At 37.8% G+C, this 72,089-nt stretch overlaps 1 protein-coding gene across 3 annotated transcripts; it reads right to left on the bottom strand.

Annotated features, from left to right (window-relative positions):
- Positions 1-21,516: 21,516 nt before the first annotated feature.
- DCN (decorin) lies at positions 21,517-62,882 on the bottom strand. 3 transcript variants are annotated; one of them, XM_045779900.2, is made up of 9 exons: positions 62,718-62,867; positions 60,189-60,236; positions 58,521-58,767; positions 45,128-45,240; positions 37,613-37,826; positions 36,705-36,818; positions 30,553-30,646; positions 27,289-27,427; positions 21,517-21,795 (listed from the first exon to the last, which is right to left on the bottom strand). In XM_045779900.2, exons 3-9 carry the CDS (start codon positions 58,732-58,734, stop codon positions 21,601-21,603), a joined length of 1,083 nt encoding a protein of 360 aa, XP_045635856.1. In that variant the 5' UTR covers positions 58,735-58,767; positions 60,189-60,236; positions 62,718-62,867; the 3' UTR covers positions 21,517-21,600. The 3 variants fall into 3 exon arrangements, with proteins under 3 accessions (XP_045635856.1, XP_045635853.1, XP_045635855.1); XM_045779897.2 differs by lacking the exon at positions 60,189-60,236 and having other exon boundaries at positions 62,718-62,882; XM_045779899.2 differs by lacking the exons at positions 60,189-60,236; positions 62,718-62,867 and adding an exon at positions 59,544-59,681.
- Between the last annotated feature and the right edge of the window lie 9,207 nt (positions 62,883-72,089).

Genomic DNA, 72,089 nt, shown 5'->3' with positions numbered 1-72,089 from the left:
ATTTATTCTGGGTCTGGTTAATGTCCTTTCTGGGAACAGACTTTGGAGTAACTTAAAAAGTACACTGAGAAATTCGCTGTGGGTATGCGGGCTGTCTTCCCCGAAGTGATGCTGTACGCTAGACGGAGCAACCAGAGGGGGGCCGAGGGAGGGAGTGCTCGCGAGTCTGCATTTGTTGCTGTGACCGTCATGAGCATGACTCAGAGTGGAATCCCTAAATGAATCATGATCTCATTTGCCACCTTGGAGAAAAAGAAGATGAGCATCTAAATAGAAAAACAGTTGTGCAGTTGTGCTTGATCATGGATCCCAACCATTGAGCACTTCCCCAAATTTCTTCCCCCCCAAATTACTAATACCATTTTGTCCACGAATTTTATCAAGATTCTTATTAATGCTGTCTCCTCTCATCACCTCCCTTTGCTGCCTAACTTTCCAATTGTATTTCTTTTTACTGCTTCTCCAATCACTTTGTGGTAAATGCAAACACTTGCCATTGTTCTATGAATTATATCTAATGCATGTATTTATGCAGGTGGAGACTAAAAAGAACAAGGAAGTAAACAAAGAATGGGGGTGTACCATTACTTTTAGACTTATGACTTTGATTTTATTAGCCTACATATATGATTCTTGCTTAAATCCACTATGGCTTATAGAATATTGTTATCGTACATAGTTGGGTGAACATTTCTTAGAACAAGGAAAAAAAAAGAGGCAAAGTAAGCATTCCTTGAATATAGTTAGCATGTGGTTTAATTTGAGCCCTATGCCTCCCTTCCTCAATTCCAAATATTACTTTCTTCCTACAAATATTTCAAAAGTGGAAAGGAAAAAGTAGCACTGGGAAACGAGTAGGAATTTGAACACAAATGAGATTCCCTGGTCTCCCCCCACACCACCCATACACTAATCATCCCAACAGAAGTGGTGACAGATGTCCAAGAGTCATCCTGTGATGAAGACTGGTCTAAACCACCAGGCCTACTCGGGTGTCTACACATGCTGTACTCTGTATCCCATGTCTTATTTGTTTCATGACTGGAAGTTCGTACCTTGTAGTATCCACCCCCCGCCCCGCACTCCCCTCTGACAATCACCACTTTGTGTTCTGTGTCTGATTCTCTTTCATGTTTTGTTTTGTTGGTTCATTTGTTTTGTTTTTTAGATTCCACATATAAGCGAAATCATATGGTATTTGTCTTTCTCTGACTTCTTTCACTTAGCGCAATACCTTCGAGCGTCGTTCGTGTGGTGGCAAATGGCAAGGTTGCACTCATTTCTATGGCTGAGGAATATGGCGTTGCGTGTATTGCCACCTGTTCTTTAGGAGCGCGTCCGCGGCTGGACGCGCGGGCTGCTTCCGTACCTTAACCGGTGTAACTAATGCTGCGGTACGCAGAGGGGTGCATTTTTCTTTTCAAATTAGCGTGTCTGTTTTCAGAAAAATATCCAGAAAGGAGAATTGCTGGATTCTTTGGTAGGGTTATTTTTAATTTTTTGAGGAATCTCCATACTGTTTCCATACCAGCTGCAGCATATCCGGTCCCCAGCAGCAGAGTGTCCCCAGGGAAAGGGAGCCCTTTCTCCACATCCTCACCTGCACGAGCTAGTTCCGGGCTTTCTGACACCTGCCATTCTGATGGTAAGAGGTGGTATCGCATTGCGGTTTTAATTTGCATTTCCCTGAGGATGAGGGATGTGGAGCATTTTTTCATGGGTCTGTCGGCCATCTCTATGCCTTTTTTGGAGAAATGTCTGTTTAGGTCTCCTGCTCATTTTATAATTGCATTGTTTGTTTGTTTGTTTGTTTAATATTAAGCCGAGGGTTTTCTTTATGGTAATGATAGCCAGAAAAAAAACGCCAGTTTACCATTCTTGACAAATATAATAATGCTCGTTAATTAACATTTTAGTGATTTACAATACAGAAAGTTCTTCTGTGTGTATTATTTGAACGGATCCCTATTAAAACCCAGTAAAATACAATTTATATTAAATTTAATTAAATTAATTAAATTAAATATAAAACACAATTTATATTAAAGATTAAAAAAAATCAGGCCTCTCGGAAACAAGATGCCTGCCTCCAAATTTCATGACTTCTCCCCTCTACCATCCCTGAAATAGTCAATAATATTGACTCTCATGTTTTCCGTATTCCTTGGGTCCGGTTCTCTCACAAACCCTCTCCACCACACCCAACTCAACTCAGTCTTTTCCACACCTGGCACACAAGAGCCCTTGGGCCTCGCCCTCCGCATGCTGTCTGCCAGGCTCCTGTTCTTTCATTCCATCAGAGCACCTACCACAAGCTGCCTTTTGTTTATTTTTCTAATTAGCGTGTGCGTGTGTGTGTGTGCGTGTGTGTGCGCGCGCCTCTCCACGGAGTGAGATCATACTTGCTTTTCATGTGGTTGTTTTCACTAGAGCATCTCCAGCATCTTCTGCATGTTCCGCTCGGTCGGAGTTCAAATACTTGTTGAAGGAATGAACGCACACATGAAAATCATGGATTAAACTACTCATAGTAAAACGATTATAATATATACCAAAGGATTCTGAATTCTCTTAGGAGTCTGTTGCATATCTTTTAAGAGTTAAACCATAATGTAGCTGGTCCAAGGATTTTGTGCGGTCTCCCAGATGGCTGGGAGATAGCAGGGTTTGCCTGCGCTTCCCAGGGTGTCGTGAAAGCATGTAGGTCTGGTTCTTCTGCGCTGCAGGAGTCCCTTAAAACTTCTACTTCTCAAACAATTTGTGTTTTAAAAATATTAATACTCTGAATCTTGCAAATTTAACAGTCTCTTGTTGCTAGTTAAACACATACTATTAACCCTAATGCTGCGTGTAAATCATAGAAAGAACGTAGGAGGGGCGCCTGGGTAGCGCAGTCGTTAAGCGTCTGCCTTCGGCTCAGGGCGTGATCCTGGCGTTGTCGGATCGAGTCCCACATAGGGCTCCTGGGCTGGGAGCCTGCTTCTTCCTCTCCCTCTCCCCTGCTGTGTTCCCTCTCTCGCTGGCTGTCTCTCTGTCACATAAATAAATAAAATCTTTAAAAAAAATAAAAAGAAAGAAAGAACGTAGGACTTCAGAATAGGGGAGGGTGTTAGTTCTTTCACTAATTTGCTGGGGGGTTTTGGTGTGTGTGTGTGTGTGTGTGTGTGTGTGTGTGTGTGTGTCCCCTGGGAGTCATTTAACTGTTTTGAGTTTTATAATCTTTGTGATTCTAATAGAATTAGTAAAGAATAACTAGGTAACCAACAACAACAACAAAAGTAATAGTAAGCAGAGAAAATTAGTTATCACTTTGAACCTGTGAGATGACACTAATTTAAAAAACATTTGTTAATTGGCAAAATGTACTGAAATGTTCCCAGCTATTGATCTAGTAATCCCTGTATCTAGATATCAAAACATTAGGTGATTTATAATCAGGACAATGCTTTTCAACACTATATAGTAATAGAAAGTTGGAAGAAATTCCAGGTTAGAGGAGTAAAAGCTTGCATAAATGACCATATAGTAAAATCATATACGGAAATGTTATGAAATATTATTGAAATATTGAAATATACCCATACTATGTAAAGAAGTGGAAATATTTCTATTTAAATCAATCAGCAAAAGTGCACTCCGGAAGTTCATCATTTCTGTTTGCAATGATGGAGCTGTATGCATGTGCGTCAGCGTACATGTAACAGTAAAGCAAATGAAACCGAAATCATCCAATGACCTCCTTGACCTAACATTCCTTTTAGCTGTAGTATCACAATTTTACACAACTTAACACTAAAATAATTGTTTCACTAAAAGGCAGTTTCTAATTCCTAATGAGGACTAATTCTTAAATACAGACACGGGATTCATTTTTATAGGTTCTTTTTGTAACGTGTAATCTAATTCTCCATTTTATTTTTGTAGTCTTTTCACAGCAAGAAATAAATTGGAGAATTTGTCTGTTAAACTTATGTGCACATTTTGGATAAAACCTTGAAAACTTTTAATTTAATTTTTACATTTTGACCGTTATGGAAATTTTATAAAATGAACTTATGCCTTCTGATTTAAATGTGAGAAAAGATAAAATAAAAAAATTCAAATGACATATTCTACAAATTTCATCATGTTTTCAAACAATGATAAATATTATGATATATTTCCTCAAGCACATCTCTCCTCATTTTTATGCTTATATTTATTTTGGAAAAAAAATACCCTGGATACTCAGAAACCATGACCTCCCCTCAAAAAAAAAAAAGTTGATTTTAAATAGATGTACATTCTGATTACCAAAGAAGGCTTCTCAGGCGTTACGCCTTATGTAAACAGAGGCAAACCTCAAATAAATTCTGGCTCAGTTTGCTGAAAGGTGTATTTTAGGTGGCTGTTTTAAACTTCATTGACTCTACTTTTCCATTTCACCAGTAACAATACTTTACAGGTCCTGAGGACTGTCCCCGAGGGTATCTGTCTAATGCACCAACATTTACAGAGTGGGAAATGCAGTACTGGTACTACAGACGTGATTTTCTTACATTTTGCTGGAAATAATGTGGTGCTTTACCACAACTGCATTTTTCTGGGTTCAGAACCCAACCCAGAGAATTTCTTTTGGTTTTCTTAATTCGGTCCAGCTGTTGAAGTAAAATTGGTTCGCCTGCCTTCCTTCTTTCCTTCCTCCTTCCCTTCCTCTCTTCCTCCATCCTTCCTTCCTCCTTTCTCTCTTTCTATCTCTCCAATCATTCTTTGGACACTTAGACAAAATGGAAGACTTCTCCACACTTGCTGAAGAGAGTGGATTTTCAGGATCAGAAATGCCCCTAGCAGGGCACCTGGGTGGCTCAGTCATTAAGCGTCTGCCTTTAGCTCAGGGCCTGATCCCAAGGTCCTGGGATCGAGCCCCACATCAGGCTCCCTGCTCCACTGGGAGCCTGCTTCTTCCTCTCCCACTCCCCCTGCTTGTGTCTCCTCTCTCGCTGGCTCTCTCTCTCTCTGTCAAATAAATAAATAAAATCTTAAAAAAAAAAAAAAAAAAAAAAAAGAAATGCCCGCATCACACACCCATTTCGTAGCGCATAGGTCTGTGGGTATTTACAAAGAGTGCTACTGTTATGTCATCTTGAACTTATTTTTCTCCCTTCTAGCATCCAGGTTACTCCCTCAGATCTCTCTGGCAGAATCCCTCTTACAAAACATCTCTATTAACTGGACTTTCCCCCTGAACACTCCAAATTAAGGAAAAGGAGATAAATAAAAGAAGCTAGTTTGCCCAGTTTTGAACAGTAATTAATTTCAGAACTTCTGAGTAGTTAGTGGTGAGGGTGAATATAGAGACTAACTAAATAGTCTCCTTTGTTCAGGCATTCATTCATGTATTTAATCATTCATTCATTCACTCTGGATACATGGAATGCCCCGCTGTGTATCTGAAATTATTCCGTGTTCTTGGCATCTAGAAATGAACAAGACAGACAAGATCTCTGCTCTTAGGGAGCTTATCTATTGGGGAAGGAAAGTATGTAAACAAGACCATCTCAGAAAATAGTTTAAGTACTATGAAAAATAAAACAAGATAAAAGGATAGAAAATGATGAGTCTATATGTTGTTTTATAAAGGCCAGTCAGGGAAACGGCATTTGAGTACAGATCAAAGTGTCTCAGGCTGGGGGATGTCCTGAGGTAGGACAAGGTTGGCATGTTAGCGGTGAGAGTTCAGTGCAGAGGGTTGGAAGGGGAGATGTTCACACACAGCTGTATAGATTGCATTGCTATAGAAGTGGCTTGTACAAAAGTAGAGGAGACAAGGTGGAGAGAGGAAGCTAGAAAATCACAGTATGTCACATCCATGTGAGACGTGATGGTGTTGAATTGGCTGGTAGCAGTGGAGTTGATGAAAACAGGACAGACTGAGGATATGCTTTTGATGTTATCCTCATAGTACTTACCAGTAAATTAGGAAAAAAGCTTCCCAGATTTTGGGTGAGCAAGTCAATGTGTCTATAGCATACTGGCAAGAAACAATCTTTGTTCATTTCAATAGCACGAAGGCAATGAAAACCATATTATGTTCCCTTGGATTACAGAAGGTTAAGAATAGTAATAAGGATGATCAGCAGAGCTGACAAGCAGGTACACTAATTACTATTTAATGAGTGGAACTTAAACTCTTTGTTTCAAATTCAATGGGTTTATTACCAGTACATAATTTGGTTCCCTAGTGATTTTTCAAAGGCTTGCTCTACTCACACTTGTATCTATTGCTTCTTAATTCAATTAACAAATATTTTTGACTGCCTACCATAACTCAGGTCTTAAGAAATATGTAAAAGAGTACGTAGACACAGTCACAAAACTTTCTACTAGAATTCTGACAATTTTCCTCTGAAGTTTAGTGCTATAGAGAAAGCCAAGGCAGGTGAATAGACTCTTATTTGTTGTGGCTTGTCCCACCTTACGCCCATGTGACTTGTTTTGTTTTGTGGTTGGTATTGTGCTCATTTCTGAATTCCAAGTACTTTGCCAAGTTTCATTATGATTGGTTTCTTTTCATTAATTTTTTTTTAATTTTTCATGGGCCCCCTTTTAAGCTACAGATTGAAATCTTCAACTCAGAGAATAGTTCTCCTATTTTGCCTTTCAATTTTCCTCCTGCATTTTTTGAATTAGTTTCTTTTTAAAGACAACAGTGACCCATGGGATAGTGTTTTCTTTCTGCTTTTATTGGCCACCACATTGGATCGTTCATCTCTGTCTTTTTCTTTTGCCTTCTTCCTGCCATGCTGATTTCCCTCTCAATGTTTCTGAAACTGTTATTTTTCTCATAATTTATTTTCATTTCTTCAAACTCAGCCTACCCCCCACCTGTCTATTTCCCTCTGTCTCGGTATCTCTTGTTTCAAGCCTACTACTTTTCTGATATTTATTTAGACTAGAAGATAGAGGTTTTCAAAATGTCGGTTTTCTATATAAATGGTTTTCAAAGCAGTGTTTTCTCCCCGCACCCTTCAACTTCAGTTCTCCCTTTTATTTTATATGACAGGATCTTTTCATAAGGCTCGAACTATTTTTACAATGTTTTCTCATCCTTGAATGATTTCTCTCCAAGCTGGCATTTTGCCAGTCAACAAACTTTTCAGACACTTCTTGTCCTGTTTTTTTTTTTTTTTCCCTCTTTTGGCTTTTAAATAATAATCCTTTCATGTATTAAGCAGGAAAAGTAAGTGGTGTGTAGCATTCTGGTCTTTTAAATGTTTTCTTGAACGTGAATTTGCAGACCTAAGGAGGAGATTCCTGGTCCCATCACCTGGTCAGCTTTCTTTCAGGTACAACAAAAAGAGGAAAATTTAAAAAATAACTTATAAGCTCAGGGGTGCACCGTTTTTGTGGCCCTACCAGGAAGCATAAAAACAAAATGCCTCTATAAAATGCTACAAAATGCCTCTATAAGATGTTACAAAATTGGATTGCCTCTCCATTTGTGAATTTACAGTGTTGGACATGACATACTATTTTCTACCCGATTTTTACATGTAACTTCTTTGAACTTCAATCCCAAAATTAATGCAAAAAAAAATGTAGTATTTAGGGCATAAGTTTAGAAACTTAAAATCTTTTGCTCTCCCAGAAATTGACTCTAAATAAATGCTGCTGCTTTCCTCACTCTGGCCAACAAAGAACCTGTATTTTTGTGGTAAGTTAATTACACCTTGTCACCAACAATGTATGAGAGTTCCAGTTGTTCCACGTTATTGTCATGGGTTGGTATTAGGGGTCTTTTTAATTTTAGCCATTGCCATGGGTACATAGTAGGATCTTGAGTTTTGTTTGGTCAGTTTTCTGTTTTTAAAATAAAATTGTATATATTAAAGGTATACAACATGAGATTTAATATACACATACATAGTGAAATGATTACTATACTCAAGTTAGTTAGCATATCTTCTCACATAGGTACCATTTTCTTTCCTTTGTGATAAGGACACTTGAACTCGACTCTCTTCGCAAATTTCCAGGATTCAGTACGATGTTATTAACTATAGTCATCAGGTGGTTTCCATTAGCATCTCCTTGATGACCATAGGTGTTGATCTTATCATGCATTTTTTTTTGTTAATTATATATTTCTCTTGTGAAATATCTGTCATTTTTTCCAATTCTTTAAGGTTGTTTGGTCTTACTGCATTTCTAAAGTTTATCTCTAGCTAGCTAGCTATTGTGTAAAATCACTTCGTTAAATATATATATTGTAAACATTTTCTCTCAGTCTGTAGCTTCTTTTTTCCTTAAAATGTCTTCCGAAGAGTAAATATTTTAATTTTGATGAAGCCCAAGATATCCACTTTTTCTATTATGGTTCACACTTTTTGTATCTAAGAAATCTTTGCTTACCTCAAGTTCATAAAGAATTTCTCCTATGTTCTAGAAATTTTATAGTTTTAGCTTTTAAGTTATATCTATATGATCCCTTTTGAGTTAACTTTTATGTAGACATAAGGCAATGGTCAGTGTGTGTCATTGACCAGAACAGCACCCAGTTGTTCTAGCACCATTTGTTAAAGTGATTTTCTTTCCCACTTGAATTGACTTTTTACTCTTGCTGAAAAGCATTTGATGGTATGTGTGTGGACTCATTTCTCAACTCTGTCTTCTGTTCAGTTGATCTTTACATCTGTCTTTTTGTCTTTTTTTTTTTTTAAGATTTTATTTATTTATTTGACAGAGAGAGACAGCCAGCGAGAGAGGGAACACAAGCAGGGGGAGTGGGAGAGAAAGAAACAGGCTCCCAGTGGAGGAGCCTGATGTGGGGCTCGATCCCATAACGCCGGGATCACACCCTGAGCCGAAGGCAGACGCTTAAGCGCTGTGCCACCCAGGCGCCCCTGTCTTTTTGTCTTTTAACCTTACTGTAGCTTCATGGAACATTTCAAAAATTGAAGCCCTCAGTTTTTTTTTCTTTAAAAGTTTTGTATCTATTAGGTTGTTTGCATTTCCATGTAAGCTTTAGAATCAGCTTATTGATATCTAGATAAAGCCTTTTTAAAATTAAAATTGAGATTGTGATGAATCTGTTCGTCAATTATCTTAACAATATTGAATCTTTAAGTGATGAACATAGCATGTATCTCCATTGTCAAGGTCTTTAATTTCTGTTAGAAATATTTTATAGTTTTTTATGCATATGTCTTATATATCTCCTGTTAAGTTTATTCACAAGTTTTCAAAACGTATGATTTTAAGGTAAACAGAATTTAAAAAAAATATTTTATAGTTTTTTTGGCTGCTAGTAAATAAAAACACATCTAATTCCTCTACAGTAACCTTCCATTCTGCGATCTTGCTAAATTCACTTATTAATGCGAGTAGGTACCTTTTTATTGGCGTCTTAGAATTTTCTATGGACATGTTCATGTTGTCTTGAAATGAAGATAGTTTCACATCCTCTTTCTAATCATCATGCTTTTCACTTATTTTTTCTTATCTAGTGCACTAACCAGGATTTTTTGTGTAATGTTTCAGAGAAGTGGAAAGATTAGTCATTCTTGCTTTTTCCTGATTTTGGGGTGAGAGCATTCTCTTTCAGTATTTACATACAGTATCTCAGTTAATTGTCCTAAGTAATTTATGTGGTAGGCACCTTTATTATCATTCCCCATTTTAAGCTCAAAGTGATAACCTGCTATGCTTAATGTCACACAGCTTGTAATCACAAAAACAAAGACTATCCCAGTCAATTTGACCACAGGCTTTTATGCTTTTTTTTAAGTTTTTATTTAAATTCCTGTTAGTTAACATACAGTGTAATATTAATCTCAGATGCACCATATAGTGATTCAACGCTTCCATACACCATCCGGTGCTCATCACAAGTGCCTCCTTCATCCCCATCACCTGTTTCACCACCCCCCCACCCCTTTCTCTGTGGTGACCATCAGTTTGTTCTCCATAGTTAAGAGTCTGGTTCTTGGTTAGCCTCCCTCTCTTTTTTCCCCTGTGCTGGTTTGTTTTGCTTCTTAAATTCCACAGGTAAGTGAGATCATAGGGTATTTGTCTTTCTCTGACTGACTTGCTTCACTTAGCGTAATGCTAACTCCACCCACATCATTGCAAATGGCAAGATTTCATTCTTCTTCACAGCTGAGTAATATTCCCTGTAGCTATCTACCACCTCTTCTGTGTCCATTCATCAGTGCGTGGACACTTCGGCTGCTTGAGGCTTTTGCTCTTTATGGTTGCTCTTCATTGCCTTGGCAGTGGGATCAGATTCTGAAGCAAGAGTTCAGGCTTCCACACCGGCTGCTCGTACCTCCAGCCACATCCTGCCGCAGCTCTGAGACCCGGATCTCACGAGCCTCACAGCCCGTTGGGCATCTCCACCTCTGAACTAGAATGGTTCTGTTCTGACCCTTTGGTGTAGTGAGGATGTGAACGTCCACATATGGTGGAAATCATCTCCGTCAGCTTAGACTCCTATAACAGAACAGCACAGACTGCATGGCTTCTCCAAAGCAGAAATTTATTTCTCACAGTTCTGGAGGCAGGAAGCACAAGATCAGCGTGCCTGTATAGTCAGGTTGTACTGAGGGCCCTCTCCTGGGGAGCTGATAGCGACTTCTTGTGTTCTCACATGGCAGAGAGCGGAGCAAAGCAAAATCTTCTGAGGCTGATTAGGCCACTAATCCCATTCACGGTGTCCGCCGTCCTGAACTCCCCTAATGCTAATTACCTTTCCCAGATCCCACCTCCTAAAACCATCACACTAGGGGGTAGGGTTTCCACATAGGAATTTTGGGGTGTCACAAACATTCAGTCCATGACAGGGATGGAATGGCTATTCGGGGGAATGAAGAAGTAAGGGAGTAAGAAGTAGAGGCAGTACCGGGAAGAGTATGGAGCAGGAAAGTGACCTTTTTCTTCCCCAACTCTGTTGGCAGCTCAGCTCCTCTGCCCCTCGCTCATAGAGCAGGCCTGTGTTCATCTCATCGGTCTATCAAAACCCTTTTAAATTACTTATTCCTTGTCTCTTTTTTCTTTCTTTTTTTCCCCCTCATCTCCTTTCTTATCATTATATAAACCAATTAAGCTGTTGGTTGTGAAACAATGAGATTATACCAGTGAACACACTTGTCAACCAAAAGCTGCTGGATCAATACAAAGTAGCATCGCTATTGTTATTATTATAGTAACAAAGGAAAACCCAGAGAGTGGCTATAAACTGTTGGAGGTTAACCAAACTCGTTGAGGTAATCAGTTTGCTGCATGTATATATTTTGTGAACGCCAACTCATTATGTTGTACACCTGAATGTATATAAGGTTCTATGTCAATTATATCTGATTAAAACTAGAAAAAAAATAAAATAAGCATTTTTCTCCTATGAAAACAAAACCCAAGAACCAAAAGTCAAAAAGACTCCGAATCAGTGTGCTATCTGCAAGAGTCAGAAAGAACCAAAGTAGAAAGTCCTAGCAACCCACGAAAAGACCTTTCACATTATTACCTGATTTCCAACTTTTGCCAACTAAGGCTTGAGGCATTCTGTCTCAGACAGTTTAAAAGTGGACACCGGTATCTGGAGAAAATGTAGGCTTTGTAAATGTGACAGCAACTTGCAAACCTGGGCTAAACCATACCACCTGTTCACGAGTCATTAGAGTTTTCTGTCCTGACATTGCCTCTCGGAAAATTTCTAGCTCTGTTGTCACTCGTCTTATGAAAAGAGATCGCAACTATATCTATCAGTGAGGGTTGCCAAAGCTGGGAAGAAATACCCTAGGAAAAAATCCATCTATCAGTCCAGACGGTATGAGAAGGATCTTAATCAAAATACAGCATCCAGAAACATCTGGTCTTATAAGCTTTATTTATCATTGCCTAGACCTCAGCCACAGCTTTGTGATTTGTAGGTGGCCTGGCATTTCTTGCAGTGTTCCAGATGTTTTGTTTTTTCTTCTTTTGAAATGAATGACAGCCACAGGAAATTTGTTTCACATTATAAGTTTTAATCATGAAGGGGTGCACAATAGTCTTGGCTTTCATTTCCTCTCAAAATCTTCTCAGATATCATCTTTGTATTCATTTTTAAAGTTTATTGAAAGAATGTCTCACTTTCACATCCCACAGTTATTTATTACAGGGAAAAAATGTGTACATTTTTTGTTTTTATTTTCTCTAGACTGATCATAGTTCCTGTCATATTAGGATATGTCCTAATAAATGTCTTCAATAAACGTGTGAATTAAAGGAATAAATGAATGATCGTAGTAATTAAAAATTTTTTCTCTTATGAGCATGATAACATTGCAAGAGGATACATCCACCCACCCCCACACACATGTACTAACTGGTTTTGTGAAAAGAGGGGAAAAGGTAAAATATTTCAAGAGAAATATTTTATATTTATCATAAATCAATCCCACATCAAATGACAATGTAGATTCCTGATAAACTAGCAATCAATATAAGTTATTATAGGATTGCCTATGCTAGCATTCTATAAAATAATCACCTTAGCTGTGGAATTTATACATATTTCCACGGTTTTCTAGTTAAATGTGTTGATACGGTGCCTGAGGCCCACTGAGACCTTCCGTAGACTCGGGAATATGCTTGCTTTATGGTATAGCACTGTTTATTCATAACTGTCAAACCACCAGCAAGTTCTCAGCCCACATTCAAGACAGGCACCAAGCTGCACTTTTGTTAATATGAGCTCTTGAGGGAAACAGAAACGAAATTGTTTTTTATACAATTTTAAACTCGTAAGAGAAAACACAGGAATCTTTTCAAAAACAATAAAATCCTTTCTCCTCCAGAGGTTTTTCTTTCTTGGTGTTGTTTAAGCAAGGACTGTTTTGGAAATGCTGACATGATCTTAGCAAAGGCATCCAGAGGGAAACATATAATATGTTTATTTATCTTAGAAACCACGGGAACATTGCAAGAGGCCAGAATTGGCCCTGTAAAATGTGTTGCTAACATGTACAGAGCGATTGCTTAGTCTGGATAAAGTCGAGTCATTTCTGCACTGATGAAGGACAATCTATATTCTGGCACCTCCCGAATTCATGTCTACAGCCCGTCCTCTCCCCTGAGCTCCAGACTCCTAAACCCAAAGCCGCCTTGATACCCCATGTAGAAACGGAATAGGGATCTCAAAACGAGCAGATCCCAACCAACTGATGCCCTCCCCTCCACCTCAACGTCCTCACAGTCTTTCCCATCTTAGGCAATGGTGACTTCATCCTCTCGGGGCTCAGGCCAAAAGACTTGGAATCATTTCTGTCTCTATTCTTTCTCTCTCCCCATTTGGTTTCTCAGCCCTCCTTGTCCTCTGTGTCTGTAAGACCCTTCGTTGGTGGGACCCTTCTCAGCGACTTCTGGGCTACTCTCCAGGTCACAGGCTGCTACTAACCAGCATCACCTCGCACGTGATTATTGCAACAGCACCCTAAATTCCTTCCCGTGTCCCTTCTCATCCCTCGGCGGTTGGTGCAGTCGGAGCACAGCCCCTCAGAGACAGTGGAGTCAAGTCATCGTTCTGCCGAGCACCGTTCAGGAGCTTCCTGTCTTGCTCAGACGAATGGTGGTCTAAGATTGCCTACAAGCCCTACAGGGTGTGGGCTCCTGTCCCTCTCTCACTTTGCTTCTCCTTCCTCCCTTTCCTCTGGTCACATTGGACCTCCCTGCTGTACCTAGAACCTGCTATGCAACCTTCCAATTTAAAGCTCTTTTTTTTCCTTTGGCTTGCTTCCCTCTGCCTTCCACATCCCTGCTCACCCGTCACTGTATCTGAAGGCCTCTCTCTGACCATCTTACATAAAACAGCACGGCCCGCCCGCACGTGCCTCCTTCGTCCTGCCCCGCACCACGCGACGGCCGCTACCCGGTGGTGAGACCCCCTTCCTCGCGCCCCCTCGGCCACTAGGACCGTGTCAGGCACACAGCGGGGCTCTGAGACACACGTTGACTAGACCGAGTCATCCTTGCCAGAAAACATAACAGGCCTGGGCAGGAGGGTTGGATTATTTTGATATTTTAGGGATACTTTAAAGTCGAGTTGTGTTCCTACGCTTGTTCATGGGGACGTGCAAGCAGTCACTTAGCCCTCGCCGTCCCTATCGAAATCAATGGCCTGGGGAGAAAGTCCCCAGATCGCCGAGGGCTGGCACCCTGCTGCGCGTCATGCAGTCAGGAGGGGTCTCACGCAGGCCTTCTCCGGTTATCTCACACTGAGGGGAGCGCAGGGACTGTCTCTTACTTCAAAATTATTTAAATTCATGAGAAGGGTGTTTTACACTCCATGATGTTTTTGTGTGTATTTGATTTCATTAAGTGTAGTGCTTTCCCTCTCTCGATTTTTCTTCGTTTTCCACTGTTCTGCTCTGTCGTGTGAAATTGGCAGTCTGTCGCAGACCTGTGACTCGAAGTAACCGTGACAGATGGTGCACTGGGAGATATAAGCACATCCGCTGAAGAAATTCTGTAGCAATCCATGTGGGCAAACAAAATGAGCAGCGAAGTGGAGAATGGAACGGCGGTGATGTGGGCTCAGCGGCCCGTAACCCACAGCTCTGCTGTGGGAGAACAGTCTGACGGGCGATGCAGTCTGGTCAAGAGCGGTGTGTGTCTTCCAGACAGTTTTCCAGAAGGCCTCGCTGGAACTCTGGATGAATGGGAAACTGGTGTACGTCACATTTCTAGTTTACTTGAGGGACTAGGCATTCCTTTGTTTGTATGGACGATAAAGCAATGGGGTCCTGCAGCATCTGTACCTGTGACAGAACTGCAGAAAGGAGGGAATTCCTAGAACGGTGCTACGGGGTGGGAGGAAGGGGAAAAAGAAAAGAGAGATACTGATGATGATTCAGTAAAATGAGTGAACCAGAAGGAAAGCAGAGATCCATTTTATGCCTGATTTATGCGATGAGAATGACACAGTAGTTTTCATTGCCAGATCAAGATCATTGAGGAAGAATGCATTAGAAAGAACATAAATATTGTGTGCCGGAAAACCTGGGTGGCTTGAATATAGTGAGATGACTTAACACTAGTATGAGTGCATGAAGGGTGCTTACCCAACCTCAGAGGGTCAGAGGCAAATTTACACTTTCCAACCTCTTATGGAATCCATATACAATCAAACACAATTGATAACAAAAATAAGAACAAAAAATAAGTATTTTATAAAGATAAAAAGAAAGTGAGTGTTAATGGTTGAAATGTATCCCTTCCCCCCCTCCCAGATATGTTCAAGGTCTAATCTCTAGTACTTGTGAGTGTGAATGACCTAATTTGGAAATAGGGTCTTTGAAGATGCAATCAAGTTAAGATGAGGTCACACCGAACTGGGGTGGGGCCTAATCCAATAGGACTGGTGTCCTTACAAGAAGAGAAGAGACACAGACACACAGAAGAAGAAGGCCTTGTGGAGATGGTGGCAGAGATTTGCGTTTTGCTGCCACAAAGGAACATCTAGAGTCACTCCAAAGCTGGGAGAAGCAAGGAAGGGGTCTCCCCTCGAGGCTTCCGAGGGAGCATGACCCTGCCAACACCTTGAATTTGAACTTCTAGATTCCTGAATTATGAGAGGGTAAATTTCTGACAATTCAAGCCACTCCGTTTGAGGTCGTGTGGTACGGCAGCCCTAGGAAACTAACTCAGCGGGGGTTTCTCACCAGAGCCAGCTGGGGGGGAGACAAGCGTCAGCCATGGCCCCATATGAGACAAGAGAACTCTCTTGTTTTGTTCCTCAAAGTATGGACCAAGAAGCACAGCCCTCCTGGGAGTTTGTTGGAAATGCATAATTTCAGCCCGCATCTTAGACCTGAGAACGAATTGCTCTTAAGATGATTGCCCCCCAAACCATGTGACCCGGCAGCCAACGTATATGAGCCCTTTCCACGTGCGGGCCTCTGGTCTAAGAGTTACACACTACGTTAACCCGCTTCGTTCACACACGGTAAGGTAGGGACTGATAGTATTCCCATTTCAGAGGTAAGGAAATGAGCCACCGAAAGGTTAAGTAACGTTGCTAAGTTATGCAAATAGCAACTGTTGAAGTCAAGGAAATGAGCCGCATCTATCTTTATTTCAAAGGAGACATGTAGAAGAAAGAAGTTGCGTTGCTACTTGAGAGGGGGCTGCCGAAGGCCTGGCCTCGCTCCCGAGTCCCGACAAGGCCAGCAGCAGCTACCTACTGCTGCAAAGTGTGCTGGAAGATCCGTTTTGCAGATCAAAGTCCAAACGGTCTTCTCTGTTCCTTACCTTGACCCATTCCTCACCCGGCTGTAAGTTAAGCAGCAGGGTAACGCCAGCTTTTCTCCTTCAACAGGAAGGCTACCACATGCGGGAGGAAGGACTAGAGAAGAGAGGGTAGCGTTCAAGGTGGAGCTCTGAAGAAAATCTGTAGTGACGCCGTGGACCTTGTACACCAAGGGAAACTATCTTTTCCCTGTAGTAATGCGAGTGGGATCCCTTGGGAGATGCAAGAGAGAAGAAAAATAAAGCCGTTTCCTCCCTCCTTTTGACCATTCTGGGAGATCGATGTTTTGCGGGCCAGCAAGACTGGAAAAAGGGCAAAGAGTGGCTTCCTCCGATATCCTCTGTACCCTGTGTGTATCCTAGGTACACGGAGACTCCTGCATCTGTTTCAGAAGAAGGTAAGGAAGTCGAGGAAGCCCTTCTTTTATGTCAGCCTATCAGAGAAGATGTGCCCAGGCGTACCCCGGGGTCTTTGAAGTTACTCTCTTGCCTTTAGCCTCTTCCTCCAAACGCTCCTGTTGAACTCTTACACATTCCTCAAAACCCACCCCCAAAATTACTTCCTCAGTGAAGTCTTTCATGTTCCTCTGGGCTCATTCTGCTACCCTTGGCAGAGCTGATCACCCCTCCTATGAGCCACTCCTGTAACTTGCATATAGAAGCATACTTTGGAGATATTGTGGGCTCAGTTCCAGACCACTGCAATCCAGCAAATATCCTGATAAAGTGAGTCAAATGAATTTTTTAGTTCCCTAGTGCATATAAACGTTATATGTACACTATACCATTGTCTATTAAGTGTTCAGTAGCATTGTGTCTAAAAAATGTATGTATCTTAATTAAAAATGCTTCATTGCTAAAAAAGGGTAACTATCGTCTGAGCTTCCAGTGAGTCATAATCACTGATAACAGATCACCATGACAAATACAATAATAATGAAAAAAGCTTGAAATAGTGCAAGAATTACCAAAATGTGACAGAGACACAAAGCGGGGGAATGTTGTTGGAACAATGGTGTCTATACACTGGCTCAATGCAGGGTTGCCTCAAACCTTCCATTTTTTAAAAACACAACATCTGCAAAGTGCAAGAAAGCAAAGCACAGTAAAATAAGGTATGCCTGTATTTCCAATGATAAAATTTATCTCTCTGTATTTCTATTATTCGGTTAATGATTGTGTCTCTGTTAAACTATGATCACCTTAAAGTCAAGAACGGCATCTTATTCATGCTTATATCCTTAGTTAGACGCAGGCCTAGTAAATATTTTTGCATGAATAGAAATAACACTCCACACCATAAAAATCATAGTTAAACACATTGGGAGGGGTGCCTGGTGGCTCAGTCGGTTAAGGGTCTCCCTTCAGCTCAGGTCATGATCCCGGGGTCTCAGGATCGAGTCCCGAGTTGGGCTCCCTGGTCAGTGGGGAGCCTGCTTGTTCCTCTCCCTCTGCCCCTCCCCCCAGCTCATGCGCTCTCTCTCTCTCTCTCTCTCTCTCTCTCTGTGTCAAATTAAAAAAATCTTAAAAAAAAATAAACTCATTAGGAGTATTTAGAACATCACATCCAATATGCTGTCACTCAGTGAAGTATGGCTATTAACTGTACATCCATTAAAATTAAATAAATTTAAAATTTGGCTCTTCAGTTCCATCACAGTTCCAGTGCTCCTGCCTGGATATGCTGATGGGTACCATATTAGGCAGTGCGGATATGGGACATTTTAAAGTTGAGCAGTGTTGTAGTTTCATCTTTTTTTTATGAACAAATTTATTTTTTTTGAAGGGTAACAAATCACAATGGTGGGATGACCCATTATTTTACAGCCCTGCACCATATGGCAAAGAAGATGAAAGACCCTACGGATGGTCAGGGAGTCCTCATTGTTGGGCACAAATACGTTCTTTCCTAAGGTATTAGAAGGCAACATATCGAACGGATGGAAAGTTCGCCTTCCTTATTTACAAGCTGGGGTCCATGGGAAAACTACTTGACTTCTCTGAGGTTTCATTTTCTCATCTGTAAAAAAGACTGAATAACCATACATAGTCCACAGAGCTATTGCAAGTATTGAATGAGACCCTGTAAGACATGGTATTGAATAAATGACAGTAATTATGTTTATGGCGCCTGCATCTCAGAACGCGGACGTATTACCACAATGCAGAGGAACTGCGAAGAAGCACGAACAGATTCTCTTCTCAGTGTTTCAGACTACCACCCTTGGCCTTGACGTGCTTTGTATAGTTGTAAACTAGGGCGAAAGCAAAGGCTGACCCTAACTCGATCAGCACACATCAGAGTCATAATTCTGACTCTGCATGTGCTATGTCTGGATTTCATCATCTGTGAAATAGGAACGGTACATTCTCATGGGATTTTTGTGATAAAGAGCCTAGCACAGAAGCTTTGTATGCACTGAATAAACTCCAGAAATAAATATCTGTGGCTGTTGGTATCTTTCTACCAAGATTTGTCTCATATTTCCAATATATTCAGTGCTAGTTTATTGAATGAATGAATGAATGAATGAAGTATGCTGAATCAATAAATAGCCTCTCCAACTCATTTATTGCCTGATGCCAGGCTGTGAATAAATACCACGAATATGGTCACTTCATGGAAGTCTAGCACGGATTATATAACTCACACAGAGCACTGGGTATTTCAGGCGGTCACTGTGATAAAGGAGAATATGACTTTGACTACAAGAGCTTAGAGCTCTCTGCTCTGATTCTCATGATTATCCAAATATTATTTTTATTTTCTGCCAAATTTGTGTATAGTACATAATTGACTGCCCATTAATATTGGCAGTGTAAGTTTTCTGTTTACTCTTTGATTTTTAACACTAACCATTTCTTTAAAGAAGTAAACTCTGCTTCAGTCAAACCATTATAAAAGTAACTAATGTTTTCTAATGGAAAACCGGATTCAGTTAATCATTTGACCCAAGTCTCATCAGATATTGTTTTATTTGTTAGCACCTCTGATCAATGCAGAAAAGTCCAAAATAATTGGGTTTCAGAAAAGGTGCTGGGATGATGCAGGATATGACGTCATGTTTATCTGTGGCTGGTGAGATTTGTTTAATAATCCTACAGATAGAATTGTAGTGCCTGGGCGTATTAGTTATTCTCCAAGTGCCCTGACCAGATCCATTTTTCTTCTGTCTCTGTCCTGCCCCAAGAAGAACCTTCCTCTCTCTAGCTTTCTTAATGTATGTCTTCCCTTTATCTTTCATCGGTGGGAGGATCTGACGTAGAAGGAGAGAAGGGGACATACCTTGCTTCAGTACCTAACCTCTGGCAGATGTGGCCTCCTTCCAGGAACATAGCCCCCAGGCATAGAAATCCTCCAAAGCTGTCCTCTCACATGGCTCCAGAAACTCAATTCTTCCCCTGCCCACGTAGCCATTTGGGTGACAATGGCTTTCCACCATTGCCATCTCTCGGTGCCTTGTCATCCCTTGTTTGCTGCATACACTCTGTAATAGTCCCTTCATTAAATTATCTTCGTTTGAATTCTGAGAGGTAAATTCTCTTTTCTGCCAGATCCTGACTTACACAAAGATTAAAAGAGAAAGTTTGGTTGCCATGTATTTACGAGGTACTTGACTACAGGAAAGTTACTTCATTTCTCCTAACTTCAGTCTACTTGTCTACAGAATGGGAATAACAATAGCCTTTACTCATTTACTCTATAGGGCTATGAAGTCACTATGTAATAATTAGAGAGAATTTCATGACTTCTGGAAGTTTTATGTTGATATGCTTTTGTGATCTGAGTGGTAAATAATGAGGGAGATTCCTATTTCAACCATAAGGAAGGCCAGCTTGAAAATGCAATGAAGGAAGGGAAAGTTGAAAGAACTGCAGAGAAACTTGGCTGGAACGCTGATGAAACTGCACCCAAAGGTTCATCTAATAGCAGAACTGTTTGGGTTTTCCTTTATGGTTTAAACCAGTTTGGATTTGGGGGCGCCTGGGTGGCTCAGTCGGTTGAGAGGTTGACTCTTGATTTTCAGCTCAGGTCATGATCTCAGGCTCTTGAGATGGAGCCCCAAGTTGGGCTCCCCACTCTGCGAGGAGTCTGCTTGCCCCTCCCTCTCTAACCCTCCCCTCCCATGTGCGCACTTGTGTGGGCACATGCTCTCTCTCTCTCTCAAATAAATAAATAAAATCTTAAAAAGAAAAAAAACAGTTTGGATTTGGTTATCAGTATTTCCAAACATAAAACATCCAACGTTGTAGACAAAAAAACTATCCTCACATGTTTGTTTATTAGATGTCAATAACATAAATGTAGTTTTTGGTAAATCTCTCCTTTTTGTAAATCAGCCCATTCCCCAGGCTTGCTGAATGGTCTGCTTTGCTAGGTCTTTATAAATTCTGAAGAAAAACATTCTAAATTTGAAAGTTTAACTAAATACAAGGAATATTTCTAATACATCTAGTAATTATAGAAATATTCAGGTGAGCAGGCTGATTATACACATGATGCTTTAAAACTGATTTAGTTTCTTAGTAACTGAATATACCAGCTTTCTAGACCAATCATAAAAAAAGTCAGCTTTGCGCTTTATCAGCTTAGCACTGATTATAGATAATGTAAGTTATAATACACAAATGCCAAAAAACAAGAGTAAAACAAATATCTGAGAACTTGAAAAGATGTGCTATTATTGTCTAGAACACAATGTCTGCTCTCTTCAGAAAGTGGGGTTTGGAGAAGATTTACAATTACACTTTTATACAATGGTAATTTTGAATGTATTTGTAAATTTATTTTTTTTTCAAAATGATGACATTAGCAAAAATTTTACATAGCCTTATTGAATTTACATATTCAAATGAGGCTTTACCAACAATAATGGGGATTAACACAGAGCTAGACAGAATCTGAAGACTGACTTTAATGTCAAAGGATCTAACACCCTATGTGCTACAGAAGATGGATACTTTTTTTGTTTGATTCCTTCTAAAAATTAAACAAGAAAAGCTTTACTAAATTTTTGACATATATATATATATATATATATATATATTTACTCCAAATTTTATGTTTAGGGAAATAAGAATATCTGCAATAGCTCAGTTAACATCAACAGAAAGCTTCAAAAAAGAATTCTGAAAATGGCAGGCAAAATATTTTTTTATTGTAGGCAATTATTTAAACTGCATATTTGGCTTATGTATTATAAATCATGTGGGAAAAAGATCCACATTGCAGTTAAGTTTCCAGTATCTAGCTTTCCTTTTTTTTTTTTTCTTTTTTTTGAGCAATGATATTAATGGGATTTTGCCAGGTTATAAAAACGAGGGCTTTCTTGGGAATTATTTATAATTTCCAAGCTGGATGGCAGAGCGCACATAGACACACCGGAAGGTGGATGGCTGGATCTCCCAGTACTGGACTGGGTTGCTGAAAAGGCTCACACCTGAATAAGAAGCCTTTTTGGTGTTGTATCCAGGTGGGCAGAAGTCATTAGACCCAACTGCAGAGATATTGTTGTTATGAAGGTAGACAACCTGCAAAATGAAATAATGGAGAATGATTATTTTCCTCTAAATAGACTGAACCATTCATGTAAATACTTTATTCCTGTCCCTTTATTCTTTATTCTTTATCCTTGACACTTCCTTTCTCTTACACTCTCTAGCCAACCATCAACAAATGCCGCTAGCTCAATCTTCAAAATGTACACGCAACACAGTCCTTCTCCCCATATCGACTCCTGTGACATTGTCCAAAACTGCTCCTTCTGGATGATAGAAGTCATCCTTCCTGGTTCCTCTTTTGCCCTAAAATCAGTTTTTCTTTCTTTTCTTTTCTTTTCTTTTCTTTTCTTTTCTTTTCTTTTCTTTTCTTTTCTTTTCTTTTCTTTTCTTTCTTTCTTTCTTTCTTTCTTTCTTTCTTTCTTTCTTTCTCTTTCCTTCCTTCCTTCCTTCCTTCTTTTCTTTCTTCTTCTTTCTTTCCTTTTTCTTAGTTCATAGAGCAATTATTTTAAAAAGTAAGCCAAGTTATATATTCTTTGCCTCAAAACTCCAGTGTCTTCCTATCTCATGCAGAATAAAGTCCAAAGTTCTCGCATTTCACAAACCCAACAGGATCTGACATCTTTCTGCTCTGACCTCATTTCCCCTCATTATTCAATCTAACCACTCTGGCCTACTTGCTTTTCCTCTATTACAAAAATCACAGTTCCTCCTTAGGTTGGCACACATTGTTTCTTCCACTTGAACTGATTTTCTCCAAGATGTCTGCAGGGCTTACTCCCTCATGTAATTCATGTAACTTTTCCTTACCAAAGATGTCTTCCCTGACTATCCAATGCTGCCATTCTCTGTCCCAATTCACACTTCTTTAAATCTTCAAAATAATTATCACCATATAGCCTATTATATATTTGTTTGTCTTGTCTGTTTTCCTCCTCTAGAATGAAAGTTCTATGACGAAAGAAACTTGTTCTGTTTTGTTCATGACTATCACCAGTGTCTACTAGAACAGAGTAGGTGTTCAATAATATATGTTGAATGAATATATGAATAACTTAATGTTATGTGCCTATGTGAAATATTATGTTTTCAGGGCAAAGATAAAATGACGTACCTTTTAATGAAATTATACAAAAAAAGGAAATAATATATAGTGAAGAAAAAGAGTACAGGCAGTATTAGAATCAAAATAATTACAAACCCTAAGAAACATTCAGTACCACAGAATCTGGAATGAATAGACCTAGAAAGTTTTACTGAAAATGTACTGTGTGTTACACAGTCTACCTTATGGATATAATTCTATTGTTCAATAGGATTCTTTTCTGAAATGTATTTTATGATTATGTTTAAGATAATGGTAACTTGTTCATAGATTTTTCTCCAGGAAATTAAATATTAGACTTATGAAAAGGACTTTAGAAATGGGTTTTTACTTCCATTATGTACATGTGAATTCTGAAGGGCAAGAAGTGACTTATACAACCAGAGCTAAAATATAGTAAGAAGGCGACAATTTCTAAAGTGTGTTATAAAACCTATGAGGTGCTCCCTTATAATAATTAACTTAAAATATTGTTCCACCTACCAGAACATTTACACTTATATGCAGGTGAAAAGGGCCTTGTTTAAGAAAGGGTTTAGAGAGAGACCATATAAAAACAGAAATAAGGGATATTAAAGACAAACAATACTTGCAAGTATTTTTTTTTATAATTCTCAAGCAGAAAATTTCTTTTCATTTACCATTCTCTATTTCCTAGCGGTTATTAGTAAGAAAGGGGAAACACATTTGGTTAGAGTTGATGGCTAATATTGAAGGTGAGAGAAAAAAAAATCAAGGCATAAAGCAAGTATTTGTGTAAAAAAGAAAACTAGATTCCCAACTCATTTTATGAAATCAGTATCTTCTAATATTGAAGCCAGACAAAAATCATCACACAGACACACACACACACACACACACACGCACAACCTAAAATCAAAAATTTCATATAAACATAGACAACTCTAACAAAATATTGGGAAACTGTATCTCGTAACATATAAAAAGATTATACACTATGACCAAGACCGAGTGTGATTTATCTCAGGGATGTAAAACTGGTTTAACCAAAAATTAATTAATTTAATGTACTATATTAAGAGAATAAAAGGAAAAATCACATGATAATCTCAATAGACACACAAAAAACATTTGAATACACATCATGATAAAAATCTTCAATAAACTTAAGAACAGAAGAGAACTTTCTCAACTCGATAAAGAGCATCTACAAAAGACTGGTAGTTAACATCATGCTGAATGGTAAAAGACTGAATGTCCACTCCGCTCTTAAAATAGTAAATGAGGCAAAGATGTCTAATTTCATCACTTCTATTCAATATCGCACTGGAGATTCTAGCCAGTGCAGTGAAGCAAGAAAAATAAATGAAAATAATTCAAACAAGAAAAGAATAATAAAAACTGACTTTATTTATAAATGACATGATCCCAAATATGGGATACCCAAAGAAGTGCACAAAAACTTCTGCAACTAAAAACAACTTCAGCACAGTACCAGGATAGAAGATTAATATACAAAAATCAATTGTATTTGCATTTACTAGCAAAAAACAATTCAAAAATGAAATTAAGGTCAACCGTTCATTCACAGCAGTTATCAAAAATAATAAAGAAAATAAGGTTACACTTAATAAAAGAATTGTAAGATGTGTATACTAAAAATGAAAAAAGCATTGCTGTGAGAAATTAAATAATATGAAATGGAGAAATATTCCACACTTATGAATTGGAACACTCAATAGTATTAAGATAACAATTCTTCCCTAATTTATCTATAAATCCACCACATCCTTATTAAAGTCCTAGCAGGCTCTATTTACAAAAATGAACAAGCTGATTCTAAAATTTATATGAAAATGCAAAGAAACAAGAATAGCCAAAACAATTTTGAAAAATAAGAACAAAATAGGGATGCCTGGGTGGCTCAGTTGGTTAAGCGTCTGCCTTTGGCTCAGGTCATGATCTCAGGGTCCTGGGATTGAGCCCCGTGTCAGGCTCCCTGCTCAGTGGGGAGTCTGCTTCTCCCTCTGCCCCTCCCTCCCCACCCATGTTCACTCACTCACTCACTCACTCACTCACTCACTCACTCTTTCTCTCAAATAAATAAATAAATAAATAAATAAATAAATAAATAAATAAAATAAAATAAAATAAGAGCAAAGTTAAAAGACCTTCACTCCCGATTTCAAAACACAATCAAAAGCTACAGTAATCAAAAGGGGTGTAGTGCTAGCAAATAAAATGTGGTATATCCATATAATGGAATGTTATTCACCAATAAAAATGGACTACTGATACATGCTATGATTCATGCTATGATACCTAAAACCATTACAGTAAGTGATTCCATTTATATGAAATGTCCAAGAAAGGCAAATCCATGGAGGTAGAAATTAGATGAATGATCTCCTGTGGTAGATGAGATTGAAAATTGACTAGAAAAAGGAAGAGGAATATTTGCGGGGTAATAGAAGTGTTAGAACTGGATTGTGGTGGGGGCACCTGAGTGGCTCAGTCAGTTAAGCATCTGCCTTTGGCTCAGGTCATGATCTCAGGGCTGGGACTGAGGCCCATGTCAGGCTCCCTGCTCAGTGGAGTCGGCTTCTCCCTCTCCCTCTGCCTGACCCCTCCATGCTCTCTCTCTCTCTCAAATAAATAAATAAAATCTAAAAAAAAAAAAAAAGAACTGGATTGTGGTAATGGTTGAAGAGAACAATATAATTTTGCTAAAAATAACTGAATAATATACTTACAAGAAAGACAGTAAAGTAGGTGAAATCCCTAAGAGCCTATAAGAAGGGAGGTGAATTGGGTGCAGGGATAGCCAATTAGAGGTGAAAAACCAAGACTGAGGCCCTGTGTGAATGCCCATGAAATTTGTTGATATTCAACAAAGATTTCAAAATAGCATGTTTTATAATTTTTCTTTGTGACCCACAATTAGAAATCAATACATATATTTAGTATATATAAATCTGTGCATTTAAACAAAGTTTTTATGAAATACTTACCATTACAGTGATATTTTATTTTTCCATTCATCCTAAACTATTGTAGCCTAGCCTATCCCATAAATGTTCTTAATTAACTCATTAAACTTATTTTATGGACTCAGTAATGCATCCAGACTGATGTTTGAAAAATAGCAATCAAGAAGGTAAAATTGATTATTCTAGAATATAAAAATGAGAATAAAATAACTGCCTGCCCCAAAATGCCCACCACCAACAGAAACCTTATGCAAATCATGATATATCAATTTCATTTGGAGTTTTTGTCACAACTCAATAAAAAAAAAAGAAGAGAGATCAGTAACAAATTGACATTAACTGGCAGCAGAGTAAGGGATAAACCTATCCTGAACCCCAGCAAAGAAGTGGAAATGCTTCATTACCAAAACAGCAGCTTTATAAAAAGGATTTCTCTATAATAGAGCATCAATGTCAGGGTAGAATTTCCTTTTTTTTTTTTTTTTAAAAAAAGATTTATTTATTTATTTGAGAGAGAGAGAATAGGAGCACAGCAGTGAGGGGTGGAGGGAGAGTGAGAGAGGATCTTAAGCAGACTCCCCACTGAGCACAGAGCCCAATGTGGGGTTCCACCTGACAACCCTGACGTCATGACCTGAGCCGAAACCAAGAGTCTGACACTCAACCCACTGTGCCACCCAGGCACCTCCAATGTATAATTCCTAAATCATCATGATTGAAATAAGTACCTTTGTAAATGTCTGAAAGAAACAACTTAAATATGACATTTAAAGAAACCAAAAAATTAGATAAAATAACCAAATACATAAAATCTAAAAATTACCACATTATTTTTTAAATATAAAATTTGAATAACTTATTTGTTCTATTTCCTCAAAGTAACAATGGAAGTCTTATGCTATTCTATATGAAAATGTTACTATTTAAACTAATGAGTATGCCTTACATTTATAGATTAACAGACTAGAAAGCTCTGGTACCACCGTGGACCACTGGACCGTATCTTCTTAACCTTATGATTGTACTATACCTTGATAAGCTATATAAAGTTAACTCAGTCACACTATTAGCTAAACATTCCCTTTTGACCTATGTGACATCTGTTGAAGCTTAAAGTTAACAACTGCTATTTTATTTCATATCCATGCTTCACAAATTATATCATCTTTTTCAACCAGTAGGCTTCTGTTACACTGATCTATGACTTGAAACTAGCTTGCCTGCTTCATTAAAAATATTATATTCTGGAAGTCATCACTGTAATAAGTTTAAGGTAATAGTCCTATTTAAAAAAATAATAATTTTAACCTATGTTTTTCATGTAACCAGAATGACCGTTTATGTGGAAACATTAAAAACATCTTTCTGCAAAAAAAGATTTGTAAGCAGAGCTTCCCTTCCTGCCTCCTAACATCCCAGTAGGGACGTTCGCTCCCTAGATACTCCTCACATTTCGTGGTGTGGCCTTACCTGGATATACTTATGCTCCGCCAGTCCACCAGGCACTTTGATAAGCTTATTGTTGTCCAAGTGAAGCTCCCTCAGATGAGGAGTGTTGGCTAGAGTGCCATTGTCAACAGCAGAGATGCTGTTAAAACTCAGTCCCAACCTGCAAAAGAAAGCAGAAATGAACGCGTGCACCCCCACGGCTGCCCTCCTCGCAGGCATTGTGTGATTTATCCAGTCAACGGAAAAGGACTTCTCTTTGTTTTTGCACTTACTGTTCCCTTTGCCTCGAATGCTTTGTCCAACCTTTCTGAGCTTGGATAAAGCCCATTTGTTTTTAAGTTCCCAGCTTAGAGTCACTCTCCCTGAAACTCCTCTGACTGTACCAGACTGGATAGGCAACCCCTCGTAAACGGTCCTGTTGTCACCCTCTTCAAAAACTCAAGGGACTGTGGATTTGTGTGTGTCTCCTAGAGAAAAGTGACTGTTTTGTGGCATACCCAGTATTAACACAGAACTTGTTATGATCAATGAGTAGCTGTTGAAGTGATTTCTTTGTATAATGAATATAATGAATTTATTCCAGAGAAAACTAAAAGGAATACTATTATCATCTTGGTCACTTTGGAAATCAAATAATTGTATACTTATTATATAAATTTATTCGTTGGAAATAAAAGGTAGAAGGATCTAATGAATCAATAAACGTACCTGCCAGGAAGCTTAATAGAATTAGCATTTTTCTTTCGTTTGAGTTTATCAGCGACCATCTGTTACTATCAGAATTTGCCTGGTGCCAACATGCCCGGCTTCTGGCCTCGATCTCTGACCTAAAGTGTCTCTTTCTTAGCCCCTTTGATGTTTCTTATACAATGCCACTCAAAGTTTTGGGTTGCATTTTTTAAAGTAAATGCATAAAAGGTCAAAGTTCTGCATCTGTGAGGTCCCTTCCTAGTAAATGGGATTCAAAAGGCAGAAGTTGACTTGGAGAAAAGGTTAATGTATTTGGCATTCGGGGGATGTATGACTCTCCATCAGAAGCAGGGTGCTGCCAGTCCTCGAGGGCAGAGAGGGGGTACCAGGGATGGGACAACAAGGTAATGAAAGAGAGCCAGAATTCTAGCTCCAAGAGAAAGAGGAGGAGTCTGCTGAGCTCCTTCAAATGTGGTGGGAAAGGCTTGGGAACTTTCTGTAGGATGGTTTTTGCTTGCCTTCAGCTAGTTCTGATCTTTGAGCCCTTTTGGTTTATATAACCAAAGTCTTTCCATTTTTATCATGGCTTGGTATTTGAAATAATTGAGATCATGGTATATTGATTTTAGGCTATTAATAAAATGGTTGGTTTATCTTATTAACCTGGCATCTTGGCTGAGAACATTTTGCTCCCCCCACCCCTGCCCCCAGTCTTAGACATTTATCGCTTGTTTCTGGTCTTTTCTTTTCTATTGTAGAAACATGTCTCCTATTCCTTACAACACTTCAAGTCCCATATCCAATTTTGGGCTAATTCGGTTTTAGAATACGATATTCCTAACAACTGATTCAAAGAAACTTCACTTTTCAGATGATTTATTTATGTTTTCAATCAATAAATGTTTTTGAGGACCTACTATGTTTGAGATGTTATCCTAGGCTTATGAAGGCAGAGGACACACAGCTCAAAAGCCATGATTCTTTCCTCAAAGAATAAAAGCCACCTACTAAGGGAGATGGTCATAGACGTCTACATGTATAACAGAAGGGAAGTTTGCCTGAAAACCATCTCATATTTTTGGAGAGAGACATATACTATTTTCTTCCCACTTGTTCCTAGTAACTAATTGGAATATTTGCCCTGTAACAATGTTCCGAGATCAGGGGCTGCTTTTTTCTTCTTTTCACAGTTTTGACGTTCAACACTAAAATACCGCTCGTGTTCCAACATCAGTGAAGAGTAAACAACATGAGGATGTGATGGTTTCATAGACAGATGTTTCTGGACTTGATTCTAACAGGAAATTTGATAAATTCAAGAGTCAGAAGAGTTTGCTTGGCCACTGAGTCAGTCTGTTCCAATGTAATGTATGGAATTAAAAAAAAAATCTCCATATCACTTTCAGTACAAAATGAATTTTTCTTCTAAAAAGGCACAGATATTATTAATGATTTACCATATTTGGAATTAGATTATTGCTCACCTCTACTATTACTACTACTACTTACTAGCTGTCCTAAAGACAGTCGGACACAATAGGTAATGTAACTTATCTTCCTATAGATTTCTGCGGGTAGAGGGACTAAATCACAAAGGAAGGTCAGTGATGCATAATGCTATTTTGAAATATAGCTGCTGTATTAGAGACTATAATTCAAATATCTTTAGATAAATGATTTCTTATCATCTGAGACACAGAGTAAGATAGCTAGAGTCACGTGCACAGGCTCACCTCCAGCCCTCACCATCCATCGGCTCACGGGAAATCTCCACAGAAATGAGAAAAGCTGTATTATACATCATCTGGTCTTAGCTAATTCTCAAGGATAAATGATAACTTTATATTTATTTATCTACCATAAAATTTAGAAAGATAAAAGAGGAGTGAGTCACTTTGGCATAACACCGTGCTCCTTTGTAAGAACATTCAGTAATACAGTTCAAGAGCCGAGTGTTTCTTGAAGATAAAGCAAGTAGTTTGCACGCATTCCCCTCTTTTTATTACTTAACTGGATTGTAAGTGGAGAAAGATTAGAGTTAGGCTAGAAAGCAGAAAAGGAATGAATGACTATCTATCAGGAAAAACAAAAAGTTAAGAAGGATCAGAAAAACAAACAAACTTCTTTTGTTAGACTGCACTAAATGTCCACAGACATTTTAAACTCTTCAAAGAACAGAAGCGAGAGAATCTCATCATAATTATTCCAATACTATAGGGTGGGCTGCCCAATATTTCCATGTCCTGGTAACTTTCATTTTAAGGCATTTTCAAATTCTGGACACTGTGTTATAATTTACTCAACCTTCTGTTTCATGCAACTAAGAACATATTGAATGAACATACTGATTTAATGAGGTGCCTTGTACAGAAGATATGTCTTAATCTAAAAACAATATGGTAGATACTCTTCATGGTTATGGTAAGTATACTGTTCCATTGTTTTTTAAATAAATAATTGGGCCTGCTGAGGTTTGAAGTTGTTAGGACCAACAACAAAAACAGCAAGCACCCAGTGTGTTTCTAATTCGGAGCAATTGGGTACTAATATATCTGGCCATTTTACTGATGTAAGGTCATGAAAGAATATTATTACTTAGCCAAATTATTCAGTCCTTTTAGGCTAGATGAATCAATTTTGGTGATTTTGTTGCCTTCAAGATGTAATTCAGTAAGGGAAGGAGGAAGACCTGGAATAGAGAAATACAGAATGTTAAATTAGCAGAGAAATGTAATTACAGGATGTAGACAGACTTAACGAGCACCTAGGCCACCAATTTGCTGAAAGACATAGTTTCAAAGGATGTGCTTTTCATCTTTTCCATCAGTTTTGCTTTTTATCTTTTTCTTCATCCCTTTCATAATAATAGATGCTTTTGAAAGTAGGACAAGCACTTCTTACTTTTCTTGTAGATCGATTTTAACAGAAACATGGACTGTGTTTATCACGTAGTAGATTTTTGTCCTAGTAATTTTTAGGATGCAATCATAGAACTGAAGTCAAACCCTGAAACTCGTTAGTTTCCTACACCTTTGTTACCAAGTTAACACTGTCACCGATAAAAGAGACAACTTTAAAATGAGTTAAGCATTTAAATTATAATAGATCATGTATAAGTTAAACCTATATACAAATTTAATGAGGTATTTCAACAATAGTCTCATTAATAACTAACACTTGATAGAGCATGCTGGCCTTAGTCTTAATCAGCTTTTCCACATTAAAAAACAAAAACAAACGAAACAAAACTCAAGTGCGTCTACAACATGGATGTGTAGAAAGAGCTAACACTTACTTAGACCTTTTAAATCAAGACTGTTTCTTTACACAAGAGGAATGCCGAGGCCTAGAAGCAAGTGATCTGCCATATGTAGAACACCTGGGGAAATAATTTTAGATCCAACGTATCCATGAAACCTCTAGATAGTACTTCTCGAAAGTCTGTGATTTCTAAAAATTTAGTAATATTAATATAAAAGTTTAAATATTTTATTTTCATTTCCTCCTGCCATCTGAGGATATATGATGCTTTTATACAGCTTTTCAAGGAGCATATTGTTCCACTTACAAGAATAGCCACAACTACAAAGAAAAGAGCAAATTGGTTACATGTCGAACTAACATCTGCTTAGCAGAGAATGTTGGTTATTTGTCCATAAGGAACAAAGTTGGGAAACTGCAGGTTATGTTGGGTATGAAAATTTTCATGGCATACCACTGAATGCTGTCAATACCATCTCTTTCATGAAAAAGTTTAGTCCATATCTGATTTAAACTTAGTAGTTTCTCTACGGCACTATGTTTTGTGCGGGAGGTGCTAAGGAAGGGAACCGCTGCTCACTGAAAGTCTGTCATGCAGCGAACGCTGTTACTGGTACTTTTGTTAACTTCGCTCATTTAATTTTTTCAGTTTACAAATTATTTTTTTGTGGACCCCCCTTTCACTGATGAAGAAATAGACACTCAAGGTTACGAATTTTGGAGGTTTTCTAGCTGCCAAGTAGTGAATGTAATATGCTCCCAGATGGTCAAAGGGAGTTAAAATAGCAAGCTCTTAACTGAAGGAAATGAAATTGAGACAGTATAGGAAAAGCCAGAGGGACTTAACTCCTGTAAAGCCACTGGTCTGAGGCAAAGGTTAAAAGTTTCCATAAGCTTAGAGACAAATACCTCCTTCTGGGAAAGCGAACAAACGAGATAATAGTCAGGAGTAATGGGTGTCTGGGCAAAATTACAAGTAACAATTGAAAGCCTGCTTGCACAAGTATTTCTATTTTTCAGGAGCCCTAAAAGAATGTCAACCATGGAGAAAGGCATCCTGTGATTGTCTTGTGTCCACTGAGAAGTAATGACCACAAGTTAATGACCGTGGGATTGAAGAATGCCTCCCTACTTCCAGTCCCTTGCCCGCTGGAAAATTGCCTTGTCCATTCCTTGCACAATACCCCTTCAGAGAGCAACATTCCTCTTTCCTGTTGGCTCCCTTGTAGGCAAGCTATCTCTAATTAACTCCGCCGGCTTTCTTTCTCTTGAGTTCAGTGTTTATTTCTACAACATGGAGGCTCAAGAACGTGGTCTTGGGGTCCGGTAACAAAATCACAATTGAGTCATTCTTATGACTAAATACCAGGAGACCGCAGGTACTCTTGGAACAACGGATTTCAACCCCTCAAATCTCGTTAGAATAAATAAATGTGGATTTTTAAAATACTTCTCCTACATGTAATTACTAAGTGACTATATAACAAAGCAAATTGAATATACATCTTTTCTTTCCTATCACCATGAAAAGATGTTTTTAAAAACGTAGTGTCTCTAGAACAACAATTATCGTCACATCCATAATCTTACCTAGGTTCTAAGTGTCTTCCCTTCTGCAGTATCAGTTTCCCAAAAGGAAAGTTATAGCCAGGAGAAAGTTTGACGGTGGAAGAAAACTTTGCAATATGATAGAGAGAGGCACATTTATCAAGAATATCAGTAACCTTTGCCACTGTAGCATTTAGCTGAGAACCTATACTCTAGTTACTTTTTTTTTCATTTCCCTTTCCATTTTTAAGGTAAATATATTGAAAGCTTCCTCTGGGCCAGATACTATGTATGCACATTACACATCTAATTTGTGTCTATTAATCCTCACAAATATCCTAGAAGATAGGTGTCAGTAAGACCTCCATTTCATAGACCACAAAACTGAGGTTTTGGAGATGTGCCATAATTAGCCTAAAGTCACAGAACAACAAAGTGGCTGAGTCAGACCTGTCTCCCATACGGTCTACGTGGAGAACTCATAAGTCTCCACTTCACTCCACTGCCTTGAGTTTCTGTCATTGATGGCAGATGTGTGCACATTAAGACTCCCAGAGGCTGGCGATGTTCAGGTTTCAGGGTCAAGTTTAGGAAAGGCAGACTCATCTATTTTATTGGCATAAATATCATAGGAGGAAGGACTCAGTTTGGCAGCAGGGTACGATGGTCACGGACATGAACTCTGGCGTCAGCACAGCCCCAGCCTGGCCACCTCCTAGCCGCAGGACCTTGGGCACAATGTACTTCATGTATTTAAGCTTTATTTTCCTTGTTTATTAAACAGGTGTGATAATATGACTATAGAAGAATGGTTTGCGATTCATAGAGAAGAATCCATAAAAAGCATTCGGCACAATACCTGGTATTAATAAGTGCCTAACAAAATTCAGTTACTAGAATTTTTACAGTAAGTGTTTAATACATAAAAGTAAGCTAGAGATGGTGAGAAAAGACTGCCTAGGATAGGGAGAAGACATAAGGAATACAGATCGCGAAGTGATGAAATGTGCTCCCGAGTCATATTTGGGGGGAGGCATTAAGGAGAGCAAAATCAAAGATTGTGTTTAATGCAAGTCATGTGGCCGCATGAAGTAGTGGAAAAGACCTGGACTTTAAATTCCAGCTTTTTTACTTCACCTCCTACAGCTCTATAGCTTTGGGCAAGATGTATGTGTATATGTAATATATAAAATATAATTAAATACAATTTAAAGTTTAAAATATTATTAAAATATAAAATATATTAAAATATATATATACATCTGCAGTGGGGATAATATAAATATATATAACATGTATATTATATATATGTAGATATATACACATCTGCACTGAGGATAAAAAAAAACACGAAACACTTGTTACGATGCAACAAGTTGGAGGCCCAAGCATGAAGGTGCTTTATAAACTGGCTCAATCTTATCTATCTATCTATCTATCTATCTATCTATCTATCTATCTATTATCTATCTATCTATCTATCTATCTATCTATCTATCTATCTATCTATCTACTTTATCCCAGCAGTTGCTATTATGGGCATAAAAACATCCTCTGTAGCAGAAAGACTGTGAAGAGGGCAAGGGGTGGTAAGAACCGAGATGCCCTTCAACAGATGACTGGATTAAGAAGCTGTGGTCCATATATACAATGGAATATTACTCAGCTATCAGAAGGAACAAGTTCTCAACATTTGCTGCAACATGGATAGCACTGGAGGAGATTATGCTAAGTGAAATAAGTCAAGCAGAGAAAGACAATTATCATATGGTTTCTCTCATCTATGGAACATAAGAAGTAGGAAGATAGGTAGGAGAAGAAAGGGATAAAGAAAGGGGGGGTATTCAGAAGGGGGAATGAAGCATGAGAGACTATGGACTATGAGAAACAAACTGAGGGCTTCAGAGGGGTGGTCGGTGGGGGAATGGGATAGTCTGGTGATGGGTGGTAAGGAGGGCACGTATTACATGGTGCACTGGGTGTTACACACAACTAATGAATCATCGAGCCTTACATCGGAAACCGGGGATGTACTGTATGGTGACTAACATAATATAATAAAAAAATACTATTAAAAAAATAAAAATAAAAAAATAAAAAGTTAAAAATAGAAAAAAAAAAAGAACCATTCTATGGAATATAGCCTCTTGGGAGCTGACATTTCTGTGAAAACACAGTGAAGGCTAATTGTTTTTTGTGGGCAAGAACCTATATTTTGTACCCAGTCCAAGAACAAGATACCTAAGCTGAGAAAGGGCCAAATGGAGGGGAAATTTTGAGAATATAGAGGGGCTTTTGTGAGACTAAAACCCTAGGGCAGGGAAAATATGAGAATTAGAAGAATTGCTTTTTTGGTGATTTGATTTCTTTTCTGATTCACAAAGATGGGCTTCTGTGCCTCTCCCAGGTAGCCCTTAGCACAAGGCTGTGTGACAACTGCCGTTTACCTTTCTGACTTTGCTCTGGGCAATAAGCTCCTTGAAGGCAGGGAGAATACCCTAATCACTGTTCTGTCTCTGGCGTTTGGTACTTTGCCTAAGCAAAATGAGTGTCAAAATACTTTTAAGAAATAATAAAAGGTAATATTAATCTGCTGCTTATTTGTATACCAGATATTTCTCCAAACTTATTTAATTTTAAGACAAACCAATGAGTTGTATATTAGTGCTATTACCACTTTATGAACAAAGAAATTGAGGCAGGGGCGCCTGGGTGGCTCAGCTGGTTAAGCATCTGCCTTTGGCTCAGGTCATGATCCCAGGGTCCTGGAATCAAGCCCCGAGTCAGTCTCCCTGCTCGGCAGGGAGCCTGCTTCACCCTCTCCCTCTGCCTACTCCTCTGCCTACCTGTGCTTTCTCTCTCTCTCTCTGTCAAATAAATAAATAATTAAAAAAAAAAAGAAAGAAATTGAGGCATAGGGGCGCCTCGGTGGCTCAGTCATTAAGCGTCTGCCTTTGGCTCAGGGCGTGATCCCAGGGTCCTGCGATCGAGCCCCACATTGGGCTCCCTGCTCCGCTGGAAGCCTGCTTCTTCCTCTCCCACTCCCCCTGTTTGTTTGTTTGTTTGTTTTCTTTTTTTTTTTAAAGATTTTTTATTTATTTATTTGACAGAGATAGAGACAGCCAGTGAGAGAGGGAACACAAGCAGGGGGAGTGGGAGAGGAAGAAGCAGGCTCATAGTGGAGGAGCCTGACGTGAGGCTCGATCCCGTAATGCCGGGATCACGCCCTGAGCCGAAGGCAGACGCTTAACCGCTGTGCCACCCAGGCGCCCCCCACTCCCCCTGTTTGTGTTCCCTCTCTCGCTGGCTGTCTCTCTCTGTCAAATAAATAAATAAAATCTTAAAAAAAAAAAAAGAAATTGAGGTATAAATATTGAATAACTTGTCCAAGGTGTTAGAACGAGTTAGGGACAAATTGAACTCAAGCATACAGACCAAAATCCACACACTCTGCACATACAAGCGCCATGATCATACAAGAGCACAGCATCTGCGGGTGCTCTTATCAGATAATAATGCCTGAGATGGAAAGGAATCCACTAAAAATTGGGAGACTCAAAGTACAAATTGGCCCAATTTCAGAGGTTTCATGTATCTATTTTTTAATGCCACTATGGCAGTCTATTTTTTAAGTAACTGTACTTTTTCCTTTGTTCTATCACAATTTTTTTATCACAATTCTTTAATATGACATCATTATGTGTTAAGTTATATCTTAGAAGAGACTTTATAGGTAGATGGGTTCAGCCATCTCTACCATGGGCCTCAATGGCCCAGGGGTCATCCAGGCTCAACAGAAACACTTCCAAGGGTAAACAATTTGCCAGACATAATGTTCGCTACTTTAGTCACCGTTTAAATTTCCAAAACAGTTTTTTTTTAAATGTTAAAGTTTTAAGATTTAGGTGTTCAAACTGCCTTGGAGAGTTTTCGATCACCTTGCGGAATGGTGGTTATGTTGGTGTCAGCAATGCGGATGTAGGAGAGCTTCTTCATTCCCTGGAAGGCTCCATTTTCGATTCCTGAGCTCTTCAGTGGGTTGGTGCCCAGTTCTACAAATGCAATAAGCACAAAGCTTTATTTACAATATCAGACTATTGCAAGTCAGAGTGGTTCTGTTTCAACAAGGATTTTAAAAGAAATTTGGGTCGATAACAACTTGACTGAGAAACAAAAGAGAAATTAAAGGACACACTCTTCAAAAGGATAGCAAACTGAGGTAATTTTCTCTTTTTAAAACAACAGACAAACACAAAGATTTGTGGAAAAAGCAATAGTCGCAAAAACAATAACAAGAAGATTATTTAAAGTGCATATACAGGTTTGTACAGGAATCAACAAAAACAAGTGTTAATAAGTCACACTTATTATGGGGCTATTACTTTCCTGAGATGAATTAAAATGTTATATAATTTGACATTAGCATCTTGTAAGCCAATTATAAAATCACCATTTTTTTACCGCACATAGAGCAAAACGTTAGAACACATTGTTTAAAGCAAATGGTTTACAGATGTTCAGAATAGAAACAATTCCCATGATGGAAAGGTATCTCCACACATCTCTAATTAATCACTGCTTAATTCCATCCCCCATCTTGGGCATGCAGGAGGGTGACTTTGGCCCTAGAGTTTTCTCCCCATTCTCATATCCTTGAGGACGAGAAATAAAAACCTTATAAGGCACAATTTTGAATTGTGAATCTCACTTCTGCCTGCTACTCTTACTCCTACGGGCTAAAGACATGTAAATTCTAGCTAATTTACCTTCCTGAAGCTCTAGCTTACTTGGAATCTTTTAAGGTGGACCTTCGATCCTGGCCTTAGAGTTATAAGAATATCTGTACCTACGACGATCATCTGGTTCAGTCCGTTGAACACAGCTTTTCGCACTTTGGTGATCTCATTCTCATGGGCACGCAGCTCCTGCAGAGTTTTGGGCATTTTTTCTGGCAATTCCTTCAGATGATTCTTGGACAGATAAAGTCGTTCCAGTTTCAACAAAGGTGTGAATGCTCCAGGGCTGATTTTGTTAATTTTGTTGTTGACAAGAATCAACGTCTGTAGATAGTGAACACAAACAGCAGTTTAATTCCAAAACATTCCCTCCCTCTCTCTCTCTCTCTCTCCCTCCCTCTTTCTCTCTCTACATATATATATACACACACACACACATACATATACTATATGGTATATATACATATATGGTATATATATATATAATAGGTGTGTAGTTTATTCATTCCATTCATGGGACTAACAGAAATCTACAAAATTGCAAATCAGAAAAAAATTAGGCAAATATGATTCTAAGAAGTGTATGAGGATCTGAACATCAGGAATAAAGGTGCTGAAATAGAGATTATAATATAGACACATAGACAGACACTTCATTTTTAAACAGTAAACACTCCTAAAGATTGAAATGACAAGAGCAACCCGAGATGCGTGAAAAGAATCCAGTGCCACAGGCATCCATCCCCAGCCTGAAATCCAACCTCACTGACTGCTCTCATGGATTCCATGACAAAACGGTGGCATCCATTTATACTACCATCAGCAATGCAAGAGAGTAAAATTTTCTTGCTTTCTTGCAGCCTTATAAATTTAGATATATTTTTTCAAAAAAGTTTGTCAAATTAGTACATCATGTTGTAGCTCATTGTCATTTCTTTGCATTTCTTTGTCACCTGAAAGGTTAAATCAATTTCCTTTTGTTCTGCTACTATTTACTGTATTTTTTGGAAAGGATTACCTGATCACAATACTTCTCATTTTATTATATTTTATTTTATTTATTTTTCAAGATTTTATTTATTTATTTATCAGGGAAAGAGAGAGAGAGTGAGCACAAGCAGGGGGAGCAGCAGGCAGAGAGAGAAGCAGGCTCTCCACTGAGCAGGGAGCCTGATGTGGGACTGGATCCCAGGACTCCGGGATCATGACCTGAGCCGAAGGCACACACTTAACCGACTGAGCCACCCAGGCATCCCAAATTTTAATATATTTTGATAATAGGTTTATGGAAAATAAAGATGTAGTTAATACAAAATATACAGCTTTAATATATTTTTCTTGTTTTTTTCCTTTTTACATATAAAGATTTTATGTAGCCAAATACACTAATATTTTTGGTAATTCTTAAATTTTTGTTTCTGCATTCTCCTAATATAGAAAATTACTTCTTATTCATTATTGGTATACATGTAGCTATTGCTAAACTTATTTTTGGACACCTCATTCTCTTCTGGTCACATGTATATCTATAGAACCATACTTCTTATTGTTCTAAGTCTTCTTATCAATTAATCTTAAGGAATAAGGATCATTTGATCAAGGTCTATGAAACCTCATTTTCAATTGTAGTGCACTTATGTGTATATATAAAAATGCACAGGGACAAAAAATAAAACAATGAGAACTTCCAGTGTCAGAAGTGCAGGAATACTTTCTGAAGGTAACAGCTGGTTAGTTAATCCATGTGTATCCTCATGTAGTTCACGTTATTTGACTTAACGAAAATTTCCTATAAGTAACAATCTTTCAGCTAACCCTAAAAGATGATGGGTTGATTAAAACAAAATCTCAGGAAATTCCAATGAATATTACAGAATTCAAAAACTCATGAGGGTTTAAATCATAGGAAATTAATATTAGTGAGCAAAATGTCCAGGAAATTAGTAAAATTAGAGCTAGAGGAGAGGACTTGTGTCATTGGAAGACACCCAAAAAGGCAGATGTTTAATTATGAAGAAAGAGGAGTTCCTCTATTGCCATCTACGGAAGAAAGCTCTGAAAGCTTGATATCTTAAATGCATTAAACATGGTCTGAAAATCTGCTTATTTCATGTTAAATATTGAAACCTATTATGAAGAATCAGCCTGATGATATATTATCTGCCATTTCAGCTAATAAAATGTTGCTTTTTTTTTTTTACTAGACAATAATTAGATGACTCCTCCCCCTGTGAGCATGCCATAGTAGTATCTGCTGTTAAGTTTTGGGGGTAGTATGACATTTGCCCCAATTATTTCTTCAGTACAGTGGGAATAATCATAGCATGTACAGGGGTACATGATAATGTATATAGGCTTCTTTGCAAAGCGCCTTTCAAATGGCATTGTTGGTTGAAAGTTTTAGTCCAGTGGAAAACATCCCTGCTTTCAAATTAAAATACATTTGAAAAAGAAATAAACTATGCAAATTTTAGTCATAATGAGGTAAAATCTTAAGAGCTATATATGAATTAGAACTTCACCTAAAACAGACCCATAGGTGAGGCAGCTCTTTCTGCCCACGGGTCCTGTCCCCGTGCTTTAATAAAACCACCTTAAAAAAAATCCACGGGCGAAAAAAATTATTTGTGTATATACAGTATTGCTTAAATATGGTTTATGTTAATTCCATACATAGTGATATGTATTTAAGAAAGCACACTTAAAATTGTAAGGGGCAATGACAAGATGTTGAGATGGCGGGGGGGGGGGGATGACTAATTCCAACGGCTAATGCCAAAGGCCAGTTAAACCAGAGGAAGAGCCAAAGGTGAACCCTGGTGTTCTTTAGGAGATCAGCTGATGAAAAGGACAAAGCTCTTCCCGTAAGCAACCCAAGGTGATCTCTGAAAATGGTTCACCATTCACTTGACCCAGAAAATCCTACAAAATCATGCAAATCAAGACGTTCAAATCTTTGTGATCACTTTAAGAACACACATGAAACTGCCCAAGCCATCAAGGGTATGCACATGGGAAAAGCCACCACGTTATCTGAAGGATGTCACTTTGCAGAAGCCATGTGTGCCATTCCGTCCCTACAATGGTGGACTTGGTAGGTGTTCCCGAGGCCAGACAGACTGGCCACAGGTGGCCCAAAAAGAGTGCTGAGTTCTTACTGCACATGCTTAAAAATGCAGGGAGTAATGCTGCACTTAAGGGTTTAGATGTGGATTCTCTGGTCAGTGAGCACATCCAGGTGAACAAAGCTCCCACAGTGCAGTGCTGAACTGACAGGGCTTATGGCCGATGAACCCCTACGTGCTCTCCCTGCCACACTGAGATGATGCCTCGCTGAAAAAACGGATTTGTCTTAAACCAGAAGAGGAGGATGCACAGAGGAAAAAGATATCCCAGAAGAAACTGAAGAAACAAAAATTTAGGGCCTGGGAGTAAATTCTGAATAAAATAAATGCAAATAGAAGTAAAAACAGAAAAAAAAAATGAAAAGGTGAAAGACAAGCAGAATCGGTTTATCATCACTTTGCTAAGAGGTGAGAGAAGTCAGAGGAGGAGAGAACTTGTGCGGGGGCAGGAAATGCCTTGAGCGCCACGTAAACTAAAATTGAAACACAGCCTCAAAAATCAGCCTGATCTATTTCTTTGGTAACTCAAGAAAAAGCGATCTAGCCTGGGAGGTAGGAAAGAGGTGATGAAAAAGGCGACTGGCAATGGAAATGGAGTAGAAGTAGGAGTAAAAGCATTTCACCACCTTCGTCCAAGAAGGTGATGGAAAGGAACAAACTGGCAGTTATAAGGTCTATGAGGGCTGGGGAGGTAAGGCAGGACGCGAGGACTACAGCCGCCGCTGTAGCATGATATGTTTGAAGGCTGCTAAGATAGTAAGCCCCAAAGTTCTCCTCACAAAGAAAAATACATTTTTTCTCCATATATACATATCGAAAGATATATATATCCGCATGAGATGATGGATATTAACTAAACATATTGTGGTGATCATTTTGCAAAACAAAGTCATTACGCTGTACATCTTAAACTTACACAGTGCTGTATGGAAATCATATTTCAATAAAATTGGAAGAAAAAACTGTTGAAATCTGACTTAATATTATATACAGTTTTCTCTAAAGCCATTTAGGTAGGGTTTACATTGTATCAGGTATTGTTTTAAGGAATTGTATGGTTACTATCATATTTATAGGCAATTAATGAACAGACTCACGTCACAATGCTCCTGAGTTTCGATCTCAAGATCTGGCTCTTACTTGCTGCGTGACTATGAACAAGAAACTATGAACAAGTAACCTGGGCCTGAGTGTCCTTTTCTGTAGTAAGGGGTTATCAAGAGTGTCTACCTCAAAAGAATGGTTATAAGAATTAAGTGAGTGAGTGTAGGTAGCTATTAAGGCTAGTATATAGTAATTTTTTAGTTAAAAAAAACCTTCCTGACTAGGTTTTTTAAGCACGAATTCAAAGGAAACATATTAAATGTTGGCATTATAATACTTAATTTCCATTATTTCATGGGATAATTGTGTTTTTCTATTACAAATAAGTATAAAACTACTCTTGCCAGCATGTACTGCTCATTATGAGACACAGAGTCTAAATTGATAAAATTATTGAGAAAAGAGGAAACTTTCTGTTAAATCCTTTCTATCTTAATCTTTGTTGAAGTTTCATTTCTCGTCCTCCTTTTCATTCAAGTGTAGCTTTCCTGGCTGAAATTATAATGTTTATTTGTATAATAACAAGGATAGAAATGATCATGAATGAAAGAGTAAGAGAAAAATAGCTGTTTAACGTCCTCTGAACAGTTGGAAGCTCTAATAAACTCTTCCTTTCTTCAATGTATACTTTGAAGTAGAAAGAAAGAGGTTGCCAAGATGGTAGTTGCCTAAAGCATAGTGAGAAAGAAACATGGGAAAGAAAGAACATATTATTACAAATGCCAGATTTAATGGGAGTGTCACAGAAACCAGATATCTCGTATTTAAGGCTATGAAGAGTTTAAATAAATTATTCAGATTATACTTAAACATACAGGAAGTTAGGATTAGAGTATGAGAATTTTCCTTCCTAAAAAAAATGCCTTAGGGTAAACAAATGAGATGAAGTTTTAAATTTTAGTTCATTGAAAATAATATTAATTTTTTCTTAATCTTTTAACATATCTGATGATAGTTTAAATAGTCATTGACAAAACCTTGCTGGTATCACCGTTGGCTCACTCTCAGTGAAAACATATACAAAGGCAGAGAAAAGGTGAGTTGGAGCTCAGACCTGGCATCTTATCAGTGGAGATGGATTCCATTGGTTCAAGATTCGAGATCTCTAGCTCAAGCCTTATCTCACCTTTGCTAGCCTGTATCTTTCACTCTAGCCAACTATATCTGCTTATTTTCTTCTCTTTTTCCTTTCCTTTTGTAGAGAAAACCCTCTCTTCTCTTCCTTTCAGAATTCTGCTAATCGTGTAAGACCCTGTGCCCCATATTCTCTCAAATCCTAACTGGTAACCTGATGTAGGATACGTCTGATTTGTCTCCTTCTCGGTGCCCATAGCATTCACTATGTACATCACACTGGGCTTCCCTTGTTGGACACTTCGGTAAATTGACTCTGCCATTTTATTTGCCGCTTTTGTTTATATTAACTGTTTCATAGATTTCTTAAAATCTTAAGGAAAACTCTTTGCAACCGTATAAAAATATGGTCTATTTTCTCCTAATGGGTGTTTATTTCTTTTCTCATCCTAGCTGTCAGAAAGTTGATAACTAAATCTTGTCCTGATTATATTAACCTTACAACATATGACGACCAATTTATTTTACTTTATATTATTTCCCTTGAATCTATACTCCGTGTTCTAATACACAGCAGCCAGATGACTTATCTTTATATTTATATGTATTGCGTATTCTTACTGTATATCCCTTCAATCATTTTCTAAATGGCTACAAGAACTAAATGGATGTGAAATTAGAGTTCTCTGTTTATGCTCTCAATCTTAAAAATGTATTTCTATGATGTTCATCATAAGAAGCTGTAATGCTATCTCTACATATAGGTCGCTCATAACTAAGCAATTCTCTCCATTGTTTTCGGAAAATTCTGATGCTATGCGTTGTATTTTTAATGTTGAGCAAAACTCTGCTTCCCTGAAATTTTCACTCAATTGTCAATAGGACAATTCTCTCATCTTGTAGTTGAAGTAAGTAAATTCGATTTCTCTTTTCCAGCATGGCCCTTCAAATATGTCACTCGCGACCTTTTTCACTCAATTTGGGCATCCACAGCTCTGTCAACCGTGCCTATAAGACATGATTTCCAAAGTCTTTATCCTCACGATGATCATTCTGAGGAGACTCAATGGTTAATGCCCTTCTTAAAATGTCTTGCCCAGGACCAGACTTAATACTTCAAGAGTGGTCTACCAGAGCAGAATACAGAGACAGTGGGACTTGTAGTATTTATTTTGGACATGGAAGTCTGGCTTATTTATACTAAATGTACAATGATATTCTGAAGGGAAACTATATCTTATTTATCCCACAGGTAGAGAGCTGGACTAGAGAATACAGTTTATAGGGATTCTCATGCCCTACCTGAAAAGACAATGCATTTACTCTTACAGAAGGCGGCCTTATCAACACTGAACCCTATTTGATTGGGTTGCTCATCCTCCATTTATAACACACCCTCTTCCAACTATAGTTATACTCATTCTTTGTTCTTTGTGACCTTCCTCTATGTCCTGGGAAGATGAGCTCTCGGGACTGCTTCATGCAGATGACCTTGACCCCTGGCCCCCAGTTAGGTTCATCCACAGGAGACACTGACAGGAAATAAGGAGGTAGGACTACAGCTCCCCACCTCTTTCAAGATGGGCTTGGGTGCTTCATAATGCTTTGTTGGTTCTTATATTCCTCTGTACATCATCCTTTCAGTAAAGCCTTCTCTGTGAACACTTTTGAGAGTGCAACCAATTTTCTGCTGGAATTCTGTCTGGTACACTAGATGTGTGACATTATGATAGAGTAGAGGTTAGTAAAAATCACAGTCAAAGCACAGATACAGATAAGAATGCAGCATGCATAGTCCTAAATGCCAAGCAAGGTATAGATATATAGATATTTGAAGATAGAATTATATTTACTAAGTAAAATATGGATGGCTATCCCTTTTTCTCTTGGTGCCGATCTTTAAGACTTTACAACATTGGCACCTCTTAGAAAGCTAATGAAAGAAGACAGAAGAAATAAAATAATACTAAGATCAGTAATTCGTTTTGTATTTTGCTCCAATATTGAAGTATGATCTAACTAGGAAAATAAAGACTTTAATTCATGAAACGTAAGAGAAGACTAAGATATAAAGTATTTTTTAGGATGCAAAGACCAAAGATATGTGGGGTATTTGTAAGAAAATTGGCTGATTTTTTAGGGGTTAATGAATATAATGCTGTGCTCCTCTCTCAGCCCCTAAATGGAGAATTTGATAAATGGTTCTGTGCTTATTTATTACCATATAGTACTCCTGGCCTTACCCAAGTTTTGTTTTAAAAAATCCTGTAAGTCAGATCTTGTTACAACTCAAAAATAAACAAAGAAACAAGGAACTCTTACATGAAGGTTCTTCAGGTTCTTGAAGTCCCCATCTTTGATTTCAGTTATTTTGTTGTTTTGCAAGTCCAGCAGCGTAGTGTCAGGGGGAAGATCTTTTGGCACTTTTTCCAGACCTTGCATGAGAGTAAAAGCAATGTGCAGTCAGTAAAAGGGCCACAGGACCGCAGAATCATAAAGGATATGTTCACAAAAAAATCAGTGTGGCAATGAAAATTTTACCACTGCCATATTTTTCTTCTTCTAGGAATTATATCAATTATAGTTTAAAATATCTGCTTTATCCTTTCCAAAGAAGAAAGAAAATGCCAACTGATTTCTAAATCTATACCTTTCTACATAAATATACCATTTAATAAAGAAAAGCTTTAGCCAGATCATCAAAGGTCCATTGGACCTAACTTAACATTGCCACAGATCTACATTTAAAACGCCTCTCTCTCTTCCATTGGCTTTGTTTCATATTGATGCATGATGTTAAGCAGAAATTTAATATTCTATTGACTCAAATTCATGTGATCTTTTCTATATTTGAGGTTGCATAATATAAACCAGAAAAGTTTTTCAACCTCTCCATCATACCTGAAACTTGAATTCTTTCATTCATTCAACAAAGCCTTGTGGAATACCTCCTAGACACCATCAGTTTATCAGGCCCTGGGAATAGAGCAGGACCAACACAGAAATTGCCTGCATCCCTATAGAAAATATAATTCAATCTGCAGTTTTCAATTAAAAAGAAAATTGCTACAGGGAATATAATTGCTATGTTAGGAAGATGTCTTTCCAATTTTGAACCTTATGTAAGCGTATACTCTTAAATTATCATGGCAGTCATAGCGCTATCTTCATGTCTTCCGTGAAAATTACAGAAAGTGTATCTGAAATCACCTACCTTCTAAGCTCTCTGCAAATACTTTTTCACTCACATTATCATGGCTCTGTTGATAGTGGGGAAAAAAATGTCTAGTACCCAATCCGGAGATCAACTATTATTATAAATTGATATATTGAAATACATGTGATTCTAAACGTACATAAGTGCATTCCAAGAACTTACTACAGAAACAGTTCACAGAGAAATGACAAGAGTGAAGTGTTTTCAGTGATAAACAGCTATCTTGTAGGAGGATATTTAACTGCATTATGCAGTCACGATCACTGCCATTTTCAGAAATGTCAGTTTGATAATTTCATGCAATTAGGAGTGGCAGACTTCTGCCAAATCTTTGATAATTAGTGTTCTCCAACCAAGAAAAGACATTTCTTTTCATTTGGAAAAAAAGTTAACTGCCTACATTTCATTATTACTCTGTGGGCTTCTTGTCAAAGTTTTAGTTTCCACTTATGCTTACTTTTATACATTATTGAACTTACATCCTAGCGGCTCTCTTAACCTTTGTTCAAAGCCAAAGTGCAGATAAATTTCAGATGTGGAGAGGAAAAAAATCATATATCTACTTGGCTAACAATTTTGATTATTTTGTCTTTCTAGAATTTTAGGAACTTCCTGGAGTGAATTGTATACATTATTTTTCTGAAGATTTAGCATAAAAAAGCTTTAAGCTTGTGATCTTTGCATTTTTGTGCTTAGAAAGTCATTTTAATGATTAAAATCATTAAATTACTAGTAAATTTATATCCATTTCAGGGATTTTACATATTAGAATTTTTACTAAAATTTTATATTTATTCTGACATCAGATGCAATAACGTACTGTTACATTTAAGGTCTAGCCAGGGCATGGGGTGTCAACTAGCTTGCTCAACAACTATAGGCAGAGTATAACAGGGACATTATCCTAGTTATTAGTTCTTAGAATGTCACAAAGGGAAGGACCATTAAGTAACGGCTAGTCTATGATTCCTAAACTCTGATCAGATAGACTCTATGATGAGGTTCTTATCAGTCTATATCAAAATTAGAAAAAAATGAGTGTAATCAAGTTAGTTTTAATATAAATTACACACACACATACTCACATACATTAACACACACATTTCTGAAACTAGCTTCTTGTTCTGTTTTAAATATACCTTCTTAAAAATAATTATAATAAGCAGATGGCAGGTTGTTGTTATTCTGTTGAATTTGGTGTTGACCTTATAAGAAATTCACTTGTTCAACATTCAAACAATTTCACTTGTCCCAGAAATTAAAGAACTTCTAAGCTAGTCCAATATTTCCTTTTATAGGTAAAGAAACAGAAATCAAATGAAATTATATGGCTTATCTAAGGTGTCTCATGTTTAAACCAAACCAAGAACAAGATGGTGAGACCTCACTCTAGACCTATCCAACATGCCATATACACATGTAAACACAGTGTATTTTTTTAAAGATGCTGATCTACACTGTTCTTTGAACATATTGTTCAAAACTATTTGTTCTTATAATTTATGTTTATTCCATCCACCCATGTCCTTCTAGCTTCATTCTAACAACCCCTAAAATGTTCTAACAACCCCTTTACCCCTTTCCTCTATAAAATTCATCCTAACGCACCAGATAACAGTGACCCCCCACCCCCTATAAACTCTTGTGTGTATATAAGCTCACGAGGTATTGTCCTGCACTTTAGTTTTCTTTCTTTTCTGTAAGTTCTGGAAAAGCAGGGACAAATGACTGTATTTCATGAGAGCTGTGATCTTACCGCTTTACACATAAAGGTAGCTTTTTGATTGATTAGTTTTAAAAGCATAGTCTGTCCTGCTGTCCCATGGTGAAAACCTCATGGTCATGGCTTCAAGATCTTTTCTGCTATGTTTTGTTACAATCATTTCTTCACATCCTGCTTTCATAATGGTTCTTACTTTTCCTCAGAAGTACTAGAATACACCTGGCTATAATAGTCTTAATTTTCTCTCTGATTCTTGGTTGGCCAGAAACATTTTAAGAATAAAGACTATCATCAGATATATCATCCCCTTTATCTGCAACTGAAAATTTCTCTCAATTTCTTCTGTGTCTTTGACATACTTGTGAGGAACTTTTGGCTACATGTGTCTGAGGGATACTACCCTTCCTGTCCCACATGGTAACTGATCCAATGGTAGAGTTCCTCAGTATGACATGTATTTCTCATGGGAAGAGATCAATTATAAAACCATGGATGAAGAAACAGATCCTCATTTATGGATAAGTATTGTCAAAAGCAATCAAGCAAATAATGAATATTGAATCTGATTAAGCCTCTAAATATAACTCCCAACTTAGAAGAAATACGGAAGTCAAAGGTACATGCTTAAGTCTGCAAAGAAATGAATTCAACAATGCTAATTTAAAAATGCGCAGAATATATAAACAGACATTTCTCCAAAGAAGACATCCAGATGGCCAATACACACATGAAAAGATTCTAATATCACTCATCATCAGGTAAATGCAAATCAAAACCATGGGATATCAGCTCACCACCTGTCAGAATGGCTAAAATCAACAACACAAGAAACAACAGGCATTGGTGAGAATGTGGAGGAAAAGGAACCTTCTTGTCCTGTTGGTGGGAATGCAAACTGGTGCAGCCAATGTGGAAGACAGTATGGAGGTTCCACAAAAAATTAAAAATAGAACTACCTTATAATCCAACAATCACACTACTGGGTATTTACTCAAAGAATACAAGAACACAAACTCAAAGGAATACATTCACCCCCATGCTTCTAGCAGCATTATTTACAATAGCCAAGATAAGGAAGCAGCCCAAGTGTCCACCGATTAATGAATGGATAAAGAAGATATCTATATAGATATAGATATAATGGAATATTATTAAGGCATAAAAAAGAATGGAATCTTGCCATTTGAAATGAAATGGATGGGGCTAGAGAGTGTAACGCTAAGTGAAAGAAGTCAGTCAGCGAAAGACAAATACATGATTTCACTCATATGTGGAATTTAAGAAACAAACAAGCAAGTAAAGGGGGAAAAAAGAAGAGAGAGACAAATAAACAAACTCTTAATTATAAAAAATAAACCGATGGTGACCAGAAGGAAAGAGGATGGGGGGATGGGTGAAACAGGAGATGGGGATTAAGGAGTGCACTTGTTTTGATGAGCTCAGGGTGATGTATGGAAATGTTGAATTATTATATTGTTCATCTGAAACTAATATAACATTGTATGGTAACAAAGTAGAATTAAAATAAAAACTTAAAAAAAGAAATGGATTCAACAAAATCCTAATTTCTTCAACAGATAAACTGTAAGGAAAAGTAAAGAAATATTAGTTTTCCAAATGTATAGTTTAAAAGAGACTTAAAAGCTATTTAAATGATTGCAATATATGTACCTCATTTGGACCCTAATTCACACAAATTGTAAAATAAAACATTTCTAATATTTATGAGATGATTGAAAATGTGTACACTAAATAAATAGATGATATTAAGAAATAATTTTAAATTTAAATGTGATCTGATTATTATAATTGTATTAATGAAGAGCTTTAATCTTTCAGAGAAACATACCGATATACGGTTGGATAAAATTATATGACATCTGGAATTTGCTTTGACATAAAATGGAAAGGGGAAGGTGGGTGGAGATACCTAGAAAAATACTCGCGTTAGTTGACCCTTGTTGAAGCTCAGTGATGTATGCACCAGAGTCTCTTATTTTGCAGATTTTGTGTATTTAAAAATGTTTCTATAACTTTTTAAATAAGATTGGTGTTTGAATTTTCATCCCGGTTCCTCCTCTTGATCCTTAACATCCCCAGGCAAGCTGCTTCAGCTGTTGAGGCCTTGGTTTTCTTGCATCTTTCACCGAATTTTTGTGAGAATTCAGTAAGTTGTTCTACAGAATCATCTCCTACCATCATGCAGAGCGGGCCCTCAATTACTGGGACCCGGAAGTATCATCAATAAGGAGATGAAAGGGTGCAGCTCCAATTATCTTGCTGATTATTTAGTCTGTAAATCTGTGACAAAGGGGTTGATTGTTCCCCGTATAACATAATTATAATGCTGCTCTGCGTATGGATCACGCACAGACTCTTCATTTAAAGCTCTTATTCCCGGGTTGGCTCTTCTTACCAGACCCTTCGTGGCCTTGTTGTGTTCATCATGGCTCCCATGAAGTTCAGGGTCTCTCAAGAGCTTGTCTACCTTTGGCTGGTCACCCCTCGGTTTACCAAGCACATATTCCCCAACAAATAACTAAGCTTCCCAAAAGCTCTCCTGGTCCATTTAACTCTAGTTTAATAGTGGCAAAAGTTACACTCTTTTGTCAAATTTGTGAATATCAGTCTTTGTTTATATTGGGTTATTTGCTTTGGTCAGCGTTATCATCCTTCGAGTCAGAGTGGCTGTGAGTTAAAATCAACTCAGACACTAACGAGAGCTAACTAGGAGCCTTTACTGTAGCATTCCCTTGCCTCTATCGCTTCACCTGAACGTGCCGAGCACGAAGTAGACTGGGGTAGAGATACTAGAGCTAAAGATTCTTTTGAGGTCATTAAAAACTTTATTTCAGCTAAAAATTGTTTATTTCAACTGAAACTAATCCTCAAAGAGTATGAAAGCAGTTTTTCAACCTTAAGTATATTTTTATCTTAAGCTTTTAAATAAAAAACAAATTCTCTCTCTCTCTATATATATATATGTGTGTGTATATATATGTATATAAATATATATATATGTGTATATATATATATGATTTTATTAACCATATATGATTTTAACTAAATCATTCTTACTGAAACAGATCAATTTTATAGTCATTCCCAATCTATATGGAAAGTAAGATGTTGAGCTGTTAAAACGAAATATCAGCCAGGTAAAATTCGCTTCCAAAAACAATATTCTACAATAGAAAGAAAGCCGTGAAGATATGACTCCATGCCTTTCTTAAAATCTTAAGTAGAAAGTTTAAGTAATAATGGAATAAACTTGTAAATTAACACACATATAATTGACTTGACCTCTTAAGTAGTTTGCGGCTATTAAATAATGACCTTCACAGGGATGTGTAATATCTGTGGACCTTCTATATATCACACTTAATTGATGCCTGTGTTTCTCATTAGAAATGTACAAAATCTAAGTGAGTATGTAGACAATTGCATCTTCCAAAGATGGCGTTAATTATATCTCCCATCCTATATGCTCTTATTCAATACAAACTAATACCAACCCCATCAAAAGATGAAGTCAAATTCCCCTCCTGTGGAATCTGGGATGGACTTATAATGTCTCTGTAACCTAATGGAATGGGCCAGAAGAGACACGGAGCATGGCTTCTGAGGCCAGGTCAGAAAAGGTTGTACAGCTGTTACCCCGTTCTTCTGGGACACTTGCTCTGGGGGCAGCCAGGGGCCATGGGCTGTGTAAAAAAGCCTGTCTAAGCTGAGACCACCCTGCTGTAGAGGCCACGTGAAGCACTCCAGATGACAGAACAGCTGAGCTCACAGGCAACAGCAGCACCAACTCCAGTTATGAGAGTGAGCTGTCTTGGGTGTGGAGCCTGGCTAGACTCCCCGTGGCCATGGCCCCAGCCAACACCTGACTGAGATGCCTGAGAGACCCCAAGCGAGAACAGCCTTTCTGAGACCTGCTCAAATTTCCAATACTTAAATAATGAGCAAAATAAAATTATCTTTTTAAGTCGCCGAGTTTTGAGATAATATTTATTCAGCAGTAGTAACAGGAACGGAGTGGTTTTTTAAATTTCATTATTTTTCAATGAGCATCCTTTACTATAATTCTAAATTTTCCATTAAAATGCAATTATTTCCAAGGCTAGTCTGAATTATTTATTTGTTTTCCCAAATTCTGTAAATGGAACTTTAAAACAGGGTTATTTATTAAAGTAAATAAAATTCTACTTAAGATGTTACCAGAAAATCATTTTTGAAATAAAGGCTAATGAGAATTGTACTTTTTTTTTTTTTTTTCAAGTTGTCCCGGTGATGAATAGCATGGTTCTGCTAGCGAATGTCAGCAATCTGGTAAACATCATGTTGGACAAAGGCCAGGTTGTCCTAAGACATCATGCTTTCTTTCCCCCCCTGCTCTGTGGCAGGGGTCCAAACTCTAAGATTTATTCTTGCTGGTTTCCAACAGTGTTTTTTATAATTCTGTCTTCCATTTAATAATTAGGACAATGGTGATACGCTTCAGTTTTTGGCACATGACGTGACATGTTGGAGTCCCAGCTCCCTCAAAAACCTTTCTGTTCCAGGCATGCATGGTTCCCTATTTCCCTCTTAAAAATGGCAATTTGATTGTGGTGGCAGTTGAACCAGCTTTCAGAAATAGGACATTCCCCTTTTAATTCGATTCTCTTTTCAAATAAACTCAAGGAAGGTTTAACCTTCCTGGTTCTATGTACGGTCATCCTCAAAACAAAACCAACAAACAAAAGCAAAAACGCTGTGTACCAAAGCTCCATGACTCCTAATTCCCAGTTAGCCACGTTTCCTTCTTTTCCAGCTCGATAGAATCAAGCATAGTGTAGAATTATGCACTCATCCAAGCACTAGGTCATGCATATGTTCACTTATTCATCAGGCATCTATTGATTTTGGAGTATCTACCAAGTATAAGGCATTTTATTGAGTAGAGGGTATACAGAAATAGGTTCTGAATGCTTCCCTTCTGGTAGAGGAAGGAAATGTTTAACTAGGTAAACAAAATACACCGAATAACTATTACATAGTGTATATGTGGGGTAGTAGAGAATAATCAAGGCAAATGTGGATTACAGTGAAAGCACAGAAGTAGATAAGCTGCACGCATCGCCTCAAAGTGATCTTCAGACTAACTCAAGGTTAACTGAATCCCGAGCGTTGCCATGTAGTTGCTACAGGGCTTTCTCCTTTTATTAAGACTGGATTGAAAACTGGGCTAATTCTTCTTTATCCTTATTTTCAACGAAATATATAATCTTCTTGCTATTCTTTGAAGGAGAAAAGTTCAGATTAGAGGGTCTCCTGCATTTCTCTTGTCCGGGGGAATCCATATTCTCGTAACCTAGTCCCATCCTGTCCTCTGGAGCCAGGATGATCTTGCAGAGGAGAATGCCTCACAGCTGCAGGCTGACCAAATGCCTTGATCCTACACAGCTGCCTCTCTCTCCCTCCTGGGACCGAGAAGGAAACCAGGGGTATGTCAGTTCTCAGGTCAAAAAGACAGATGCTTTGGCTTTCTCTGACTCCTCTCTTCCTCCTCCCCATCTTTAACCCCTGGTGTCAGGAACACTGGCCATCTGGGTCACAGGAGAATTCCTCCCCTTCATCTGAAGATCTGTCATGCTTCATCCTACCCAATACGAATTTAGGCGACACATGGGGCATGCTCTGTGCACAGCCTCCTTCCCATACCACGTCTGAGGCACACCGTTTGGATGCATCCGAAACTCCTAACAGGGTCACCCCATGTCCCTGTTGCTGCAGAGCCAGACATAAACTATAAAAGCAACTGAGCTGCCAGCATTCTCTCTGCCCCTCTACAAAATAGCCCTAATTTATTCTTCTGAGTTGATTTCACAAAGGAAGTCTAATGGTTCATTTACTTTATGTATAAAATTTGCTTCTGGAAAACCAGTTTCCCCAAACAAGAAATGAGCTATGGCTTATATGTTCCAAGTGGTGGCTACTGACAAAATTTTCACCAGTTGAAGCAGAATGATTAAAAAGAAGAAAACTACGCAGTGTAAAGGGTTGTATGGGTTTTTTTTGTGTGTTTTGTTTTGTTGGTTTTTTGGGGAGGGGTTGGGGGTTTGTTTTTGCTAAGACATTTTTAAAACTAAAATATCCTTTGCCATATGAAGTACATTTTAGGAACCATTAGTTATTTGCACTGCTTTTACATGGCAAAATAAAATGTTACATCTTCCAACATCATCTCTAGAGAGCCAACTATGTGGGTTGTGAATCATTTATGATTATAAAATAGCCAAATGTTTCACTGTTCTCCACTTCACCAAACCCATTTTGTTCAAAGGAATGGTGTTTGGAGAAGACTGAATGGATTGCTTGATAATTATACCATTTTCTAATTCATATCTATTTATAGTTGGAGGTGATGTGGTCCTCTTTAGGAGGGAGGGGAAAGAAGGTGCTATTTTTTCCAGCTTGACAGGCCATGTACTTCTCAGAGATTCTCAGTTTCAAAGGAAAATAAAAGAACATTATGAGGAATATCCTCATGTTACTAGCCAACTTTGTCTGAACTGGTAAACTAAATAGAATAGTATGGTATTTATCAATATTTTCTATTCTTACCTAATGAAATGTGATATATTCCCATTTATCCAATGCGTTTCAACATTTTAACATTTATGGGTAGTAAATGGTAAAGCAGAAGTAGAGTTCAGAGGTGTTGAACTGCAAAACCCAAGTTCTTTCAACTGTTAACTAATTTTAAAAGCCATTTAAATTCTTTTGAAATTTGTTATAAGAAATGCATCAAGGGGCTCCTGGGTGGCTCAGTGGGTTAAGCATCTGAGTCTTGATTTCAGCTTAGGTCATGATCTCAGGGTCTTGAGATTGAGCCCCCTGTTGGGCTCCACACTTAGCACAGAGCCTGCTTGAGATTCTCTCTCTCCATCTTCCTCTGCCCCTCCCCCCACTCTCTTTCTCTCTCTCTCTCAAATAAATCTTTAAAAAATTTTTAAAAAAGAATTGTATCAATAACTATTTAATTCGGAAGAATAGTAAAAAAAACAAAAAACAAAACAACAACAACAACAAAAAAACCCCAAAACCACAATGTTTATGCTTACTTGACCTGCCAGGGTTGATCTGCCTTTTAGCGACAAGATGAAAACCAACATCAAATAATGCTATCTGGTAACACCTGAGCCAAAGAATATACGTATAAATAAGAAACTGTTTTCCTTCAAGATAGTAAGTACTTAAAGCAGTGTGCACTCTGGGATGCTGGGTGGCTCAGTTGGTTAAGTGTCTGCCTTCGGCTCAGGTCATGATCCCGGGGTTCTGGGATCGAGCCCCACATCAGGCTCCCTGATCAATGCGGAACCTGCTTCTCCCCTCTCTCTCTGCCTGCTGCTCTGCCTACTTGTGCTCTCTCTCTCTGTCAAATAAATAAATAAAATCTTTAAAAAAACCAGCATCCATTCACAGGATCAATATTAGGACATTTTAAAAAGATTTGACAAGTATGAATTACATTGTAGGTTTATTATTTTAAGGTAACCCATAGATTTCTGAATTTGCTAATCTTACATTTATTTGTTTTATAAATGCTACATTTAGGAATTAATTGCTTTATGTCTTAAGAGGATAGATAAACAAAAAAAGAAGAGAAGATGGGGGTCTCATTCAATTCTGGTTCAAAATAAAAGCTAAATTACAACAAATTCAGCCAAACAATTGGCCAATATATATGGCGTACTCATTACTTTCTTGGACAGGTGAAAAAATGTTTACTTTCTCAATCCCCCATGCTAGAGAAAAACATACATAATGCTATTCTGATAAATTGGAATGAGGAACTAAACAGTCCATGTGTCTTCCTGAACACCTCAAATTTTCCTATGGACTAATTATTCAATTCCAATTTCAGAGTTTTTACATCTTAGCTTTGATGTAAAACTGTTTAAAAGAACTGTTTAAAAATTCTATGTAGTTTAACTTCATCAAAATACTTCTTAGTGGCAAAAATAGTCAAACATTTTAGTAAGGAATGTTTGCTTCTATTAAACATGTTTGGATATAAGATGACAAAGGACTACTGTCCTTCACCACTGTAGCTCCCCTCTGCTCATTAAAAGCTCTGGCAAGGATAATCCTTAAGAAAACATTAGCTTTTGATAAGGATAAGCATTCACATTTCTCACCCCAAAGTGCATTACATTTTTTCTCTATTATAATAATTCAAGGTTCATGTTCAGATCACTAAATAACATAAAACAAAAAATAAAATAAACTGCGTTGCCTTTACGATGAATAAGATTGTCTATTTCTCCTTCCTTGTTTTTTTCTACATATCTTTCACCTTTTACTCCATATAATCAACACATAGAAAATACATATTGAGAGCCCACTATGAGCCAGGCACCACACACAAGTATTAGAATCTCTAAGGCCGGCTGTGATTTTTCTGCAGATGAGGATGTCAAGGTTCTGAACGGTGCCAAGAGCATAAAGTGAGAAGTCAGATGGTAGTGGAAAGTGTGAATAAATGTTTTCTTTAAAGGCAAACAGATTGTTCTTCCTTTTTGAAATGCATATTCTGTTTTAGAAATATCTGACCAAAACCCTTTCACAATATATTTAAATACAAATTTAATAAAAACTAAAAGTAACTTAGATGAGACCATTGCTCATGGGAACTCGGTTCTCTTCATTCAGTAGGGGTCCCCCAAACAACTCATTATTATAATCTTCGCTACTTCTTTAGTATATAAGGCCAGTCAGCCTTTTAAAGGAATGATGTGCAATCTGGGCTCTTAGATAAAAGGTAACATGTAGAAAATGGCCTCATCCAAAAACAAGACAAAATAAATTGAAACAAGATAATAACAAGGACATCAACAAAACTGTATCATGAGACACCCAAGCCAATGAACTTGACCATTCCAGAGACTGGATTTTTCTGTTTAGTTTTGAGCAATAGGCTTAGGCCTTTTTATGAAAGACAACTGGAAAACTGTCTCAAATGCTTTCATCAGACTCAAGCTTTAAACTATTTATAATGTGAGCAAACTACAGTTATGTAAAATAAAATCAGTGAAGTGAGTACCCAAGTCTTTCCTCCTTAAAAATATCAACTGTTCATTGTTGGCAATATATGGGGATAACCATGAATCCTTTTAACCTTGTTTCCAGAGGCAAAGTGAGATTTAACTGGCTTCACATTTCTTAGGAACTCGGCCATTTTAATAAATTTTTTTAAAAGTTTACTCCTAGTATATCCATCACATGGTGATTCTTATGTGCAAATATTTTCAACTGCATAATTTTCTTGCTCATACCAGTAATGCAGATAATCTCTAGATGCTTATAACAGTTTTTATAGAATTTGAGAGTGATCTAATCCCACTTGTAGCAAATATACAATTCAAAAGAGAAATAATCACCACCAATATAATATCAGACCCACAAGAACAAGGACCATATTTGTCTTCCTTGTTCCTTTCTTGCCAGGGCCTACAACAGATCTGACCCATTGTGGGATCTCAATATATTTGCTGAATGAATGAGTGAATGAATGAATGAATGAATGAATGAATCCAGTGGAATTATCCTGTAGCTTTTTAAAAACATTTCCATGCACTTTTTTTCTGGGTGTTACATGGTTATACAACATTTTAAAAACTATACTGAATGTTTGATTTTGAGTTGTTACTATTTAACATGTTTTATGTTTTCCTGGGTTCCAGCATGTAGTTTATTCCAACTGTAGAGGTTAGTGGCAAATTTTCCTGCAAAATACTGCTAGAAAGCATGTTCTGAATAGATATAGGGTTCCCCAAAGCAGTACCCAACTATACTATGGAGTTTCTTCAATAAGGAAATATACAATGGCAGAGTCATTCTGTGAGGATTTCTTTCTTTTTCTTTTTTCCTTATAAGAAAATGAACCAAAAACAGAGGAGGAGAGAGAGAGAGATGCAATTTAACTGTCATGTCAATTACATTCATTCCCCTTGGGCCCATCTGCTGGGGCCTCAAACTTTCTAGAGATTTATCTTTTGAGTGTATTGCTCTTGGAATTCCCAGGCCAATGTTTTCTTGAAACATGATAAATCAAGCTGTATACAGTGTTAGTCTAAAGATATATGTCCTGTGGTTATATTGAATATGTACACCGTATCTTAGTTGTAAAGATTGCTTTTGAAACTTTCTAAAGAATATAAATAGCTAGATTACAACATGCCAAAGGCAAAGGCAAAACTAAGACCCCAGAGATTAAGGGAGTATTTTGGTACTTGAAAGATAATTTTTTTTGTTCTAAAACTTCACTTGTTTTGCTTCTGATAACTGCATACTTTACAATTTAGTAATGTTCAAACTCTGTTATCTGGGCTAACTAAGCCAAGAGTAGGGCCATCACCCAGGTTTTAATATCTAACATTTCTTGAAAGCAAATCACGGAATTAAAGTAAGCCATCCCTTTGGAATCGTGGAACAGAAGACATTGTTTTGTTCAAAATTTTATTTTACAGAAGGGGGACCATGAAGTTCAGAAAGATTTTTTAAAAAGTGACTCTTCCGAGATTGCAAAAGTGATGGAGCCCCAACTTAAAAAGGAAAGCAAAAGGTCTCCTAACTGCAAGCTCCTTCTTGCTAGGCTATTCAGCTTCCTTGACTTCTCCATAGATGGCACTGTCTCTCACATTTGGAACTGCAGAGATGACAAAGGAAAATGCTAACCCCTCGGGAAGCCTTGCCTGTGAATGAAGCAAGGTAGAGCTGCACCTACTCACCCAGATCAGAACACTGGACAACTCGCAGGTGACACTGGCAGCGGAAGGGACACACAGGGCCCAGAGGCTCGAGGTCAGAATCCACAGGAGCATGCTCTTCCGGGCCTATCCCAGAAGCCTCATCTTCTAGCATAAAGTCAAATAAGCCTCTCTGTTGGAAGGGCCCAGCCCAGGAAACTTGTGCAAGCAGGAGGAAGATGATGGTTGCCTTCATGATTTATCTCATGTATTTTCACAGCCAAGGAACCTAGGAAATAAACGAGAGGTTTAGAAGAGCCGTGCCGCCTGGTTACTGCATTTTGTCTCATATAACACCCCACAGTAGAGTGAGTGTAAAGTATAAAAAAAAAAAAAAAAAAATCTTTCATTTACTATTAGGAAGCAGAACACTGAAATGTATTTGAAAGGTACGTAACAGACTACCTTGCTCAGCTATTTACTTAGGAAAAGAAATCTGAATGTAATTTAAATCTGCTTGCTTGAATTTGGGGTCCAAATTGAGACAGTATATTATATATTCACGTCATTTGCAAAACTGTTATGATGATAGACCATGTTGGAATTCTCAGGGCTCATTCAACACAAGCCAAGCCACAGTCAAATAAAATTTGTCTATACACATGAGAGCTCTTCAATTCCTGCATCAGAAATACCTCTGGAAACCAATGTCATCTCCCCATCCCACTGTATTTATCTTGGTCCAGACATTTCTCATCACTCCCTGAACAAGAGCTTCCAACTGGTCTCGGCCTTGACTATTTCCTCTACTCCAGGTCATCCTCCACTCTGCTGCTCCTGTCATGTTCGGAGAATTAGATTTGATTGTATTTCTATTCTACAGAAAACTCCTCGTTGACTTCTTAAGGCTTGCCAGTAAGGTTCACGTCCCCTTTGTGGCCTGTGAGACCATTCATAATTTGGTATCAACCGATGTTTCAAGCCTTATTTTTCTCCATTTCCTCTCTCCTCCAGTCGCCACCTCAACCCCGACACTCAAAGCTAAGTGCCATTTAAAATACTTACCTTGTAAGATGGCTGTGAAGACTGACTGAGCTAATGGACTTCCCTTGTGGATTGCCTGGCTCATCCAGGCAGGATGCTGCTTCCTCCTTCTTCTGTGCCCTAAAGCACGTTGCTCTTACCTCTTTTAAAGAACTTATCACATTATACTGTAATTTGTTTTGCGTGCTTGGTCTGTCCCCCCAACTAGAAGATGTACTCCTTCAGGGCGTGTCTTATTATTCTTTGTTCTGTACCCAGGCCTTGCACAACATTTTGCACATAAATGACTCAATTGACCATCAATTTATTAACAATACCAGTTATTCGGCTTGTTCCGGGCAACCAGTCGGTCTGATTTTTTAAAACACAAACTTATCTTTTCTCGATATCAAATTTCTAGCCTGAGAAAGGTAACAAATGGAAAACCTCAACTTGGTGGAACATAATTTATTTTTTAAGATAAATCTGTGGGCCAGTTTCTCAAACTGATCTTTTTTTTTTTTTAATAAAACAATAAACATATATGGAAAAGCCTCCTGGTTTTTACAGGACTTACATGTCATCTGGCTTTACCCAGAGGGCAATTTTGTAAACAAACAAAAGTACAGTTTCGACAAATCCATACAATATTTATCCATTCATTCAATAAGCGTGTTAGATACATACATCTGTCGTTGAGCTGGTGTTCAGGTGGCTGAAGGGAACTACACAGATCTGAATAACAAAAAGGAGTTGATCATGTGGAGAGCAAGCAGTGTGTTTTTGACTTGATATGTTTTCGAATCCTATTGAAACTGTTCTAAGGATTCCCAAAACACATAGCAGATGTTATCTTTCGTTCCCCTCCATCTACTTTGAATTGTACACTTACAAGAATCATATTAATGCTGCCCATTCATAACCCAACTCCAAGAATGATTTTCAGTCATCAGCCAATTGTAACATAAGCAACAACAACAACAAATCCAAGACAAACAAAGACAAAAAAATAAACCACTTTGGATGTCCTAACCTTAATGCATCTATCTACGTAACTTCTGGAAATTCTTGGCTAGATGCACTGGAGAAGGAAAAAAAAAGTTTTTGGATTTCTTACACTTTTGTTCTTAAGTTCATATTTATTACTGGGGTATGTGTAAGGCAGCACTGGCATGTGGCTTCTCATTTAAAAAATACCACAAAGATTATTGTTCACACTGCCCCTTTAAATTTGGTATCAGGTTTTCTCTGGGAGCGTGTTCCCTGTTCCCACTCAGTTGCTGCCTAGCCTTTTAACGGAGCCCCATTGTTTTGGCAGTGTTCCCTTGGACTGGATCTAAGGGAGTGGTTTCTGTCTGTTTCACATTAAAATGCAATGTTTACAGTTTACCACAGTTTGCTAGTGTTGCATACTTAATATCTTACAATTTTAGAAGAAAAATGAAGCAAAGTAATTGCAGATTGAATAAATAGCAATGAGAATTAATGCAGATGTTGCTTTTTGATCTTTTCTCCAGAACAGAAAATGCCTGGTTGTTTCACTAACCCCAAAAAGGAAATGTTGAACGCTAGCTCAGACGAATATTATCATTTATATGTGTTTACTCTTGTTAAAATGGTGCAAATTCTCTGTACAATATTTTTCTTGGTTTAACGCTGAGCACAAGCTGGAAGTTTATAGTTTCCATTACTTATTTTTATCATTTTGATTTGTGTGTGTGTGTGTGTGTGTGTGTGTGTGTGTGCATTTTAACCTTGAATGTCCTGGAGAAGAATATGCATCCAGAAACTTTATACAAATTCCCCCAGGAGATGATTTCTTTTAAATAAGTGTCATCATACTTGAAGACCCAGCATCTTAAAACAATTAATGGGGGCAGTTGATATTAATAATTTCTTAATAATTCCCTTCCTTCCTTAGTATATAAGAAAAATAAACAAAAAAGAGCAGATGCCCTTGTAGAAACCAAGGAGATTATTCCTGAGATAATATACTTTCTAAATTTCATTGAAACTGTTTTAAGCATTCTCAAAAATGCTCAAAAAGTATGACTCTTTCCTAGATGTTAATTGCTAAGTATAATATCACTGCTCCACTAAAGCTAGTCGCCACAATTTATACGTGTTTCATCAAAAATAATAATTTCTGGCTCCTTAAACTACTTCAGCCCATTAAATTAACTATATCACTCAGTTCAACATTTGTAGGATGTCATTTATGCGTTTGGGATGACTTTCAAAATCAAAATTGAACCCTCAGGAGATAAGGAAAACTATAACTGCAGAGCAAAATAAAAATCCCCCAGCACTAGGTGAAGGAAAAGCCTCAATAATAATGGAAATAATTTAAAAATAGACAATAAAAATGGCATTTATCCATAAATAAGGAAAGCTATCGGAGGCATTTGGTTCTTTTTCTGGTCAAAATAGCAATAGGAAAAGAAAAAGCCACAGGAATTTATGTCACTGGGAGCTCACTTAACCAGTGGTCATTGTGTTCCCCTGTTTTGAAATTAGCAAGAAAAATAACCTACACCTTCGTTTTCAAGTGATGTACCTTACAATAAAATTTCATTTGCATCGAAAATAACTGACTGGGTTTTTTCTTTCTCTGTAAGGAATTATGTAGCTAACTGTGAGATTATCTTTAATAAGCAGCATAAGTATTTTCAATGTTTATTTTCACTTCTCTGGTGATAATTTCTATTCTTTTCTAGGTTGTAGAAATATACATTTATTTGATTTCTGCCGCTCATCACCAGAGTTCACATCTCTGAGGTTTTAAAAGTTCTGAAAATATGCAAGAATTCAGGAGGGAACTAAATCCTTAAATATATATATATATGTAACCCAACTACAAATAGTATGCTGACCTAGAATTTAAATACTTTCTAAAGAGGTAAAACATTTCATTAGTACAAATACAAAATATATCAATATAGATAGTCATGGTGTTAGGTTATAGTTTTTTTTTTTTTTTAATAAACATCTTTGCAAGAACAGAAAGAACTAAAACAATGCATTCAACCATTTTACCAAATATTTAACTTCTGTCTTCAAGTAATACTTGTTTAAAATACTGCATAAAGATTATCAAAAGTTTAGCACGATTTTTTTTTCTTTTCTTTCTCTCACCAAATAATTCCTTTTGCTCTCAACTTGATCGAAGTTTTATTAGTCTGTAGCAGAGTTCAGGACAATTATTGAAAACCATACCTTTTAATCCGGGGATTTGCCACAGGAGCCCTCAAAGCTGAGATGTAATTACACTAAATATTCAGCCCAAGCAAAAGAGTTTGCAGGTGTGGAAAGGAGGGGGTAGGTGCTGCTCTGTGACTGTCACTAGGTTGAAAACCTCCTGCTTCTACTCCATAGCACAGTTAAAAAATAAGGTTTCCCTCGATGAACACAATCCGGCTGACACCCACATTAGATCATATGGTAATGATATGTCTCTTGTATTGCAGCCAGAAAGTTTATCGGCCTTTTTTTCTCCCCATTTGCTTTATTCCTTCTGCATCTGCTTAAGATTCTAAACTGCTTATGTAGTATAGAGGGGTAACTTGATTTGAAATTTGTTTTATTGTGTCGATTCATTTCCCTGAAACATTGTAACTAAAGGGTTTGCTTCCCCACCCCCAGCCTCACTCCACTATCCACCCTTTCTAGTCTTGTTTATAAGTAACATTTATACTTGCCAAATGACAGTTTTTCTTGCTTTCGTGATGTGCAAATCTGGCAAATGGAACCAAATTAATCTTGTGGTTATTTTAAATGTGGTCTGCAGAAATACATGAGTAGATTTATATGAAAATACTCTTTCAGATTCTTACTTGCCTTGGGCTGTTTGTGCAAATTCAAGTACTCTGCTGTGGAGTTTTTCTATGTATTTTGAACATATTTCTAAAGTGTCCTGGAAGACAGTCATGGTTTTATATGAAAAGAATGTCACGTTTGCTATTATTATTATTATTATTATTATTATTATTATTATTAATTACTATTATTATTTCATTACTCATAGTTTATATTCTTTCTTGTTTACCAGCCATTGGGTTTCTTCTTTTTTTCTAAATAAAACACACAGATACTAGAAATTGGTCACACTATAATTTAGCCTGCGTATGAAAATTTTGATTTTCATGGACTATACTTTTATATAATCCAGAACTTTGAAAAGGCAACAGAGTCTATGGCTCTTTTCAAATTTCAGTAAATAGAAAAAAAAAAGTGTAAACACAAGGAAAGATATTTATTTAGCCACTGGAAAGCTTTTTTGAGTTTTTGTAATTCCCTTGCTGGATGCTGTTTAATTCTCTCCCTGTGTGTCTCTATGTTTTGACTTGTATCTTTCTGCCCTGGCCCCTAGGCTGTTACCAGGTGGAAACTTGAAATCAACATCTGTGAAACTTGAGAGGATAGCCCTCCCATCCTCCACCTTCTCTTTCCTTCCTCTAGCCATCCAAGTACACAATTCTACAATAAATACTTTTGCCTTGATGAAACTTGAAGGAATTAAATTCTTGAGTGGGTATCTAAAGGAGGGGAGGGGTGCTGTCACATGACATTTTGCCTTATTTCCCAAGACCCGCCTCCCTAATTTTATAACATCTTACCCCACGCCTCCTGTCTTTGACATTGAATAACCACATACCCAGTTATTCCGATCATTTAGAAAAAAAAAGCCAAGTATTATTTTCCCTGGATCTTGGTGCAAAATCCATGATCCCCTTATGTGGAATTAATGACGTTTTCCTCTTGAACTCCTCTTGCATCCATTTCTTTCATACGACATGCAATCGCTTCTTCTTCCTGTAATAGCTGTTTACGGATGTGTGTCACCCCAAGGGAGGAAGTGCATCATTTTCATTTGTAGAGTCCCTGTACCCAGCACAGTCATGGTATATAGTAAATTCTCAAGAAACACTTGGTGAATGACCACACAAAGACAGAACATTGGCTATAGATTCCACCATGATTATTGCTTTGCCCAGCCCTGGTTTGCTGCGAATCAAAACCCAACCCTACCATAGTGCATATGATGAATAATGGCAGTAATTGTCACCAAAGAGAGAGAAAGGAGTGGGGGGATAAGGGTATTAAGGAGAAAATGGAAGAAGAAGTAGGAAAGGAAGAGGAAAAGAAGACACATTATCTTGACAGGTAGACCATCTTACTTTTATAAAGCAGAGTCATTTTGGTTGCCGTTCACATCTGCTTTTTCCTCTGATAGTAAAGACAATATACCTAACCTCTCTGAGTCTAGTTCCCATATCTGTATGATAGGTAAAAATGATTACCTAACTTAAAATATTGGAGAGAAGATGAAATGAAGCAGTATATATAAAGTGCATAACTCAGAGCATGGCCCGATAAGTTAAGCTCCCATAAATGTGAGCTTTTACTGTTTTCTGATGTATGTCGTAGCAATCCTTTGAGATGAGCAAGGGAAATCATTTCCACTATTTCCATTTTACAGATGAGTAAATGAAAGTCCGATGATCTGCCCAAATTCACAGAGCTGGTAAGAAGCACAACAGAAACTAATACCCAGATCTTCTTGCACCTAATCTACTCTTCCATTGTACTCGATTTTAAGAAAGACCAAACTCTTAATAAAGAAAATTAATTAGCAAAATTCTTGGATAGCATGTCTTTGCAGTCTAGTTTAAAAACTGTGACCAAGCTACAATTCTTTTTACATGCCATATTTGTACAAGAACAAATATTTCCCTTTTTTTTAAATTTTAGTAAGAACTTCACTTCCAAAACTCCACGAATTTTACCAAACATCATCGTATTTAAAATACCATTAATCGGATGTGAAGTTGCATACATTGTCACACCCACTTTTAGGCAGAAGACACTAAGACACAAGCAAGTCATGGGCAGTTAAGTCACAAAGATGCCATGGGGCTATCGTCAGGATCCAGGTCTCTTGGAACACTTTTGAGGCTAGAAGCAGTGCTTGTGCAGAGGCTGCTGAAATTTATCCTGAATAAGTTGGAACGTTTGGGGGTAGGGTTCACCTAAAGCTTGGCTGCCTTATAGATATTTGAAATATTCAAATTCAGAGCACATTCCACATCTGCTGTTAAAACCACTTAAACTATGATTTCTACTGACAACCCACTAGTTAGCAGGGTAACTATATTCTACATGTTGTCAAAGTTCATTTCAAGGCTAGTCACTCTTCCTCACCAACATCAAATACAAGTGATTTAAATTGTACCTGTATATTAAAGATGTGAAGAATGCCAGAGTTTAGAAAGGTCTCCTTCGGACACCCTTTTATTTTCTAAGAGGTCTGGAAGCAAGTCATTATCTTCACAAACCTGATGTGACTGGTTTATTCTTAGACTGACTCTTCAAGGTCAGGTCAGGGGCTGGAATGGGTTGTCTGGCTCCTTATTTTGCCACCATGGACAGATTTTCTCTTTTGGCCAAGGAAGAAGGTTCAGGTGGAATTCAGGGTAGCCTTGAATACAGGGTGGCTTGAAACACAATCTGGTAGTAGAAAACTATTACGTTGGCCATCTTTCTTTCCCACAAGCCTTCTCTGCCCCCACCCAGCACCATTGTGTTCCATGTACTTGTGTCTTTGTATAAATAACTTAACCTCTCTGACCATCAGTTTTTTAAACTATAAACTGTGGATAAGCATAGTACTACCTACTTCATAGATTTGTGGAGAGGTTTCAAATAGGTTAAGACATACAGCACTTAGGATTGTGCCTGCCACACATCAAATAATACGTAAGTGTTGACTGATGCTTCTGTTGCTGTCACTGCTGTGGTGGTGGTGTTGCAAAACTTTCCTTGGACACTCCAGTACTGTATCCTTCCCCCAGTCCAAGATGCAAGAAATCATCTAAGCCGTGATAGAGTCGGAAAAGCAGTTAGATAAGTTTGAGTTTAAACCTTTACTCTGTACTCGCTAAATATAACTATCTGCCTTTCCTTGTGCAGAACGTTGTACTGGATTCCAGGTCCTGCTCAGAACCATTCATGGACTTTATAAGTAGCCAGAGACCCCAGGGGAAGAATCTCCACTCTGGGAACAGGGACAAGGATAGGGCAAGTTGGGAATTAAGACAGGGGAAAGGTAACTCTCTTTCACCACAAGGAGGTATTCAATTCCTTAATTCTCTGCCTCTTCTCTTGAATGCTCGGGAGCTTCTTTTTTATCAACGGCAGTCAAGAGATTTTTATTCTTTTCATGAATCGATCAGTTTGTACTGGGACAAGGCAACATTTATTGAATATCTAGTACTGTGGGCAAACAACATACCTCTCTGCTAAACACGAGGAAATTTCCAGTAACTTATCAAACAATCAATCAACCAGCGAATACTGACTGAGGAAGACTATGTGACAAAATATTAATATTAGGTTAATATAAGATACTAAGCAATAAAAAGTGCAATGTGAAAGGCATGACCTTATAGAACTCACACCAGTAAGGAGATAGTGCATAAACCATATATATAATACATATATATATATATATATATATATATATATATATATAAATGTTTATTATATGTTTATCTATATATATTTATGTTATATAATATGCTATATGTTATATGTCCTATAATATATATATGTTATATAATATATATAATAGCATTTTAGAGTTTTCGTACCAGGAAACTTCTAATGCATTATATAATTATAATTCCTAGCCAAAGTTAAGTATGATATAATTAAAAATAATTGTCTTAGAAAAGCAGAGGAGGGATGGGAGAGAGATCATTTTACACATGGATAGTTAGGTAAGTGTTTATGGAGAACAAGGTACAAGCTGAGCGGCTGAAACCTGAGGGATAAAAAGAATGTGAAAGAAGAGAGAGCTTTTTGGTCTGGCAGAACAGAACTATCAAAATCTTGGCAATGGGAAGGCAAAAGACAATAAATAAGTCAATGTGGCTTAAGTGAATGTTTTCTTTCAAAGAAGCCATAAGCCCTTTTATTACCCTTGAATATTCGTCAGCTACCATGGTACCTGACTTGTGGAAGTCACAGGATAGATAAATGAATGCTCTCTGTTGATGGTAATAACTAGCAGGAGATAAGGTTAAGAAAAGAGGGTAGAGTTTGTGAAAAGTCTCCCATAGGGCACCCGTGTGTTTATTTATTTGTTCACCGAATGCGTTTGGTGATTAATATCTGCCAATTGATGTGCTGGCAGCTGGATGTTATCAAAGGTATTAGAATGAGGTAATAGCATGATAAAAGTTTTATTTTAGGGGCACCTGCGTGGCTCAGTCGTTAAGCGTCTGCCTTTGGCTCAGGGCCTGATCCCAGGGTCCTGGGATTGAGCCCCGCATCACATCGGGCTCCCTGCTCAGCGGGAAGCCTGCTTCTCTCTCTCCCACTCCCCCTGCTTGTGTTCCCTCTCTCGCTGTGTCTCTCTCTGTCAAATAAATTTAAAAAATCTTTAAAAAAAGTTTTATTTTAGCAGAGAAACTCTAGCAAGTTCATGCAGGGTGGTGAAAGTAGAATCAAGGAAACTAGTAAGGAAGGTATTGCTTTAGTCTTGATGAATTAATATCTTACTAACAAGAAGATGAACATGGTGAAAACAGGCCCACTGCTCAGGAAGGGAATGTGATATATTAAAGATAAACGTTTAGAGCACCCGTCCTGGGTCAGGCCCTGTGGTGTATTCTTCAAAGGCATTATCTCAATTAAGACTCATGAGAACCCTAACATTTAGGCACTATCATAATCAATTCTCATAATCCATTCCTTTTTAAGATTTTATTTGTAAGTGATCTCTTCACCCAGCATGGAGCTGGGACTCACAACCTGGAGATCAAGAGTCGTATGTTCTACCGACTGAGCCCGTCAGGAGCCCCCCTCATAATCAATCGTACAAGCACAGAGCTGAGGCTTGAAGAAGCCCTGTACTCCACTCACTGTTCCCTGCCATCCTGACCAGCTGCTTCGTCATGTGAGCAAAGGCAGGGAGAGTAAACCTCTTTGCTTGCTTCTTTATCTCAAGGGAGAGCATTCTTTCAATGGAAAAGAGCAACAAGCAAAAAGGATTATGCTAACTAAAGCTCTTGATGGATGCAAAAATCCTAAGAAATTAACCATTTTATGTGAATTCAGCTTTTAGGGCACTATAATGATTTGTAGCCTTGAAGGTGACTCTAGGGCAAGTAATGAGGGAGAAAGCGTGCAATCTGAATTATGGGATTAAAAAAAATAAGAAGGATTAATGCAGAATTTTTCCCTCTGAATTCTCACATGTGGAAAACTTCATGTTGAATGAAGGCTGTTCTCACAGTGCGTGATGGCAGAATTGTCATCATTTGACCGATGAGACCAGCTCAGGAGATGCACATAATGGAAGTGAAAAGAAACTACAAAAGAGAGAGATAAAAGCCAGGCATTTCCCAGAAGACCACCTCCTGGCCCTGCTCCTGCCTGTTTACTTGCTGGCTGACCAGTGCTGCTGGAAGCAAGGCCTGCTACCTTACACCATGGAAGTAAACTCTGTTGGCTGTACTTGCTTTTCAAACAAAGGAAGACATCCCACGTGAAGACAAAAGTTGAGTTCAAGCACGAGATGGGATAGAATAGAATAATGTGCAATGCCTGAATTGTAGAAAGCAAAGGGGACCCGGTGTTTGTGATTTCCTTTCACAAAGATCATTTCATTAGTTTTTCAGGGAGCTAGCCTCGTATCATGGCTGAGCACACACACCCTGGGGCAGAATGCTCAGGTTTGACTCTTGACTCTGCCACTGATGATCTGCGTGACCTTAGGCAGTTCCGCCATTCACGAGAGCACCTTAGGGTAAAACGGTAGCACAGGAGAAAACGAGTCTGTATTTGTAAAAGATGTAGAACGAACCGTACAGGAGAAGCTACGTAAGTTTCTGTCAAGGAATGAAAATGTCAGAATGGACTGAGGGTTTTAAGAGACTGTTTTCTCCTCCGTGTTGCTATTTCTTCATCCTCCAGCCTGACAGTTATGTCCTGTTTAGTTTGGAACCCTCAGATGCAGGTCATGTCTGGGAAGTGTGTATTTACTGCATGGCACCTATTTGGTCTGCAAATATTCTCCTTTCAATTTACCCTGTATCCTAGGAAAAGTGAACGCTCCACCACAGAATACAGTCTTCTAGAATTTAAGTAGGCAACTGAATGAAAAGTTTTGCTCTAATGTCTACTGTAAAATAATGACTTCATTTAGAACTTTTTCTGAGATAGTTATAGCCCCTTGAGCACTATTTGATTTGATTCAAGTTGACCCTTTAATAGCAATAATTCATTCCTTGTAATTTGCCTTGTTGAGGTTAATTCTTTAATAATTCACGAGATGAATTTTTTGATGTGGACATATATTAACATGACAACAAAGTGAAAGATGCTTTCCCATTTAAATCATATGAGAGTTTTTATATTTGGAAACAATCCTGTATTTTGAATAAATCCACTTCAAATACTTGAGGAAATATTACTGTTCAGAAATAATTTATGTGCCCATTTTTTATAGAATGATGTCTAAGCATATCATTTATATAAGCATTAAATCACCAATTTGTGAGCTTACTTTATAATTATGAGTCTGTGGGGATAAAAAAGAAAATTGAGGCATGATCACATTTGGTGTTTCAGGTTTAAATCTCTTTGGAGCTTTCTTCATCAAAAGGTTGGCTTCTCATGAAACATCTTCATTCCTGGGGGCCAGTTTCAGTAACTTCCCTAGCATTACTCATGGTCGGAAACAATACACTGTCCAACTAGAAACAGAGTATTTAATTCTTCCCACAGGCCAAGAACCATAGAAGTGTGTGCTATCAAAGCAGCTCTTTAAATAGGTGATTTGTTAACCTTCTGAATGATAAGAACATTCTGTGCCTGTCTGAGGAGAGTAAAACCACGTAGTAAAAGCTCTGAGAGATTCCAGGAAATAATTGAGATTTTTTTTGCTTTCATGTGGTTGCAAATCCTGATGGTTGCCGACTGGAAATTAGAATATGGTGACACCAACATTACATTAAGAAATATTTAATGATGCCATTGCAAATTTGGTGGTTTCAAAGGCCGTGTGTGTGTGTGTGTGTGTGTGTGTGTGTGTGTGTGTGTGGTAAAAGTATACATAATGTAAATTTCATCGCTTTCTTTTTAAATGTTCGATTTAAGGGCATTAAGTACATTTATAATGCAGCCATCACTAATGTCCATTTCCAGAACATTTTCATCACCCCAGACAGAAACTCTGTACCCACCAAATAATAACTCCCCGTTTCTCTTTTCCCCTTGTTCTCAGTAAACCTTATTCTACCATCTCCGCAAATATGTCTATCCTAGATACCCCATTTAAGTAGAATTATTTGATTTAGGAAAAAAAAAACTTTTTTTTTCTAGTTAAAAAAATACATATTTAAATGGGAAGATAGTGAAATAAGAGGAAATTACCACAGGCAATGAAGAAGCCAGAACCATATTGCTTCAAGGGAAGTGTTTCTTCTTGGAGAACAACCCTGTCCTCCATCAGTAAATCCTAGTCAATGTGCCCGGGGAGCTTGCTATGTTTATGTCAAAGATGAAATTTAAAGACACCTAACATTTTTAATTAAAAGCATTACCAAACAAAACATAACAATTAAAACATACAGATTTTTTCGTAGAAAGTCATTCACCAAAGAAGCTTTAATATTGCCAAATGTTTGTTTACAAACATTGAGAATATAATCTGAAGAACAGCTAATGCATTTGGAATGATGGTACTGACTCCTTATCAGTAGGCACTGATTTTCAGTTCTTTGCTCAGTACTGATAACTGAGCTTCAGTAAGGTATCTGTGTCCTGTCACAGCAGGCCTGTGACACAAAGGACGTAAGGCTATGTTTTATGATTATAAAACAGTTTAACTTGGCATAGTCAAATAAACCTGGGTCTTACTACAAATATTTTCTACACTAACTAGCTATTTTTCTGAAAGTACTAAAAACAATATCTTCCTGAAAGAATAGCATCTATTTCTGTAAAGTACATTTAAAATTTCTTTAAAAATACTGAGTATGTTGAAATTAAAAACAAGCCACTTAAATGTTTAATTCCAAACAAGAGACATAATTTAAGCCTTGGGTAGAGATTTTTTGGAAGCAAAAATTCAGTCCTGGACAAAAGCTACCTTGGGAGTAGTGAAGTTTCTTTCATTCATAATTTAAGAGTCACAATTCAGTTCACTGTAAACTGGATTTATATTAGGGTATCCTGGATATGGTTATCAAAATGAAAGCTCCATCGGAACAGAGAGATGCATCCCTTTTGTTCACTGCTGGATCTCTTATGCTTAAAACAGGCAGGGCACATAGTGGGACAAGGCAGATAGTTATTGAACATTAGCCCTTAGGACTTAAGGTGCCACAAACTCCTCTATGTTACCTGCCCTTAAACAGCTAGAAAAACCTGTCTTCCCTGACAAAGTCCCCTTAGATTGGCAGATTATCAAGTCAATGTTCCACCTAAGCTAAGTATAGTTTCAGAGTGGTAACTGGAAGATCTCAGCCCTTCCAGCTTCCCCGCCATATTGCAGAGTTGAGACATCACCAACCGTATTTG

The sequence above is a fragment of the Ursus americanus genome, chromosome 17 (assembly GCF_024610735.1).
Source record: "Ursus americanus isolate L20-20 chromosome 17, mUrsAme1.1.p, whole genome shotgun sequence".
Taxonomy (NCBI): Eukaryota; Metazoa; Chordata; class Mammalia; order Carnivora; family Ursidae; genus Ursus; species Ursus americanus.
Note: the sequence above shows the minus strand (reverse complement) of the source record. Positions and strands in the feature narration are given on the sequence as shown.

Excerpts from the sequence above, each read along its gene's own strand:
- DCN (XM_045779897.2), bottom strand. The coding sequence starts at position 58,734 with ATGAAGGCAACCATCATCTTCCTCCTGCTTGCACAAGTTTCCTGGGCT. Across the intron at positions 45,241-58,520 it reads TGTCCAGTGTTCTGATCTGG|GTCTGGAAAAAGTGCCAAAA; the intron begins GTGAGTAGGTGC and ends CTCTCATGCAAG. Across the intron at positions 21,796-27,288 it reads CGGAGCATAAGTATATCCAG|GTTGTCTACCTTCATAACAA; the intron begins GTAAGGCCACAC and ends TTCATTTTGCAG.